Raw genomic sequence first — 60,948 nt, 5'->3', positions numbered from 1 at the left:
CGTAAAACTTTATTTGAATTTTAAACGTACATAACTTTGTAACAATGTAACCTCCATGACTTAGGGTCCCTCCACCCCTACTACCACACTTCACCCCATGGAGGTTACTACCACACCCCTTAAGGATAAACCGACATCCTTTCCAGACAGCTCCACCTCCGTCCGGGAGCTGCCACCAACTTTTGCCGTGCACCCCTACCATGAGCCGTAAACCGCACCAGCACGTGGCATAAGCACAACACAACGAATAAGTATCCTAAAAACAGCCAACTGGAACCTCAGTTCCCCGCCAACGAAGTCAAGCTGCCCCACGTGCCCCCACCACAAGGACACAAACCGGAAACAACACACCAACAATAGGGCGGGCGGGAGGGAAAAACGTCTTCACTGCTTCCAAAATTTTAAAAAGTGGAAGGCCACGACCCCTGGCCTTCCTTAAATAGCTAAGTGGCCACACGCCCCCTTGATTTGCCCAGGGCCAATCTGAGGTCAAGCCTGACCCTTACAATAATCAAGGCCGGATCATGGGGCCCCTCCTGCTATTTTGTGGTGTCTCCGGGGCCTACTTTCTCGATAATTGTTTGTGAGCGAGATACGAGGATAGTTCCCTTTGTTCTAATCCTTTTACTTATTGTAACTTATGTGATTTAAATGGTAGCGTGGAATTGCCCACGGGGTGCCCCGGGGGTTGGGGGGGCACTTAAGCAGCAGATGGCCAAGAATCCCGAGTCTCCAGATGGTAACGGGTTTCATATTATAAATAATTTAATTTATAAAGCCGTCTCCTGCTGTTTCTATACACATTATCGGGGCTTTTAGGGCTGTAGAACCCTGCGATCCCCTCATACCCAGCAAACATTCTGACCTCCTAGAAAAGAGTGGCATCAGGGGAGGGGAGAGGGGTATCAGAGGAGGAGAGAGGGGCATCAGGGATTAGAAGGCCTAAGCAGGACTGGCTAGACTCAACAGGGACACTTGGGAGCTATGGAACATCCCCTGCCTGTGGCCCTAAAAGGACATTTTTCTTTGCTTCTTGTAATTGGTGAAGTTCCCGGCATTTCCTGGTAATAAATTATTTATCATCCAGCAATTCTCTCTCTTTGAAGCGCGGAGGTCCCTGGCAACCAACTCCCAACACCTCATCCATGACAGCCCTCCTCCCCGGCTTGGAATATTTCCTCCCCGGGGTCGCGCGGACGCTTTCCCCTCCGTGACACAAACATTTCCCGGCTTTCCAGGCGGGTCGGAGCTTCCAAACTCGTTTATTCTACCAGCGGATCGAGAGGCGTTTCTGTGACCGGCCATCCCTGCGTCCCTCCTAAACCCAAATATTATTATTATTATCATCGGGAGATCCTTCACTCACCCAATGGTGACGCCATTAAACCGCATAAGTGCTAAGGGCCATTAAATGACTGCGGGGGGGGGCACTACAGCCCCACGGCTAGTGCACCAGATTTTAGCCCCCCGGTGACAGCCGACTCCCGCTCTGGGGCCAGTTTTTCTTGGGGACCCCCAAGTCTCCCTAAATCCACAGAATTTTAACCAAACAACAAAGAAAGGGGGAGAATCATGAGGGGACTCATCTTAAATAACTGTAATTGCCACCTCCCCTGAGTGGCCGTGCTATATATACAGTAATATACCCCCCAGCGTAGTGAGGGCTTCTCCTCCAGCGTCCAGCCCAATGGTCCAATGCAGAGCTTTTTTATTTTATTTATTAAATAAAATAAGTAAATGGAGTGGCCCCCCAGGACAGCTGGCCCCTTACAACTGTAATGGTTCTACCCCCCCCCCCCCCCGATGGCAGCCCTGATATCTAATGAAGCCTTTTGCTCCATACATTTTCCATTCAACCAAAAACCGGGACAGAAGTAATGTTTGACGGGGCATTGGGATTGAGTGGCAAAATCGGGACTGTCTCATGCAAAGCAGGACAGCTGGGAGGTATGCAGTGGGTCAGTAAAATATGAACTGTCACAGTCACAGCTTTCAGCAGTGGAGCGCAGAGTATACTGACAGCAGCCCAGGGATCAGGCCAGAGGACAGTCTGTCGGGGAGAAGAGTTGCCGGAAGCCTTTCCTTTAACACAGGTGTTTGCATGGGTCCCTCCTGTGGCCAGTCTGAGAAGTGCAGGACTACCAAAAACCGAGTCCCGGGGTCAATCATAACGCCAAAGGCTGCATGAACCAATCAGATATAATTAATGGGGAGGAATAATCATGCAGATCCTGAGAACAAGAAGACACACTAAACAAACGGGATCGGCCTACGAGAGGCAATAAAAGTCCAAGGGGGGGCATTTGCCCAGTTTGCACGATGTCCAGTCCGTGCCTGGTGAAAACTTTAATTGTTTGGAAATAACACCTGAGAGCTAATAAGAATTTAAAAAATGTTAAAAAAACCCTAAAAAAAACAAAAATAATCTAAATAAATCTAATAAAGTAATATATGTATCCGGAGCACTGGGGCAAATATCTATAAAGATAGGAGGTAACAAATCCAGATCTCGTGGGAAGCGATGTCCGTTCCCAGCCTAAACGCTGAATAAATACAGAAAAATATAACATTTATTTACATTATAAACGGAAAGCTTTGTGGCAGCACCGATTGGGTTAAAAGTAGGTACATTTGGCTTTCTGGGGAGGAATAAACATGAGACTGCTGTAGGTTTGTAAGGTTTGAGTAGATTGTAAGCTCCTGTGCGCAGGGCCCTCCTCACCTATTGTCTAATTTTTAGGTTTTATACTGCTTGGCACGTGTTGTTTACCCGTTGTACGGCGCTGCAGAATAGGATGGCGATATTTAACGAATAAATAATAATAATATTTATAAATAATTTTTTCTGGAAGACGACGAGTTAAAAAACAAAGAGATCTGTAAAGTGATTATAAACGCGTCGGGTTCCGCCGCCGAACCTCTTTTTATGGATTAAATCCCATTTATAAATCAGTGAAACCTTTTTTTCACAATAATGGAATGTTTTTTTTGTTGGTTTTTTTCTTATGGGAAAATCTAATTAGGAACCAAGAAAAAATCTGACAAAGAGCCAGAACGCTGCGAGAAGAAGCCAAACCCTCTCCTGCCGAGCGATGCAAGCAGCGCCGTAGGGGCCGCCGCGCCTCTGTGCCGCTCTCAGGTTGGAGCTGCCAGGTAGCGCTTTTGGCTCCGACGGCCCTCCTCCCCGAGATAAAAGGGAATCTCTCTGCCCTTTTCTCCTTCGGTCTACCTCCTCAGAGACGATGACATCATAGGCGGGCGCCACAGACACAGAGGAGCCGCAAAAGTGGTCAGGAAGCAGTGACCCGGATCCGTTAAGGCACCATTCACGCTGCAGAAGAAGCATGCGCTGGTCACAGGGCACATGGGGCAGAAGCCTGTTAGGTTGGGGGTATTTTCTGATTGCAGAGGGCATGTACGCCTCATCTGGGACCCCGGGCTGTACCCTGCTGCCTCCTTCCCCCAGGCACCAGGGGATCTTGTGGATTCCTTTTCCTTGCACCAGAGCTGGGGGGAAACTTTAACCCATATCTAAAAAATCTGGAAATTAACACTTTACTTCCCATGTTTCTGTGGTCATTAATCACGCACACATCGCTACTTGTGACATCATGAACAATGCAAAGTTTCTGCAATGGTAGCGTGTCCGTGACATCAGCAGGTGGAAAGAGGCGCTTTCTGCCAGGTTACTGCAGAAGGAGGCAAAACTGTGAGGATTCTGGGGTAACTTCAGGTCAGGAGGGTCACAGGGGCCGAGGAATTCATTATACCAGGTCCACAGCATCCTAGGGGAAGTCAGCGTCACCAGCGGTGCCACCTAAAATGTGTTATTTGACTGATAGTTTGTATTTTATCACTGCAAATAATTCTAACTTCCCAAAGGGTTTCCAAAAATGTTAAATCCCTGGTTTTTGCGTCTGTTTGAGGCGTTCCCTGCGCGTCTCCAACCTGCGGTTACCGGCAAGCAGCTTATGGTTACTGGAAGTAAAATAAATGACGGCAAATCAGATTACCCGCTTCGGAACAGAAACATTATGTGTTGGATGACGATACAATCCCTGCAATAATCTGCAAAGAACCTTTGCCGGTTCTAGAGTGGGGCGACCATTAAGTAACCCTACAACTGTTATGGGACTACAACTACCACAAAGCTCGTCCAGCCATAGACACAGCTCTTTTTCCCGTAGGATACTGGCTGTTCTGGGTGAAGGTCCAAGTTGTTTGCTGTCTTGCCCTGTTTTGGTGCTTTTTTGCATCACTTTAGAACTTGGGTATTTGGTAATTGTTTGCAGGACCTGCAGCATTAAACTTTACCCGTTACTGATGAGGGCACGCGAGGTTACGTTCCTTGCCTGTAACTCGCAAGACTACAGCCCCCCACTACAAGTGAAACATTAAAAAAATAAAATGGGGACCCTCTTACCCAAGAGGGGATTCTAATCGCCCCCTCTTCCCACACCCCATGTGTGGTGGGATGAGGGGTAATTAAATAACATCACCCACGAATAGTGATAAGGTGGTTAAAAAATGTATAAGAAAAAGCCTCCTGTCTGTCCAGTGGGATGGGGCTTAAAGTTACAAATGCTATCCTTCGGGGGCATCTTGTCCCCCAACTGTGGTGAGGGGGGTTAAAAATGACAGATAATCGCTTTGGGAGGGGTACAGACCTCATCATGTCCCCCCCCCCCATTCCTTCAAACCTATTTATTTAAGTTATTTCTTAAATTTTTGCCAGTGATAAAGTGCGTTGGCTCACTGCAAACTCTCGCACTTTAGTGAATAGACCTCCCCATCTCAGTGTCACGGCAGAAGCATCTTTAGGACAGATAAAGACCGATACAGATATCTTTTATATCTTAAAATATAAAATAACAGAGGTAGTATAGGGCGGTAAAAACATAGAAAAAAAGTTTCCCCAAAATGTTTTTTCCCGGATTCTGGAATGGATCTTTTTTATGACTTAAACAATTGTGCCCTCTAATGGTTAAAAGAGAGAATTACAGCTTGAATTTGCAAACAAACTTTTTCCTCCTCGTTTTGGATTAGACAATTTATTGAATGTTAAACACAGATAGATTGCGCTGGAATGTCGTGAATTTTAATATTCGTCAAGTTGTTCCATTAAATGAATTAGTATTTTTTAATACTTCAGCAGTGTGGAAAGGCTTATTCTGGGGCAGAGTGGTAAATATAAAGCAATTGGCGGAAATAATTAATTGGTTACTATGGAAACTGCACTAGTTTTGCAGCTCATCACCTGATTTGTATACATAACTCCCAATGGGCTTCTAGGAGACGGCTGCATGATGCGAGTCTCCAAACGAACTTGGTGGAATGGAAGATCCTGAAACACAACGTGCCTGGTCTAAGTCCATGGGGTGGCCGCCCTCCTGCCCCAAACATAGGGGAGCAGATTGGGTGATCCGGTTTTGCTCCAATTCCATTCCTTCCCATGGCTTTTAGCATTTCTTAACTTTTTTCCCTCCTTCCCATCTGATTGGACGAATCAGGGAAGAGGTCGTCCCTGTGGTGCGCATGGAGGCTCCGCCCTGTCGCGGAAGTGCGCTGAAGAGGAGAGAAGAATGTCTGTGAAGGGGAGACATGGAAGTGGTTGTTGGAGAAGGTCAAGGAAGAGTGACAGAGTGAGTGTGAGGGAGTGAGAGAGGGTGAGAAAAAGTTAGAGAGAGTGAGAGGGAGTCAGAGGCAGTGAGAGAGAGTGAGGAAACAAAGTGTTTGTTTGATTTGTTGGGACCCCCTCCTCGTTTTCGGACAACCATACGAATTAGCAAATTTACCAAAAAATCTGAATGCAGAAATCGTTAAAAAAATCAATTAATGCAGAATCTGTGATCTGCTTCACTACGAACGCGGAGAGCAATGTCTGACGAAGCTGCGGATTTTGCCCGGTGTAAATTATAACTCTGTGTATTGCAGACCCCCCCCCCCCCGGTGGCTGAGCGCATCCCCCCGCCACCCAGACACGCACACGCGTGACTCGATCTGTACACGCATTGCGGGAGCGCTGTGATGAGCAGACGTGCTCCGGTAACACATTTCATGGCCGACGCTGATGTTCCGTAAGAAAGTGGCCGTAGCGGGTGACAGCGGGACATCGCCCGGCCCCCCAGCTTGTTACATTGTATCTCTGGCGAGGCGAGAACAGACGGAAATGTTAAGTAATCACAGAGACGTTTGCTGCTTTCATTATGACTCGGCTGTCCGGGGGGGCCGAATGTTTATTGTAGAAACCAGAAAATTCATGAAATTCACGTCTAAATGGCGCTGCTTGTTTTACAGCAAGACGGGAAATAAAAACTGTGAATGAAAACGGCAGACGGCGAGGCAGGCGCGCTACGGGACTTCCCGGCAACCTCCGTCTTTTACCCGTAAGGGCCGTCAGCGCATAGCTCTGAAAATTTCTAACCTTCTCGGTACTGGAAAAATAGGGAAAATACTGCATTCTCTAGCACGGGAAGGGTTAAATATTTGATTGACAGAGACTTAGGTAATGCTGTGCTCTGGTAATTAAGGATTTAACCCCGTGTGCACCAGAGAGCTGAGCAGTACATATATCCTCCTCCTACGTCGGCCATAGGATTTGGAAACAGTCATTATTGGGTATTTTTTGGGCAGTCCGGAATCGGCGTCGGTTACATGCAGATCCAGGGGGCAAGAAATCAGGGTTATGCACATTCAGGGGCACAGACGCAGTCCGTGTGCACATCCACCTCCTTTATTAAATCTTCCGATCGCTCCTTGTGGTTCAGGGGCCAGTCTTCCAGCCGTATTGCAGACTCTGGAATGAAAGGTAAAGGATATATTTGTAGGTGCAGGTTTTCTTCGAGCCCCAACAATCATCCCCTCTAAGGTTCACATTTATGGGGGTCTCATAATTGGGGTGTTAATGTGATACCATGTGGAGTTATCAAAGGGGGCGGAGCCTCCTGACACATCCTCTTTCTGTTCTGTTGAAGCGGACAAAGAAGGAAGACTTTTTGGAGTAGCAAATGATGAAAGACGACAGAAGAAAGAAAACAGAAAAACAAGATGCAAGAGAACAAGCGGAGCTACAGAGAAGGTAGGGAGACATTCAGAGAGAGCATAAGACAGAGTGAATGAGAGTGTAAGAGAGAGTGAATGAGAGAGTATGAGAGAGCCTGAGGAAGGGTGTGAGAGAAAGTGAATGAGGGAGTATGAGAGAGTAAATGAGGGTGAGTGACAATGAATATTGTTTCAGAATGTAAAAAAACCCTCCAGTTTTCTGAAACAAAGGGATCAAAAAGAAACATTGGAAAAAGTGACAGATCTGCTTTTAGGCTTTTTCAGGGCTGAATTAACAAAATTATTTTAATCTGCATTACACATAAAATAAATCTGTGTTTTGGGAAAACTCCATTTAACTACAAAATGTAAATATAACATAAAAGGTTCTGCCCCGCTTACCTCCGGGAAGGCAGCTGAAAGCCGTTTTCACCGGGATGGTTTTGGTTGCGTGGCATCCATCAACGCATCTCAGCACCGGTTCCAGGGAGTAGCAGGTAAATTGGTCACCGTCAATCAACTGGTTCTTTAACATCACAAACTGGCGATTCAGCGCGCATGCTAAAACAACATATTAACCCGTAAGAGGACAGGCAGAGCAGGCGGGGAGATGGCTCCTTATCGGCCATAATATTGAATGTCTGCGTCTCCGAGATCCAGGACGGTGACCGGCAGACCCAGGGATCTTGTCGCCTATAATACACACAGCGCATGGGAACAGTTCAGGCCAGACCGCCGAGCCCTTAATGCTTGATCCCAAAAGGTTTCCAGAGGAAGCCCAGAAAGGACCCAGCCAAAAGAGACATGGCCCATAAGGTTGCTGTCATCTGAAAGTATGTTTTCCTAGTTTTGGAGAAATACAGAGTTTTTGGTAATTACCGTGAAAACGTGGCTGTTTTTTTGCCCGCTTCCATGGTAACTCCCACAAAAGTAGATTAAAATTTATTCATAATCCCCCCCCCCCAGTTAGTAGACAGTCCTGTTTTTTGCGATAATGCGAGTTGCTTTATTGAACTTTTTCAAGCACTCGCAGTTTAGTGAATAAACCCCAATGAACTAAGGGCTCATTTAATTGTTTATTTATCTTGTTATTTGGGTTCAGATGCGTGGAATCCCATGGAATCAGCGATCACAGAGTATTCGGGTTTTGGTTGCGGTTTGTTGCACCGGGTTCCGCACTCACTTCCGTGGCAGGAATTATCCGCCAATGTCCAGGAACGCACCAGGCCGCTGCAGCTCCGGGCCGTCTCGCCGTTCGGCTTCAGAAGGTCATTGTTCTGGAGCCCGTCTGCGTTCCCGCAAACACCGCAGGTACTTCCCCTCATCCAAGAAGCAATCATTATCTGAAAAACAAATCCAAAAACCCAAAAACGTTCATATTACGCAAAAGCCCCCCAAAAATTCAAAATTAGAAATTCTCAGAAGTCTGTAAATCGAAGCACCTTGGATGTTTCTCCATCAAACGAAACTTGCTCAATGCCATTTTTGGGGGCTTTTACGGTGACCGTGGTGGAATTCTTGTGAATTCTTACACATTCTGCAATAAATGAATAAGACAAAAAAATATAATGTCCCGCATTTGCAGATTTCAACCTTTATTGTTACTGCTCGTTAACCCGATAAAGATGTGGAACTTTTTGAGTTCTAACAGATGAACGCATTGTGCTAGAAATTCACCGCGGACCCCCACCCCAGAGGAGACCCCATACGTTACATGCATTTATATGCTAGAAAGGACTCACACTCCAGAGAGAACCCACTCAAGGGCCACTCGGACACTTAGAGGATTATATAATAGGGGTCTATATACTATTACGCTGTCATACCTTTTTCATTGATATAAGTGTCATTCTGAAGCAGCAACATCGCCCCATTGAGCAAAATGTGGAAATTCTCCGACACGTCAGAAAATACCTTAACGTCGCTGATAAACAAAAGACGCAGCGTTAGATATGACATCACAGATACAATGTATCCAGATTCCTCTACGCATCATTATCATCGTAAAAAACAGAGTATTATTTTTAAAATATCTTACATAAGGTACGTTTTCTATCATGAATCTCTGTAATGTATCATGGCTATGTATACAGTATGTATGTATATATATATATATACACACTGAATATATATACACGTATACTGTACATATATATAGTGTTTAGACCAAACATGTTAGCCCAGCGGTATACGTGCAAAAATGAAAATTGTGGTTTGTTATAATTCATATTTTATTAGAGTTCTAGTTTTTAGGACAAGTTTTCAAACTAATTGACCTTCCTTACTTAGTAATCCGAACCCCAACACTGAAACGTGAGACTGGCTTTGGATTGGATAGAGGGAAGTTGATGCTTATTACCGTATTTGCTCGATTATAAGACGAGGTTTTTTTCAGAAAAATACCCCTCGTCTTATAATCGGGTCGTCTTATAATCAGACCTCAAATAGGTCTGACTATGAGACGACTAAGATCCAGATCCCCCGCAGCTGCAGGGGACCTGGATCCTCCTGTCTCCCCCCCCCCCCGCCCCACTTACCGGTACTTCTGAGTCCCCGGTGTGTAGCTGGGGCAGCGTGCAGATCTCTATGCGATTCGCGTAGACAACTTACGCTGCACCGGTGCGGGGGGGCGGGGGAGTGTTAAATGGGGGGCATAAGGCATTTCTGGAGGCAGAGTGAGCTGTGAAATGCCTTTTAACCCTCTATATGCCACTCTGCCTCCAGAAATGCCTTTTTAACCCTCTATACGCCACTCTGCCTCCTGAATGCCTTAAACCTCCCTATATGCCACTCTTCCCCATAATATGCCTTTTAACCCTCTAAATGCCAGAGTGGCATATAGGGGTATAAGGCATTTCTGGAGGCAGAGTGGCACATAGGTGGTCAAAAGGCATATCATGGGGCACAGTGGCATTTAGGGTTAAAAGGCATATCATGGGGCACAGTGGCATTTAGAGGGTTAAAAGGCATATCATGGGGCACAGTGGCATATAGGGGGTATAAGGCATTTTCTTTTTTTCCTAAATTAATATTCAGATTTGGGGGGTCGTCTTATAATCAGGGTCGTCTTATAATTGAGCAAATACGGTATATAGTATCATTTATATATACGGTATACATATATTGTATTATTACATAATTTTATATGAGGATATGTAAGAAAATAGATACATTAAGGGATATTTTAGAATGGCTTCGGTTTAATTAGCCGTTATACTCACGAGGAGCCCAGCATGATGTTCATCCCAAAGGTTGAAGACCCTGGAGCCATTTTTTGTACGGAGATGAGGAACTTCAGCCGGTTGGTGCAGTCCTGGGCGAGGACCGTGGGGCAGTTTGTAGGGGCGAGAGGGCACGTCAGCTCCAATTTATCAAACGTGACAATTCTCTCTCCGTTCGCCAGACATTCAGCTGGAAAAGAAATGAAAATAATTGCGGCAGCCATGTGGTTACTGCTTGATGTCTCGTGCCTGGGCTGGCTGGGAATGCTGTGAGTTGAAATTCAGCAAAACCTGAAGCTCTGCAGAGGGGCTGCCCCTAAACCGAGAGTCACCGTGTAACGCGGGACCCCACATTATACGTATTACTGAGTCCCTTACGAAGAAATTACTGCAGTTTTTTGGACATGAAAAAACTGCAATACTGCACTTTTACTGCACTTTTACTGCATTTGTACTTCACTGTACTGCACTTTTACTGCAGTTATTTTTGTAAGGAAGTTCAAATGCAATAAAGCTGCAGTACTTTGAAGCACAACTGTAGGTTTGCAATATAAAAAAAAAAGTGCAGTAAAACTGCAGTAATTTTTTCGTAAGGGGTAGATCTAAGGGAAAGAAACGACCGGCATTGGGGTCTCTAATATACATTCAGGGTTTAGAATGTTTGGAATAATGTGTGTATGTGTGTGTGTATATGTATGTGTGCGTGTGTGTGTGTGTAAAGGTATGTGTGTATATGTATGTGTGCGTGTGTGTATGTATGTATGAATATGTGTGTGTATAAGTATGTGTGTGTGTGTGTGTGTGTAAAGGTATGTGTGTATATGTATGTGTGCGTGTGTGTATGTATGTATGAATATGTGTGTGTATAAGTATGTGTGTGTGTGTGTGTGTGTGTAAAGGCATGTGTGTATATGTATGTGTGCGTGTGTGTATGTATGTATGAATATGTGTGTATAAGTATGTGTGTGTGGTGTGTGTGTGTGTATGTGTGTATGTATGTGTGTGTGGTGTGTGTGTATGTGTGTATGTATGTATGTGTGTGTGTGTGTGTGTGTATGTATGTGTGTGTGGTGTGTGTATGTGTGTATGTATGTATGTGTGTGTGTGTGTATGTATGTATGAATATGTGTGTGTATAAGTATGTGTGTGTGTGTGTGTGTGTAAAGGTATGTGTGTATATGTATGTGTGCGTGTGTGTATGTATGTATGAATATGTGTGTATAAGTATGTGTGTGTGGTGTGTGTGTGTGTATGTGTGTATGTATGTGTGTGTGGTGTGTGTGTGTGTGTATGTATGTATGTGTGTGTGTGTGTGTATGTATGTGTGTATGTATGTATGTATGTGTGTGTGTGTGTGTATGTATGTGTGTGTGGTGTGTGTATGTGTGTATGTATGTATGTGTGTGTGTGTATGTATGTGTGTGTGGTGTGTGTGTATGTGTGTATGTATGTATGTGTGTGTGTGTGTGTATGTGTGGTGTGTGTGTAAGTGTTTACAGTGCTGAGGAACATGGGGCATCCGGTGAAACATTACCTTCTTCCTCCCTGGTCACCATGGCTGCCATCTCAGGAATATTGCTCCATAGGCCACGATTCCTCCCGCTGGCCGGAGACGCCGCTTGCGTCAGATCCAACGGAACTGGAATAGCCAGTCTGTAAAATGTGAGCTATAAAAACCAGAGAGAGAGAGCGAGCGAGCGAGGCCGGTTATAAACTCATAAAATACATCCAATTATCCTAAAATATCTTATACTTTATGTTCTGATGGAGGTTTGTATTTTTTTCGTTTATCGAGGATCTGTGATGTATGTTGGATGCCCCTCTGTATACTGATATTTCATACCATGACTCCCACTATCCTCAGCCAACATTTACAGTACTCTTACAATTGTTAAAGTCCTGAGTTGCAGAGAAATGTAGAATCTACCAGCAGATCGGCCCCATCCGGCCCCCGTCTAGTCGCCCGTTTCTCCTGCTCAAGACTGAAACCTTAATCAGTCGTCGGTCTCGTCTTAGATTCAGGAGCCGGATGTCTATCCCATGCATGTTTAATACCCTCACTGTATTAGCCTCTACCACCTCTGCTGGGAGGCTGTTCCACTTATCTACTACCTGTTCGGTTCTGCCATTCTGAACTTTTCTGTATCAGCTGCTGAACATTAAGCAGGTTAATGGAGTAACTTGGTTCCTTGATGTCTTCCTTCTCAAAAAAAGTGGCTTAATCTTAAATGATTTTCCTCTTTGACCGGTTGGAAAGTTGGGTACGAAGTTTCAGAAATATTTCTCCCCGTGGAATCTTAATTTTTGCAGTATTTTAATAGTCCTGCCATTTAGTGGATTAACAATATCTTTCAGCAGAATATGGAAGCAGACAAACCTCGGGGGTCTTGATAATGGTGTCGATTGTTTCTGGGGAGGTGGCAGCTACTCGGAAAAGCAGCTGTCGGGATGGATTTTTCGAGCGGATTTGGGAGAATCCCAGCATGTAAGCCATTCCCGGTACAAACCTCATGACCCTAAAAGAATGATGGCGTTTAATAAATAAACATGTTTCATGTGTCTTGATACATTTGCGCAAGAAATCATTGGAAATGTTACCCCTGGGTGGTCTTTCTCAGCCACGATGGAAGTCGTGCCCACCGCCAGTTCAGCTGCACGGCTGGGTGTCCGGCTATTTGCCCCTTAGAGAATTTTGCCAAAACTCTGTAGTCTTGACATTCGTGACCCCATGTGACCACCGCCTGTTTAGTACAAAACAAAAGTACAGAGACTACCTGAGGATATGATGCAACATATGGGTATGATGATGCGTTCAACCTATGGGCTTCCACGTAAATTGGGTGTAAATTGGCTCTTCTCACCTGGCAGAGAAAACGGTTCCGTGTATCATGATGTCACCATCGCCATTATTATAATAATACAAATGTAACAAGGTCTTTGTGAATACGTCCTCAGGAACCAAATCTTACAAGTTCTACCCCACAACCCAGTGACATTTTTAAAGGCCCACCAGCGATTACTTCCTCTCACATCCACCAATATCATGGAGATGAACAGACAGCGTCCGGCACCTTCAGGTCTCTTTGCCAATCACTGTTAGGATTTATTCCGTCTCCAGCTGTATCCACAGAGGTCTTTCCAACATTAGACAAAGCAAAATCTCTCAACATGTAATTGACCCAATTATTAAACATTAAGTAGATCCTAAAGTGCATACGTCAAACACTGAGAGATAGAAAGAGAGAGAAAGAGAGAGAGAGAGTAAGAGAGAGATCAAGAGATAGAAAGAGAAAGGGATAGAGAAAATGAGAAATGGAGACAGACAGAGAGGGAGTAATAGAGAGAAAAGGAGAAAGAAGGAGAGAGAGAGACAATGAAAGAGAAAGGAATAGAGAGAGAGAAAGAGGGATAGAGAGAGAGACAATGAAAGAGAGAGGAATAGAGAGAGAAAGGGAAAGAAAGAGAGAGAAAAAGCTGGAGAGACCAAGAAAAAAATAAGAAAGGGTAAGAGAGAGAGAGAGAGAGAGCTTGGCTGGTGCTGTGGTCGTCATATTAAGCTTTAAAGCGCAGGTAAGATATGATCCATTGTATTGTACGTTACCTGAGCTTTGTGGTTTTCAGAAGCTGCAGCCCTGACGCAGGCTTTCCAGAAACTCTTTTCCTCCAGAGTGACCGTCGTCAGCTGCGCCCGATGACGGACGGGATCCATGTAACCGGTGGTCTGGTAACCGCGTTGGGTGCTATCGCTCATAAAAGCTCGGACCAGGAGAACGAACTCTGGGAGGACGCCGAGTAAAACGGGCTGAAATCCCCAAAAATAACAGAGGCTTCAGCCTGCTTCCTATAGAAACGGGGAAGCTGCGCAGACAATTTGTTTTTCATAATTATCGTTTTTGGTTACAAAAACATAAATGTGGGCAAAATAAATGGAATTTACGGCGCTGATATGAACACAATTTAGAAAGCTTGTTCTACAGAGATATTAATGTTGTAAAATAATATGAATATGTTTTTTTTTTATTATTTTATTCACAGTTCCCGTTGTGCTTTTGTTATGCTGGGGGGGGGGGGTAAATTAAACCCGTCTGAACAAATTACCTCTTGTTAATAATTATTAGCCATATTTCTCACTGCACAACATTTAATTTTTTTTTATATTCTAATATACTGAATTTTATCATTTAATCTTAAAAATTGCTAATAACATTTTTTCTTTTTTCACAAATATTTTTCATCACACCCGTCAAGCTGCTTCCATTCTCATTATTTATGTAAGCGTAAAACCGTCAAAGCCGCAGTCAGGGTCGGCCCCGCCGGATAGGCAGCTGCTTAGGGGCCACATGGTCTCCCTAGGCCAGATGGGCTAGAGCTGTAACAACCTTAAGTGGCTATTAAGGCTGAATGTTGTTGCTCGTTGTATTATATTATTGTTTCATCCTTTGGAGTGTTTATGGAGTATTTCATTGTAAACAATAATGTATATTTTTAACAGACCGTATAGGGCTCTGACTCTCCGCTGCTGCTACTGCTGGAGCTGCTGCCACGATCTGACTCCAACCATGAATTCACCATTTTTTGTTCATTATTCTTTTCTCTGCCCTGCCAAAAAATAACACAAAAAGAAAAAAATACTTTAAAATAATGAGACTCTTCAAAAATCTGATTAGGATACAGACTCTACGCTCCACATTTTAATAAACTAAGAAAAAAGTAAATTATTGATGACAGTCCGGGAATCATCGCCCATGTGGTTTAAAGGAGGGGGGGTGTTCCATGCAAAAATCTTCCAAGCTCAAACCCCACACTGAGCTGATGCTTTATGGCGATGCTAATGAAGTCCGTTCCTCCATAGACTTTCATTAGTCAGAGAGTCCAACTGGGTGATTAAGACTGAGCTATTCTATTGTTCCCCACAGGCAGTATGATAAGGAGTCGGGGTGTTTAGTAGATCGGGGATCAGATAACAGAGCGAGAATCATACAAACGGCTGATATGCAGCTGCCTGAAAACTTTATATTATGGGGCAAAAACTACAACTGGGGTAAAAAAAGCAGCGATATTTATGAAAATAAGAATCTGATACGAGGAATAAATTTATTGGATAGGAGCGCCCTTCTGTCAGTTAGTATCTCAAGTGTTAAATAACGTTTCCTTATTTCCATAGAGACATTAAATAATAAAAAGGATGTCTGTTCTCAGATACTCTGCCCCGTAACCTGCTTATACAATAAGATTTCAGCTGTTCTGCTTCTCACACACTTTGATTTGATAAATTGTTACGGGGGTGTCTATGACTTCTGAGCAGTTCGGGGGCCGTTATGCGCGTTCTGTTTAGATAAAACATTGTAGTGACTGCGAGGGTCGAGTGTCCAGCAAGAAGTTAAGTGCTCAGCGAGTTCAGCGGCTCCGATTCGGAGGCCGTCAGGTCACCAATAATTGACCGGCATCATAAAGGCTGTATGGTGGAGCGAAGGTAATGAGGCACTTTAGATGTGAGCCGCTTCTGGAAGAATAGATCAAACCAACAGCTAACAAAGCAGCCCGGAGAGGAACGAGGAGCTACACGGGAAGGTGACGAGTAACAATTTAACAATTTATGGACCACGGCATAATCTTGTCCAGAACCCAGGGGTTAAAAGCCCCTAAATCTACCAGCCACCAGCGAGAGACATCACATTAACGGTGATCGGAGGTTTCAAGATTTTCTGTTTTCATTGTACATCATGTTTGTTACTTAAAGTTGATTCTTCCTTTTGGTCCGACATAAGCTTTTGGGACCTCGTGGGTCTCCTCTTTAGATACTACTTTAGATTTACTGATAGCTGAAGTAACTTTTTTCATCTTTTTTCTAAGTTGGCTCAGTTAAAAGCATTAATTCTGACACCATCTTCCCTCGGCCTAACATGGAACCTAAAGTATCAAGACCCCACTTTAACATCCATGACTCTCATTGGTCGGCGCGTACCAGGAGATCGGACGCCGACGTAAACCGAGCTTCCTGAATATCCAGACCCAGCACTTCCTGTCAAATAAAATAAGAGAAGTTTGGTTAAACCTTTAAATCAATCACCGTGGTAACGTTGGTAAACTCTGCATCTATTACCCAGTGTCGCGATGATTTCCCGTCCTTGTGAGGGGTTCGGGATTTCTTCCCCTGGTGAGATTTGTTGCACGTGCCGTGGGGGTGAGAAGATGTTCCGGTACATTCTGTGCTCGTGGCCTTATGGCTTTTAGCATTCTTTTGTAGATGCTTTGGTTTCTTGTTTTTGTCCACGTGTCTTCTGTGGCTCATACTGCTGCTGGCCACTTGCCCACTCTGGCTACTACTGCTGCTGGCCTCGCTTCTGCCCGTGTGTCCTCTACGATTCTTCCCACCCTTCTCCAGGCTCGTCTTTTGGCTCTCATGATCGCTCTCATCGCTGCTACGGAACTTACAGGGATGATGAGGGTGATGTTGATGATGATGACGGCCATGTTCTTCACTCTTGTGTGCGTTCTCTTGTGGACGATCTCTCTGTTTATCTTTCTTTTCAGAAAGGTCCCTGTGCGCATTTTCCTTTTCATGCTCCATGTTATCCTTCTCCTGCTCCATCTTATCTTTCTCATGTTCCATCTTCTCCTTCTCGTGCTCAATCTTCACTTTTGCATGTTCCATTTTCTCCTTTTTGTGTTCCATTTTCTCCTTTTCGTGTTCCATCTTTGTTCTTGCGTGTTCCATTTTCTTCTTCTCATGTTCCATCTTCTCCTTCTTGTGTTCTATCTCCTCCGCCTCATGTTCCATCTCTTCCTTCTCGTGCTTTAACTTCTTCTGCTGATGTTGCATTTGTTCCTTCTCGTGTTGTATGTTCTCCCTCTCATCGTGGACCTTCTGCTTTTCATGCTGTATGTTCTCCTTCTCATGTTGTATCTCTTCATGTTTACGTTGTATGTCCTTCAGCTTATGTTCGATGTTCTTAGTTTCATCCCAGCACTCATGACACTTTTGCATGATATTTTTTTCATCTTTTTTGTGTCTACACGCATGTTGCTTTTTCACTTTTTTCTTCTGTTGATGGCGTGGTTGGTGCTTCTTCCGGTTCCCGCTCTTCCTTTCGTCCTCCTCGCCATGCCGGTGTTTTTGGTGAGCGCGCTCCTTGTTTCGGTGATGATGCTCCTCTTGGTGCTTGCTTGACTTTGACTCCCGGGAGTCTTCGCTCACGTTGTCTGATGTGTCATTCGTTTGAGAGTTCCGGCTGCTTTCAGAGCTAGAAGATGAATTTGTGTTGCTTTTTATAGAGTCTTGCTAAAAAAGAGAAAGAAAAATATTATTATTAATTATGAATCTCTTATCGATCATACAATAGAGGGAGCTAAAGGACTATATATGTATATTTCTATAATACATACACGAGATATTCTCAGTTCAGCGGCATTGGCGAGTATCTCCGTATTACCGTTACAGATTATATATCTTTCCAATAAAAACGCATTCTTCCCATGTCTTTCCATCGAGGTTTCATTTAATTCTAATCCTAATTTAGCTTCTGCCTCCCCCATCGCTATATGTCCTAGCCTTATATTCCACTAACTCGTATCTCATTAGTTACTAAATGATACGTAATGATCAAATCAGGCAAAACTTGCGTTTCCTCTGCTCATGCATCTGCCTCATATTCCAGGTCTAATTCATTTCGCAAGAGAAAGGAGAGAGCGCCGAGGCGTCTGCTGTCGACACGTTTGCCCAAATTACCGCTAATGATCGTTCTTGTGTTGTTCGAAGCTATTTATTACGATGCAAACGGTTTCTAGGAAACATACATTCTGCTGCCTCCTGGATAAGGTTAGTAAATCAGTAACGGTTTCAAAAAAGAGAGTCTAAGGAACACAACAGGCAGCCAATGGCAGACAAGCAAGCTGGAGATCCCATCTCCCATTGGTTACATGAAATTTCTATAGAATTGCGCACAGCCCGGGTCCAAGAAACAGCGCAGAAGGATTTTCAGAAGGGGTTAACGGTAAGTCTCTTAACCTACATATCGGTGTTCTGGGTCGGAAAATGGCTCAGCCAATAGGAGGAATACTAGGAAGGGGTTCCAACCCCCCCATTGGCTGAACTCAGTTGCACCTCCCCTATCTCACCTGCACCTGCTATATGTATAAATATGACCCCCAGACGGTATACTTTCTATTGGCTTTACCATTATCACTCGGATTCCGTCACGGCCGAGAATTTTCCTTAGCTTGGAAAACGCCGTTGAGGCCACATCCGTCTCTTGTTCGTCTTCACAAGATTGCTGGAGATTAACCGTGCGAACTATTTTCGTTGCAGCTTTAGATCCCACTTGAAATTCTACTTGTATTTTCTCGACAGACGCCTCGGCGCGTACTGGAAGGGAAAGACGGTTACCGGTTAGAGACTGGAAGGAATTCGTGTTTTTCTGTCAGTGGATCAGATGTGAATTAATGACTTTTGAATATAAATAATTTGAAATATTATGTGCGAGGGAACCATTTAGCCCCCAAATTAGATTTTTTTTATTAAAGCCCCCAAAATACTGAAATAAATACCAGTTTTGCTAGAGTGGGAAAGCGGAATCCCTGAACCATCCACCACCAAAACTTCATAACTTCTGCCTCTAACATTCCCATAATTCACTCATTAATAGAAATTAATTAGTATTCTTCTGTATTCAATCGGCCATCATCATCATCATCATCACCTCCGTCCCCGAATACAACAAAGCACAACGGCCACAAAGAGTCCCGTGAAGCAATTTTCTTTCTCTTTTTGATCCAAGAAATAAAGTTTAGAAAATGATAAATGTATCCATTTTCTCTGAATCAACACCAGAAACAGGGGGGGGGGGGGGTTATTAAACTGATTAAGATTAAGGATTTAGAGTCTTTACATGATTTGGGGAGACTAGACGGGCCGAACGGGGCCGATCTGCCAGTAGGTTCTGTTTCTAATTAATTAATGTGCGTTTTTTCCAGTCTCACTGTTATTATAGCAACATAACTTTGTAACATCTGAATTCTTCTCATTTTTAAAAATATGTATAAATAGACCTGTCGCACGAGTATAACAGCTGCCTACATGATGCATTAATGTTTTCTTTCAAATCCAGGAGTTAAAAGTCCGTACGAGCGACCGCAGAGACCTTTAAATCCTGGATCGGGGAGCCCAATAGTCAGGAGTTAAAGGTCCATAAGAGCGACTCTATTGGTCGCTGGCAGGGGCCTCCTCTAGCATCAACCAATTGGTTGATGCCAGAGCAGGCCCCTGCAGGCGACCAATAGAGTAGTTTGCACGGCCCTTTAACCCCTGACGGCGAACCTACGGCTTTCCGCTCCCATTAACCCCTGCGATGCTGAGTAGATAACGTAGGCTAGATGGGGAAGGGACCAGGGAGATTAGAAGACGAACATGAAGATTCTTCGTATACGTTTTGCCGTCGCCATGTTCGTTTCTTTGGTATTTGGACTGAACAACGAAAACGCAACCTTCGTGTCCCCCGAATACGAATGCACAAGTCTAACTTCTACCACATCTGCCGGGAAGCAGCACATTAGAATAAATTGAATGAAGTTACCTGGTTTAAATATAACATTCACCGAATGATCCCCGACCACGCTGTAAAGAGGACAGTCTCTGATGAACCCGGCGCTTGCAGACTTCTTCTCCAAACACATCTGAAACCCCAATTCCGTGGCTGCGTGACACGTGGAAAAGGCCAACGCGTGCGGATTTGGGATCGGCTGCTCCGTAAACCGCCCATTCGCCTCGGACAACGCTTCTCCTGAAAACTTTGCCTATTAAATAATCAGATTTAAGAAAAGAGAAACCGTTTGAAAAGATTCCAACTATTTTTGAATCAAAGACTTTTAAAAGGAACCTATTTCAGAAAAAGCGCGTCGGAGCTTCACGCGGATGCTTTGTTTTTACGTGTCAGTGAACTGTATGTTTTTCGCTAAGTGCGTTTCAACCTCAAGAAGCCGAGGAACCCGCTATTATTCTCCGGGGGGAAACGGAGGGGTTTTATTCAAGGAGACTGATTGAAAAATACGTTGTGAAACTTTGAAACAAATCTTTGTTGAAACCCCATGCTGTCCGAATCAGTATTAAACCACCACCTACGGCTTCCTCGCCGCGGCTCCGGTATCTACAAGAAAACACTTTTCCACAACTTTGTATTTTTTGTGACTTAAAGGGGAACAGATTATTTTTTTTTTTCAAAAATAATAATTTGAAATCATCAGTTATTTCACAAAACTCTCTTTTTCTGGGTTGAATGGAAACTCCAAATCCCTCGGTCCTTGCGGCCGGAAACTCTGATTCTTCTAATGGAGGATTTCGTTGTCATTTCGGCCAAAAAAAGACCATTTTAGGTTTAGGAGAGGTCGTCTCTCTTAGTTGGCAAAATGATGATGATGAGGATAGGGCAATAGTGGCTAAAAATGATGAGATGTTATACTTATAAAGTGTAAATAGGTATATCTGCAGGATTTTATTAGGTTTTCTGTTATATTATATATATAACATATATATATATATATATATTATTGTACTCTCCATGCTGGAAGGCTGTTCTAGGTATACATCACTGTATCATCCTTTCAGCAATAAACAGAATAAATCAGTTGGAATTCCCACTTTTTCATTAAGGATACCTAGCATGTTGTTAATTAAAGGGTTAGAAAATGATATTTTCTTTTAAGATGCAGTAGGGGTATCAGAATATGAAGAATGAAGACGACCCTGTCTGTGAAGACCATATTAATATTTAGGCAATAACCTTCTCTATATTTTTGTGCATTAACATAAAATATTCTGGATTTATATATTTTCCACATTTATTGTTTAAATTTCATATGGAAATTCCGCGTATGTCATGAATATTATAACGTGCAATCCCAATGACCACCACTAGGGGGAGAGGGTTGGCCAAGTGCCCCGAATGTATAGAGCCGCCGGCAGGCAGCGGAGGCAGAATTATAAACTGTTTTAATTTAGGAACCGCTGGTGTATAAATCAGATCCTCCATCCGTACCTGGATTAACGTAAAGAATTCATTTAGAAAAATGTAAATATAAATATCTTTGCCCCTGTATTGCCCCTTTAATGTCTATCGCCGTGTTTGGGTGGTCTCTTGTCCACCGTATGATTCGAGGAATTTGCGCAGGTTCTGTTGCGTCTCTACCTTACATTAACCCCTCGTAGAGGCTCTTTGTAGCGTTTGGTATAAGAGAGGCTTCCAAACTCATTATAAAGTAGAAAAGTTTCTTTTTCTGCTGTTTGCTTAAGGTTGATGTAAGAGGCGTACGGTTTGCGGCAAGTTTGGAAAAGTTGGAGTCCTTTTATTTGATTGTAAATCCTAAAGCAGAGGCCAATACCTATGGGCTGATAGTGTATTCTCTTTTACCTCTGTTACCGCTGAGTCCCCCGCTGACTCCGCTCTCAGATTGAAGACCTGCCTCGCTACATTTGGTTTCGTTCCAGGCGGCAGAACAGGAATCATTGTAAGTGCGGCTGTATCCTCCACGTTCCTTGTTACGGAGAATGCCTTTGACCTAAATATGAAACACAACGTTGCTCGTCTTAAAGAAATATTTGTAGTTGCCTTAAGAAAAAAAATATATAAACTTGCTTACTTTTTTTCTGGCGCTTTTAAATATTGTCTCTTTTTTTTTTCTTGTTTTCCCCAGTTATTCAGCTGGAATTGTGTGCTTTGTTTTGATATTTTTAGCTGGACGGAATGTTTAATTTTTTAACAATGGATACAAACAGAATTCCATCGTATTCTAATTCCAAGCGATATCGTTTCATTCTCTCTAACATTTGTTAATAAATTGTGTTTTAAATTATTAATGATCTCGCCCACTCTCCGCTGCACGCAACCTTGGTCCCAGTGAACACATGAAGAAAAAAGCAAATACTCAATTTTTAGCCCCGATCATCTGTTTTTCTTACATTATTTGTTATTCTAAATGTTATTTTGGGGGTTTTCGGTGTATCGCTGATAAAATATTCATTTAACACGTACTGTTCATAGCTTCTGTTTCTATGAGCTGCGCGGTACGGAAATGCACCTCGATGGGAGATGCGATGGAACCTGAGAAGTACGGGATAACCCGATATAAAACTCAAGGGCTATTTGCTAAATAACCATTTTACTCTATGCTGTTAGTGTGAGTGTGTGCGTTTATATTTGTTAGAATATGTGTGAATGTTATTGTATGGTGTTAGTATGACTGTGTGTTGGTGAATGTTATTGTATGGTGTTAGTATGAGTATGTGTGTTACTGAATGTTATTGTATGGTGTTAGTATAAGTGTGTGTTAGTGAATGTTATTGTATGGTGTTAGTATGAGTGTGTGTTAGTGAATGTTATTGTATGGTGTTAGTATAAGTATGTGTGTTACTGAATGTTATTGTAAGGTGTTAGTATGAGTGTGTGTTAGTGAATGTTATTGTATGGTGTTAGTATGAGTGTGTGTTAGTGAATGTTATTGTATGGTGTTAGTATGAGTATGTGTGTTACTGAATGTTATTGTATGGTGTTAGTATGAGTATGTGTGTTAGTGAATGTTATTGTATGGTGTTAGTATGAGTGTGTGTGTTACTGAATGTTATTGTTTCGTATTAGTATCAGAGTGTGTTAGTGTATGTTATTGTATGGTATTAGTATGAGTGTGTGTTAGTGAATGTTATTGTATGGTGTTAGTATGAGTGTGTGTTAGTGAATGTTATTGTATGGTGTTAGTATGAGTATGTGTGTTAGTGAGTGTTATTGTATGGTGTTAGTATGAGTATGTGTGTTAGTGAGTGTTATTGTATGGTATTAGTATGAGTGTGTGTTAGTGTATGTTATTGTATGGTATTAGTATCAGAGTGTGTTAGTGTATGTTATTGTATGGTGTTAGTATGAGTGTGTGTTAGTGAATGTTATTGTATGGTGTTAGTATGAGTATGTGTGTTAGTGAGTGTTATTGTATGGTGTTAGTATGAGTATGTGTGTTAGTGAGTGTTATTGTATGGTATTAGTATGAGTGTGTGTTAGTGTATGTTATTGTATGGTATTAGTATGAGTGTGTGTTAGTGAGTGTTTTTGTATGTATTAGTATGAGTGTGTGTTAGTGAATGTTATTGTATGTTGTTAGTATGAGTGTGTGTGTTACTGAAGGTTATTGTTTGGTATTAGTATAAGTGTGTGTTACTGAATGTTATTGTATGGTGTTAGTATGAGTGTGTGTGTTAGTGAGTGTTATTGTATGGTGTTAGTATGAGTATGTGTGTTGGTGAATGTTATTGTTTGGTATTAGCGTAAAGGTGTATGTATTTGTTAGCATATGTGTGTTATTGTATGGTGTTAGTATGAGTATGTGTGTTAGTGAGTGTTATTGTATGGTATTAGTATGAGTGTGTGTTAGTGAATGTTATTGTATGGTGTTAGTATGAGTGTGTGTGTTAGTGAGTGTTATTGTATGGTGTTAGTATGAGTATATGTGTTGGTGAATGTTATTGTTTGGTATTAGTGTGAAGGTGTATGTATTTGTTAGCATATGTGTGTTATTGTATGGTGTTAGAGTAAATGGATGATAAAGACCCCTGGGTACTCCTGCAGCTGCCCATTAAACGAGTGACCCCCTTTTGATATGGATGGTAGCCACAAGCATGCTGGGTAAAGGTGCAAACTTTTAATACAATATTCATTAAATAATATAATTTATTAAATTACATAATAATATAATCTGCAGATATACAGAAGGGAAATGTGGAAAAGGTAGCTAAACCTTGCTGCGCATGTCAGTTACCACCGGGCTTTAGCCCCAGATCTTTTTTGGATCTCGGCAACACCCCCTGGTGGGGCAATATGTACGGAGCCAATAAGCACAGCCTCTAGTTCCCAGGGGAGGACTGTCAGTGCTGCACCGGCGCTACGAGGAGATTGAGGGCTACAGAAGCAGGCCTGACCCAGGCAGCCGAGAAGACCGGAACATTCTGCGCTTCGGCAGCCATTTTATAGTTCTGATAATAAAAAGTTACCGAGGTTTACTTCACTTTTGAGGCGAAAAGAAACTCAGGGTTGGGCCCAGAATGGCGGGTTTAACCCTGCGAGCGCCGGCGCCGTTAGACTATTTCAGTATTTAATAGCCGTGCAAATATTTAATGTTTTTCACCTCAGTGAGACGACTTCATTTTCTTGGGCACTTGGGATGATGTCCAGTTTGAATTTCTTCTGATTGACATCAAACTCTGCGGCGATATTCGCGGGAAAGAAAATATTCACTTTTCCGTGGATTTCCAGGCCGGACTGAATGAGATCTGTATTCACTCCCATAGTAAATATGATATTTTTAGCCAAACTATAGAAATAAAAAAAAAGACAAAAAAAAGAATCCTGAATTGATTTTATTATTCACTTCCCGCCATATTGGTGAATATGTGTTATGGGGTACTTACCTCACAGAGGAGCTTAATTGCAGCCTTACGTTGGAATCTAGGAGCTGAACGATGTTGACGTCTTGGCTGGGGATGGGCGTAATGTGAGTCTGAGCTGCGAATCACAGGATTGACGTTAAGAATGAGGTTTAGACAGCGAAGGAATGAAAGCGCACACCGGCCGCGTCTCACCTTGGATCTCGGCGCGCGTGACGGAGGAATACCGCAGGCTCGTTTCCAGCGGCAGCCCCACGCACGTCGGCACAACGAGGCGGTTTTCGCTGGATAATAGCGGTTTGGACCACCGGATGTGCACGCCATTTTGGAGATGATTGACGGCCGTCTTTAACGTAGAATGTCCCTTTTCTCTGTAAAGTAACTGGAAAAATATATTGTATTCTAGATCTTATCGCCATGACATCATATCTCTATACTTTCTATCTGACATCACAAAGGGAAGCTGACATCGTACCATCTCTCCGGACGTGTGTGTCGGCGGCTACAATGTATCCGTTTTACGATGGTTAATCTTTACAATTTATTTAAAAAATAATCACACGAAAAGAGAATCCTACCTTAAATGCATCGTGCAAAGATTCCTTATCCAACTGATGAAAGAAAATCTCCTGGCCGAACATCTTGATGTAGGCCGATGCCAGGGGCTGCTTGGGGGGCAGTGGTTTCCACTCCGACAGCTGGAGCAAGAGAGAGAGACTACTGAAATACTTAAAACCTGGCAGATCGGCCCCCATCAGGCCCCCGTCTAGTCACCGTTTCTCCTGCTGTAAAGACTCAAACCTTAATCAGTCGTTGGTCTCGTCTTAGATTCAGGAGCCGTATGTCTATCCCATGCATGTTTAATACCCTCACTGTATTACCCTCTACCACCTCTGCTGGGAGGCTGTCCCACGTATCTACCCCCCTCTCAGTAAAGTAAAACTTCTTTACAATATATCTACTACAAAGATGGGAGCAAAAGCAGGAACCTTTTCCTAAAGGTTCAGATCTTTGTATTTCTGAGACCGTTTCGGATAATCTGGAAACTGCGTTTATTCATCATAATTTCTTACCTTTTTTAGCATATCTAGAATTTTTTTGACATTTTGCTCCCCGCCGTCGGGGGAGAATAAATGTTTGTTCGTCAGTAACTCCTGGAGTCCTTCAGCGTGAAAGCAAGTCTTAAAATGGAAAGAAATGCAAGAAGATAACGTTACAGACGGTGACGGTTAGTAACAGGTTAACTTCAAACTCGTTCCCATTCAGATTCGCTGCCCAAAAATATAAATTATCAAATTTCGACTCCAATTCTCCCTGAATTCATCTCATTTATTATTTTCGAATGACACCTCTTTATACGACGCCGTTTGTTTTGTTTTTTTATAGAATATGTCAATTCTCTGGAAAAAGTATTTAAAACATCAGCCCATAGAGAGGCGGCAGGCGGTGGATTCCGCAAATTTACCACCATTACTGAGACGAGCTTTACTTTTTTTTGTGTAAATTTAAAGGGCGATTTTGTGTCATTTAACCCCTGAGGGGCTCTTGTTTTACTTTTAATACGAAATAAATCTCACCTCGATCAAATCAATGAACGTTCCCATGAAGTGAGCTTTTACTCGGGACATCGCGCAAGACGGGATGAACTCTACATCATTGTACAAAAAATTTACTGTGGAAGAAATCCCGGCCATGAGCGAATCTGCGGAGAATGAAATAAACATTTCAGTAAATAAGTGATCCCCAAACATGTCAAATGGCCACGAAGGGGACACTTTTGGTTTTGGGGGGGGGGTGTGGTTAGAGGCGTGGCCGGGGTGGGGCTATGTGGGGGCATTTAAAAGAAGAATAATGGGGTTTAGGTACCCTGTTCCATTTATAAAGCGTTTCCTGCTGTTTCTATACACATTATCGGGACTTTTAGGGCCGTAGAACCCTGCGATCCCCTCATACCCAGCAAACATTCTGAGGGGCATCAGGGGGGAGAGAGGGGGCATCAGGGGAGGAGAGAGGGGCATCAGAGGAGGAGAGAGGGGCATTACAGGAGGAAAGAGGAGCAACAGCAGAGGAAAAAGGAGCACATAGGAAAGAAGAGGGGCATCAGGGGAGGAGAGAGGGGCATCAGGGGAGGAAAAAAGGGAGGAGAAGGGAGCCTGGGAGGTATGTACTACCCTGTAAGAGATTAACATGCACATTGTCATTAATATTTTGGGAAGTAGTTATAATCACCCCTATTTCAGACAAGACTTATTTATGGTTTTGAGTGTTTTTACTTATTTCTACATATATCTGTCTAGTGTCTGCTATGGCCGAGGTTTTTGGTTGTAGTAACACTGTTGCTGGATCCGTTCTGTGCTCCCTTTATATTCTTTCTCTTTTGCACACATATACTCAGGGTTTCTTGTGTTTGAGACTAAAGTTACCAGCTGTCCCTACCAGGGGTCAGAGGTGGGTGGGAGACGGAATTACCGCGCAGACCGCGTTTAAAATACCTTTAAAAATATCATAATGGAAGTTTTTGCTGTAACTGCTTCCGACGTTTCCGTATTTGCCTCTCAGAATCGTTACGGCCATCTTGAAAGCTGCAGATCTGGTGACAAAATGAGAAGTGATGAATTAGTATAATTACTGCGAAAATGCAGATTTTTGTTTAGGCCAAGCAGCTGATGAATGGATGGCATTACACGTCCTGCAGGTCCGGGGAGGAATCGCGGCTCATGCTTTCCAGGAGCGGAAATATAAATCCCGCCACTTGAGAGTTTACTTCTCGTAGTAAGATGTTCGTTAACGTCATCACCACTTCGGGAGGGGGCTTTGAGTCGAGAAGCACGGCCCCGGCGACCATGCGGATTAAGGGCTGCCCGTCGGGGTTTGCAAACAACTGGAGACAAATATCTCGGACCTGAATTGGGAAACGAGATGTTTATTTGAGAATTATTTGTATTAATTTACCATAAAGTCCCCAATATATGATTATTTTTTTAACGCATGTTGTAGTCCATTGTGCATGAAGTCTAATGCATTTTACTGCATGCAAATCGGTGCAGACATTCTTAGGTTATTGAAGTTAGAATTGGGAACGCCCCTTTTTTAAACTCCTCCCCCAGTTGCCTCTTCTGAAACCAGGAAGCATTCCCGTGTACACTTCTTGCACATGCTCAGTAGCACTCACTGAAGCAGCAGTCAATTGTACGCATGCTAGTGTTCACATAGAATGTGATTGGCTGCTGCAGTTGTATACACGCTAGGCATGCGCAGGAAATGTTCCCACGGATCATACACCCGAGCCGTTACCATTCTAGGAATCTGACGTTTTATTAAAATGCATCAAATCTTAGAAATTGCATTTGATGAAGTGTTGAGCGCTACCTTCTCGGGGTCTTTCAGCGCAATGTTCCTCAGGGCCGAGACGGCGACAGACTGGATCATAACAGGAAGCTGGGAAGCTGAGGATGAGAATCCTGGGAGGAATTTCTGAATCCGTTTCATACTTTGTGGCTCCCCTGAGTTTCCGAGAGCTTTCAGAGCGAGAATCATGTCTTCCTCATGAGCAGCGCTGGCCGCCTCTTCCAGAAGGTCATACATGGGCTACAGGGACAGACACGGTTTGGCGACAATCAGCGTGACTCTTTATACATTCTACTTTTAAGTTATTCAGATTTATATTTCCGGCTCCGACACCCTCCAAACGCGCAGCCGCGGCTTTTCATGCAAATCTGCTTCCCATGTTCCCTCAGTGCAGGCGGCATCGGAATCCTCCCAGCAGCATGAGCAGGAAGTTGGAAGCCGCTTCCTGTTCTCTCCCTCCCGTCAGCCCGAGCAGGAAGTCGTAAGCCGGTTAGTAAGTAAGTTGTAAGTAAGTTGACGGCGCATGCGCCTCTAGCGCTAGAGATTGTTTCCAGCCGCGCAGGTCCCTCTGTAACGCTATTATCACAGATATCTCAGGGCGACGGGAGATTTATACCCCGCGACGGGGCAGCAAGATGTCGGCTCCTGCATACAGCACAATGGGGGGGGGGGTAGAGTTTTTTTTTACATAATAATAAAAATACCTTGTTGTACAATGCTGCGGAATATGACGGCGCTATGTAAATCAATAATAATAGTTTTAATAAAATATCGGCACGCAGATCTCACAGAGGAGCCTCGTATTCTCATTATTTATTTTTTCGCAAACCCGACTCTGGATCCGGAGGATAAATTCTTTGGCTAATTCCCTCCGCCTGTAATTTACTGATGACTGAGGGGTCCTCGACCTTTTCTGATTCATTAAGTGCTTCTTTGATTATTCGACGTTGCCATTTTGCCTTTTTCCATAAAAAAGCAGGCGTTGTAAACAGCCTCCCCCAGTTATCCTGTCACCTCCGAGGGTCATTATTCACAGTCGGCTGCTTTCTGCTGCTAATTCCTGTAAATCCAACCCTCTAATTATCCAGCGAGGAAAGGAGGTTATTTTCCAATTCAGAAAAAAAAATAAGGCAAAACAACATAAACCAGCAAAATACTAATAAGGTTCCCAACGCAGCGCCCTATTTACTACAAAAAAATCCACAACATTCAGTCGTTGGTCTCGCTTTAGATTCAGGAGCCATATGCATATCCCACATATACCCACACTGCATTACCCTCTACCACCTCTGTTGGGCGGCTGTTCCACTTATCTACCACCCTCTCAGTAAAGTAAAACTTCCTTTCTTTCCATTTCAGTCTCTGATGCTCTAGTGTTAGATTCCGGTCTCTAAATTCCCTCCTGTCCTTTATTAACCCTTTTATGTGTGGTTGGAGTTCTCCTCTTCACAGGTAACATTAACCCTTTAACATTAACCCTTTAACTCCATAATCATTACCTGGAGCGCCCCCTCTGGGCACGGTTGGTCGCTTGGGCTGCAGATCTTTTGCACCAATGATCCATAGGCAAGGAAGGACACCTTCCGGAGAAGAGGCATTTTCTGCGATTTGATAACTGCCAGGAGGGACTAGAATATAAGATTACAGGTATTATTATTATTATTATTAGCACTATTATTATTATTATCTTTTATTTATATAGCGCCAACAATTTACACAGCGCTTCATACAATACATATATTCAAGACTAGAATACGGAATTAGCGAAAGTAATGGATGCGTTTATCCCAAAATACTCAACAATAATAATAAAATGCTTCAGTTTAATGAAAAAGAAAGCCTAAAACTCAATAAATTCGTACCAGATTAAAAAGTTTTCTAAATTATTTGTCTATTTTCTCTTTAAAAAAACCAAAAAACCAAAAAAAACCCCATTTATTTTATGATCATAAACAAAGTTTCTTTATTCTAAAAAGTTTGTTGCTACAAAATATCGAATGCATTCAGAGGATTATAGGAAATCCGCTGGGAAGAAGCATGAATATTCACCGCAGAGCATGCAGCAGATCGACATGCAGAGCATCGCATTGTTTAATATTAACGGGCGGCTGCATTTTTGGTTTTTCTTTTTTTTTTTTTTCCTATAAATAAACCCCGGAACGTTTCAGTTATTCGGGAGCCGTATCCGGCTCGTACCTTGGCTTCCGTCAGAGCCTCGTGATTGGCTTTGATCAGATGCAGAGCCAGAAGCGCGGCTTGGGTAGCCTCAAACTCGGTTAGATCTTTCTCATCAATTTTGTGTTTAAGGAACCTCAGTGTCAAAGGATTAGCGATGGCTGGGATTGCATCTAAAATCCAGCGCCTGGAGGCATGAAAGAGAAGAGAGAAAAAATACAGAAACAATGATTAAAGTCGACTCGTCGTGAAAAACTTTGCATTATTCAATAGAGCAGAAAATTCCATTTGGACTTTTTTGACAGTTTTTTTTTCCACGTCTCTGAAATTCTTAATAACTTATTTCGATCTTACTGCCCTAAAACCTATAATGTGATTGGAATTTTTTTTGGGGGGGGACATATAATCCGAGTCCTGCTCCAGTTATCAAATACGTTGTAGTGTCAGCCAATCAGAGAAAGGAGGCCATATAGAAATTGGGACAAAGTTCAATGAGCAGCCAATCAGGAAGGGAAAGCCCGGGACAAATGGAGGTTCATGTAAATTGAATGGTTTTTTTTGCAAAAATCTACTTTCTGCTGCTTTATTTACTTTCTGGGGAGGAAAGAGAAATTCCAGTTGCATATAGAGACTGGCAACATTAAATAGGGACACTTGGCAGGCATGGTATTTTACATTTTTGTTTATTTTTCACCGATTTCACCGAAATTCCATGAAAATATTTTTATACAAAAGGACGCGTTTTACCTGTAATCCTGCTTCGATGAAAATTGTTTCCATAGCGCCTCGATCTCCCCGTAACTCGCCGCCCGTAGATGGTAAACGAGTTCGACGAATTTCTCCGGGGACTCTTTAGCGGCAAATCCCTCAAAATGTTTTACTAGGTGGTTGAGAAGTTCAATTATCTGCAAATATGAAAAACGGGGAGAAAAAAATCCATAGGGATGATTATCAGCAGCAAAATATCTCCATAAAGCTTGCGTTTATTATAACATCATTCAAATATATACCGCGTCCTACAGCAAAACCGCGCCGTTTCTATGTAAATTTCCACCCGAGCCCCTACTTCAAGAATGCATTAAGAATCTTATGCTTTAACCCATTAAATGCCAGCGGGGTGCACAATGAAATCCTCTCTCATACTTGAGATCTTAAAATGTGGCAGATCGGCCCCCATTCGGCCCGTCTGGTCTCCTGTTTCTCCTTCTGTAAAGACTCAAACCTTAATCAGTCGTTGGTCTCGTCTTAGATTCAGGAGCCGTATGTCTATCCCATGCATGTTTAATACCCTCGCTGTATTACCCTCTACAACTGCTGCTGGGAGGCTGTCCCACTTATCTACCACCCTCTCAGTAAAGTAAAAACGAAAAAAGTGTATTATTTTATAGAACTATATGGCCAAACAATGACATTAATACATGTATGTTCTATACTTTAAAAAAATATATTTATAGAAATATTAAATATATATATAAAATATAGTTTTAATAATATTATTAATAATACATATTAAATATATAATAAATAGTGCATTTACTTAAAATAAAAATATATTTATAGGTATATATTAAATATATTTATAATAATATGATATATTTATCTATATAAAAATATTTATTATAAATAATACATATTTAATATATAATAAATAATAAATTACAAATATTTTAGATATATTTATAGAAATATTGAGTATATATTAAATATATTTATAATAATATGATATATATATATATATATATAATTAATTAATAATACATATTAAATAAATAATAAATATCACACATATTTTAAACCGGGGTAGGGGTGACGATCCCGAATGTCACTTACCCGAGTCTCTGTATTTTGCGCTTGTAAGAACTGAACAGGAGCCGCGATCAGCTCGCTCGGGAAGTGATATCGCAGCGAGACTTTCTCCGAATAGTCATTATTATCCACGGGCGATGAATACGCGCGATCTTCAACGGCAGCCAAAACCAGCCGCTGCCTGCCGGCAGAGAATGATATTGGGGCGATATTGGCAATTTTATCATGCTTTTTAATAATGCCATTTTAATCATTTTTTTTCCAGTTACCAAATTTCTCTGATTTCTTTTAAATAATAAACATTTTGCTGTTTCCTCAAGGAAGAACGCAGGTTAAATTCAATTTTTTATCCCTGAAAACAGGGTAAGTTATCAATTCATATTTAATACTTAATATGAAATCATTATTAATATTTATTACAAAATCATTATTATTTTGTAAAATTAAACTTTTGATGCAGAGTTTTTGGAACGGGGTAATTTTTATACCTGGCTTCCAGGACGGCCGCTCCATCGATCTCATTAAACGGGGTGAACTGGTGGACTTCGTGTACCGCCGCCTCCTGCAGGACATACCCCACTCCCATAACCCTCAGCTTGTAGTTGTAAGTAGCCGTGGCGCGGGAATTTTTGTTTCTCTCGAGTCAAAAAGGAGTGACAAAAAGTTACAATTTTCACAAAAAGGAATTATCGGGATATTATTGTTACCGTCTCGCAAGCAGAGGATCCTACCTGTCGGCAGGTGGCGCATGGATGGAAATACGCGTTCCCGCTAACCATCCGCGCTCTGTCCTTACAGTCGTTTAGGTCTTTGGATTTGGTGACAGATAACGTATTACCTTTCGCATCCTTGTCAATCGTGTAACTCGTGTGGCAGGTTCCGCCAATCCCTCGCTGACCAATGAAAAAGGGGGACACTACATTTTAACTTACTGTTACCCATACAACTTTACGGGGAGGAATAAACGCAATAAGGTCATGTGCAACAAAAGATAGAAATGTGCATTAACCCAACAGAAAACATGAACAGCAATTCTTCCGCCACTCTTTCCCCCCGTCCCGCCGCGCTCTACCTCCGTCCCACTTTTTGGAACAGCTCAGATGAACTCAGGGTTCATTCCGCATGTCGGGGATATTGGTGAATGAATACAGAGTTCTGCACATGCACAGTAGCTCTGCTAGTTTGAGTGACACTCTACCTCCCAAGCTCCACCCCCTGGTGTCCCGATTCACCGGGGGTAGAAGTTAGGAGTCGTCCAATAGGGCGATCCGCCTAGTCGGCCCGGGTAGGACACACCGCTGTTGATCAGACCTGAAAACGCCAACATTATCTACGTATGAATAGGGGCAAAATTTGCTATAATTAAAAATGATTTCTGGGAAGGATTTCAGGGCTTTAAAAGTCACCCAAATGACATAAATGCACCGAGAATTTCTATTGGCTCTTCCAAAAGTCTCCAGTTTGCCAAATACATGTATTTCTGAAGCCGTGTGTCAGCCGGGAGTCTGGATTCGGCCCGTTAGACGTTAGTTAACACCGTTAGCACGAGCTAAATGGGCTGCACGTGGCTGGGACTCTTGGACGGCTGACGCTCCCTTTCCAGGTGCCGTCCGAACATTAAAAACCCTTCCAATTTCTAGATCGGTCACATGACTTGTTCAGTGAAAAAATTCTGATTGCATATTTTATTGATTTGTGCCAGAAAGTGAATTAAAATACCCCCTCAACCTGCGAACATCACGAACGGATACAATGTATCATCCCCCACACACACACGCGACTCGGCACAGCTGCGGCTCGTCGGCACACGTAATTAGAACCATATTTTATGTGCCGGAGGACAGACAAGAGCACCAAAAAAAGGGAAATTAAGAGAAAAATCTAATATTTCGGTAAAAATGTGTCCTTACCTCTTGCAAACTATACACATTTTGTGTCTTTTTCATGGTGACCTGCAGGATGGTCAGCATTCCGCGGTAAATATTAACCACGGTGTCCGACACGCCTTCCGGAATAAATATATCTCCGACCTGACCGTCGCCGTACTCGAATTTTATCGGTCTGCTGAGTTGCCTCTTCAGAGCCTGGGTCAGCTTCGGAGAACTGATGAAGGAATCTTTGGGCCAAATGCCATTAAATTGTTGAATTTCTAGATCAGAAATCTAAAAATTAAAAAATAGATAAATTAGAATTTAGTTAAAAATAATAGTATATCCTTTTCAGGGGAGAAAATTGTTCTGAGAATTAATTTTTTTATTTTTTTAATAATAAAAAAAATGTTGGAGGGTGTGGCCAGGTATGTGGGCGAGTCCAGTGGACAATTGGCTCCAGTCAGAATACACCCCTTGGCGACCCACAGTGGGTGTGGCTTGAAGAATAAAATAAATAGATTTAAAAACAAAAAAGAATGTTTTAATTATTTCAGAGAGCTGACTTTCCATTCTAAAGTAATTGTCAGCTACGCAATGGGGCTTATTCACTAAATAATGAGTTGAGATTTAAGTAGGCATTATATGGAGCCGACGTTGGCTGGAGCCGGCCTTTCATAATATTTATTCAATGCTGTGACCTTCAATATGGCTGAAAATTAATATTTTGGAAGAAAACATGAGAAACTTTCAACTATTTTAGGGCCTTTAAATAATATCAAAATGAAGCATTTCCAGTTAAAATAAATTATAAAATAAAACATTAATAAAAAAAAAACAAAACAAGAGTTTGGAGGATAGAAAAGCTGTTCTGTGTCAAAAGTAGTAGTTGCATAAACTGACCTTCTGGAGTGGGTGGGAAGTTAAATATGGCAGGCAGAGACCATTTGAGTGCAGACTTTAATTTATACGAGCTTCAACATAAAAATAATACAGTGTCTGGCTACAAACATTACAAATATTATTTTTATTTATTTATGTTTATGTTATTTATTAATAATAATAATAATTAAATGTTATATAAATAAATAAATATTATTCGTTATTATTATTTATATTGTTTTATTGATTTATATAGCGCCGTCATAGTCTGCAGGGCTGTACAATGGGAAGAGTAAGGATATACAGTATACAGACAATATGATAATAGAGATAAGTGGTATACAGGCGTTAGCGGCCCCTGTGTGTTTGTGCATGCGCGCGTCAGTGTGCCTTCGTGACGCCATAAACGTGTTTTGCGTTATATATTATTATATCGGCTGTTTGCACCGCTCTCTGTGCAGCTGTATAATAAGCACACGCATGCACGTAACGCAAGCCGCGCATGTTAACGTGTTCATCTCATCTGCGGAGACGGGGAGGCAAATGATTAAATCATAGACTTGTGTTCATTTTCTGAGCAATTGAATCGATCCAATGAAGGGTTTTTTGTTTAGTTTTCCTTTGTGTTGCTAAAGCGGAAAGCAGAACAAATCCGTTAAGTCCGCGCCGGCTCGATCGTTATCTGGCATATGCAAGAAATTCAATCAAAGGCACTTCCTAAAATAATAGATGTAATTGGCTCCTGCGAGTATAGCGGAAAACGCAACTTTTCTCTCCGTCCCAAAAATGAAGAAAACGCGCAAACTTTTTTCTTACCTTCAGGAGATGGAGCCGCGGGCCGGTGCTGCTGATCTCCAACTTACACTTCAGCTTCACCCCGGACCTCGCCAGCCCGGCGTCCGGCATCCCGGTCAGAAGCAGCCCATCATAGTGATAGAGAAACGTCTTACTGGTGGGAAACACTGGCTCTGCAAACCAATCCATCAATATTATTTATTGTTTTATATAGCGCCATCAAATTCCATAGCGCTGTACAATGGGTGGACATAACAAGTGGTATATAACATAACAAACTGACTAACAGAGACAACAGGTGAGGAGGACCCGGCTCAAACGATATAAACACCAGAAGGCTTCGTATCGCCGCCCCCCCCCTACGTCATTTAATAAATATCCCGATATATGATTGCTATGAGACATTAAAATTACATGAAATGGATCAGAAATCCAGCGCAGACGGGGTTAATGTTGTAAATGACTATTGTTGCTGGAAACGGCTGGTTTTTAATGGAATCTCTCAATAGGCGAACAGATGCCCTTTATCACTCCCATCACTCCTGTGTTCCAATGGCCCTTTATCACTCCCATCACTCCTGCGTTCCAATGGCCCTTTATCACTCCCATCACTCCTGCGTTCCAATGGCCCTTTATCACTCCCATCACTCCTGCGTTCCAATGGCCCTTTATCACTCCCATCACTCCTGCGTTCCAATGGCCCTTTATCACTCCCATCACTCCTGCGTTCCAATGGCCCTTTATCACTCCCATCACTCCTGCGTCCCAATGGCCCTTTATCACTCCCATCACTCCTGTGTCCCAATGGCCCTTTATCACTCCCATCACTCCTGCCTTCCAATGGCCCTTTATCACTCCCATCACTCCTGTGTTCCAATGGCCCTTTATCACTCCCATCACTCCTGTGTCCCAATGGCCCTTTATCACTCCCATCACTCCTGTGTCCCAATGGCCCTTTATCACTCCCATCACTCCTGTGTTCCAATGGCCCTTTATCACTCCCATCACTCCTGTGTTCCAATGGCCCTTTATCACTCCCATCACTCCTGCGTTCCAATGGCCCTTTATCACTCCCATCACTCCTGCGTCCCAATGGCCCTTTATCACTCCCATCACTCATGTGTCCCAATGGCCCTTTATCACTCCCATCACTCCTGTGTCCCAATGGCCCTTTATCACTCCCATCACTCCTGCGTCCCAATGGCCCTTTATCACTCCCATCACTCCTGTGTCCCAATGGCCCTTTATCACTCCCATCACTCCTGTGTCCCAATGGCCCTTTATCACTCCCATCACTCCTGTGTTCCAATGGCCCTTTATCACTCCCATCACTTCTGGGTTCCAATGGCCCTTTATCACTCCCATCACTCCTGCGTTCCAATGGCCCTTTATCACTCCCATCACTCCTGCGTCCCAATGGCCCTTTATCACTCCCATCACTCATGTGTCCCAATGGCCCTTTATCACTCCCATCACTCCTGCGTTCCAATGGCCCTTTATCACTCCCATCACTCCTGTGTCCCAATGGCCCTTTATCACTCCCATCACTCCTGCGTCCCAATGGCCCTTTATCACTCCCATCACTCCTGTGTCCCAATGGCCCTTTATCACTCCCATCACTCCTGTGTCCCAATGGCCCTTTATCACTCCCATCACTCCTGTGTTCCAATGGCCCTTTATCACTCCCATCACTTCTGGGTTCCAATGGCCCTTTATCACTCCCATCACTCCTGGGTTCCAATGGCCCTTTATCACTCCCATCACTCCTGTGTTCCAATGGCCCTTTATCACTCCCATCACTCCTGTGTTCCAATGGCCCTTTATCACTCCCATCACTCCTGTGTTCCAATGGCCCTTTATCACTCCCATCACTCCTGGGTTCCAATGGCCCTTTATCACTCCCATCACTCCTGTGTCCCAATGGCCCTTTATCACTCCCATCACTCCTGTGTCCCAAATGGCCCTTTATCACTCCCATCACTCCTGTGTTCCAATGGCCCTTTATCACTCCCATCACTCCTGGGTTCCAATGGCCCTTTATCACTCCCATCACTCCTGGGTTCCAATGGCCCTTTATCACTCCCATCACTCCTGTGTTCCAATGGCCCTTTATCACTCCCATCACTCCTGTGTTCCAATGGCCCTTTATCACTCCCATCACTCCTGTGTCCCAATGGCCCTTTATCACTCCCATCACTCCTGCGTTCCAATGGCCCTTTATCACTCCCATCACTCCTGTGTCCCAATGGCCCTTTATCACTCCCATCACTCCTGGGTTCCAATGGCCCTTTATCACTCCCATCGCTCCTGGGTTCCAATGGCCCTTTATCACTGCCATCGCTGCTGTGTTCCAATGGCCCTTTATCACTCCCATCACTCCTGTGTCCCAATGGCCCTTTATCACTCCCATCACTCCTGTGTCCCAATGTCCCTTTATCACTCCCATCACTCCTGGGTTCCAATGGCCCTTTATCACTCCCATCACTCCTGTGTTCCAATGGCCCTTTATCACTCCCATCACTCCTGTGTTCCAATGGCCCTTTATCACTCCCATCACTCCTGTGTCCCAATGGCCCTTTATCACTCCCATCACTCCTGCGTTCCAATGGCCCTTTATCACTCCCATCACTCCTGTGTCCCAATGGCCCTTTATCACTCCCATCACTCCTGGGTTCCAATGGCCCTTTATCACTCCCATCGCTCCTGGGTTCCAATGGCCCTTTATCACTGCCATCGCTGCTGTGTTCCAATGGCCCTTTATCACTCCCATCACTCCTGTGTCCCAATGGCCCTTTATCACTCCCATCACTCCTGTGTCCCAATGTCCCTTTATCACTCCCATCACTCCTGTGTCCCAATGGCCCTTTATCACTCCCATCACTCCTGTGTCCCAATGTCCCTTTATCACTCCCATCACTCCTGTGTCCCAATGGCCCTTTATCACTCCCATCACTCCTGTGTCCCAATGGCCCTTTATCACTCCCATCACTCCTGTGTCCCAATGGCCCTTTATCACTCCCATCACTCCTGTGTTCCAATGGCCCTTTATCACTCCCATCACTCCCGTGTTCCAATGGCCCTTTATCACTCCCATCACTCCTGTGTTCCAATGGCCCTTTATCACTCCCATCACTCCTGTGTTCCAATGGCCCTTTATCACTCCCATCACTCCTGTGTTCCAATGGCCCTTTATCACTCCCATCGCTCCTGGGTTCCAATGGCCCTTTATCACTCCCATCACTCCTGTGTTCCAATGGCACGTTGTGTTGATTGATGGTTAGAAAACCCTTTTGTAATTATGTTACAGCCAGAAATGTCCTTGTTTTCCATGAAAACAGCTGAGTGACCCCAAACTTTTCGGTCGTGTATATACACTTACCTCCTCCCCCTGATTGTATCTGCATGTTTACCTAGTCCCTACTACTACTTAGACTGTAAGCTCTAAGGGGCAGGACCTCCTTCCCCAATGTATTCAAACCTATAGACCCGGAAACGAAGCCCAGAGATCGAGATAATTCTACAGCGTTAGATGGTTTGTCAAAAATTGTTACTTAAAAAGTATCGGTACTCAGTACTCACCGTAACGGGGGGACGAACTTCCTGCGAACACCAAAAAAAAACAATTCAAAAATAAAACACCATGTTTTCTGTTATTAGGAGATACAAAGTTTTATGCAGTAAATATCTCAACAAAAACACTTTCTTCTCCTATATAATAAACCCGATATTACGGGGTACAAGCGAGGCTGCGCCCCCAAACCAATGAAAGCCTTACGAGCCCCTCACCAAAAACTCACCCTCTGAAATTAAAATCAATCAGAAACAAACAAACAAACAAACAAACAAACATGTAAACATCTCGGATGCCTGTGAGGTCCAAACTTGCTCAGGCAGCTTTTCGGGTTTTATTATTATTATTATTATTTATAATCTTTTATTTATACAGAGATAACAATTTATTCAGTGATTCTTTGGATTTCTGGAAGTTTTGAGTTATTACTAGCAGAATCTTTTTTCTCCAATTAACCCCTCGCACTGATTTGCACCCTGCCCCCTAAACACAGGAACCTAAAGTTTTCTGGCACATCGGCCCCATTCGGCCCCCGTCTTGTCTGCCGTTTCTCCTGCTGTTACGACTCAAACCTTAATCAGTCGTTGGTCTCGTCTTAGATTCAGGAGCCGTATGTCTATCCCATGCATGTTTAATCCCCTCACTGTATTACCCTCTACCACTTCTGCTGGGTGGCTCTTCCACTTATCCACCACCCTCTCAGTAAAAGTAAAACTTCCTTCCATTCCATCTCAGTCTCTGACTCTCTAGTGTTAGATTCTGGCCTCTTGTTGTAACTTTTCTCCTCCTTTGGAATAAATTCCCTCCCGTCCTGTGTTTAACCCCTTTACGTACGATAATAAAGAAGGATACAGATCTTTTATACATTCTACACACTGACGCCTTGGTGTATTTTCCCTCTGCTGCCCCTTTAACTCACCTGCAGCCCCGGCGAGCGTCAGGGCGAACAGGATGATCCACATATTGGGAAAAAATACTGAATTCCATCCTTGGACTCAACTTTATATAGAAGGTCAGCGCGATCTGGACTTTTTTTGTTTATTCATGAATAAACAGATCGTGAAAGAAACAAACGGGGCAAATAGCTCTGCGACCGTCTGTAACGCTGCCAGCGCCGGGGGCACATTGGGGGTCTGCGCATTTACTGACGGTTACATTTTTATGCGTGAATCCAGCTATTTATAATCCTAACGTGATCCACGCTCTTATAGTATATGATATACTGTTTATATACTTTGTTATTACCTTGCAGGTGGTCAGAATAGTTATTTTTATCCCCGGAATTATGTTATGTTCTGAGCTTTGCCAATTTCTCTGTAACTGCACTGTTGGAGTCTGTCTCTCCATGAACTTCCAGTACTTAGAGAGTCTGACAGGGTGATTGAGACTGAGCCATTCTATTGTTGCCCATCAGTGACTGCTTTTGTGATATTTTTCATGAGAAATTATGAATTAAGCAAACAAACAGAAAAATCTATTTTTAGACATCTAATTTTACACCAAGCAGGCAGAGGGGCCACAGCTCTAGTTAGACCCGAGAACCTGCCAGTCCTCAACCATCCCAGCCGGGAAGATGCAGCCCAGGAAGACTTTTCAGCCATGGGAGGTATAAACAGGACTAGCAGTTCTGCTTCACCACGGGAGCCCAGCCAAAAGGCTTAGAAGAAGAACCAATCAGCACTCAGCTCGTTCTGGGCCCCTTTGGTGAAAACCAGCTGCCCCAACCATAAAATGAGCCTAAAAAGACATCACGATGGGAGTGTGACTGGGAATGAAGATTTCAACCAATCACATAAGTTATGGTGAGTAAAGGTGATGGAAATCCCTTCCACTTAAAATTAAGCGGGTAGTAGAAGTATTATTATTAAACCCTCATCTACTCTTCCTGAGTTTTGTGTAAAGTCCTGTACAGCGGGGCAATTGCTTTCCAGGGATCCGTGTAAAAAGTGGATATAGATGCAAAAGGTGATAATCGTTGACCTTATTTGCATGCGCCGACCCAGAATACCTTGTGGTTGTAGCAGCACCATGAGATTTCTGAGGGAAAAATAAGCCCTCTGGTGTCTGTAGATGAGGGTTTAATAATTGGTTTTATAATCCTACGTCCAGCAAAAGAGGTGGAACAGCAGCTTTAATATTGCCCTCCCACACACTGACACCCTAACTTCACAGAAAATGAGGACTAAATGATGTGGTTGTGGTCTGGCTCAACACCAGCAGCAAGATGGGGAATGACAGAGGGGGTTTTTATATTTACTCTGAAGGGTTGTTGTTTTGCTTGCAGGAGGCTCAGACTGATCTGTTGGTGGAAAATTTTCCTCTTTAATGGCACAAATGAACTAAAACTTGAGATTCCCCGTGAGGGACGCACCGCAGGACGAGCGTCTCTTGGATCTCACCCCAAGTGTAACGGGGAGTCCAGACGTGGACCTCATTACTTACTGGGCGTTGGAATGATTCCAGTTGTTCACCTGTGGTGAGGTCTGTCAAGGCTTGTTACATGGTTGGGATAGCTGGTTTTCACCAAAGGAGCCTAGAATGAGCTGAGTGCTGACTGCAGGGGCTCCTAGGGGCCGTTCAGCTTGGTTCTTCTACTAAGCCTTTTGGCTGGGCTCCCGTGGTAAAGTAGAACTGCTAGTCCTGTTTATACCTCCTGGGCTGCATCTTCCCGGCTGGGATGGTTGAGGACTGGCAGGTTCCCGGGTCTGAAGGGGCCGCTGTATGCGGTTCTCTGGTCTAACTAGATGGAGCTGTGCCCCCTCTGCCTGCTTGGTATAAAATTAGATGTCCAAAAATAGATTTATTTTTCTGGGTATGTTTTATTTGTTGGTTATTCTGCTTTCAAAATGTCCCAAAACACACGTTTCGCTCCCATGTGGGCTCTCTGTGTTTTCCGATCGTTACTTACATCTGGGGCAAATCTCATCCTCAATTACTGCGTCCTGCAGCACAGCTCTGAGGGTCTCTATCTGTCTCCCTCTAAATGGTATCAGTTTGGGTGCAGATGGTTGGAATCCCCTTTTCTCTTTGTGGTTCCCCCTGGATGGAGCCCTTACATCTGTAACAGAATATCTCTCCATTTGGGACTGTCACGGAAGCTGCTCTGAGTTGGGGGGCGTCTGGAGGCTGTATTTCCCGTTATAGACAGTGGACCCCTGGATTGCATTACATACTTCCAGCAGGTGACAGCGGGCACTAATCGCAGTACAATATCTGGTTCCTCTGCTTGGATTTATGTTTAAGTCACCCTGTATCTGATTAGGGGGTACAGAGTGGCAATGGTGAGAGAGTTTTCCCCTTCCTCCTGCCTGTCTGGCCAGTATTATTGGTTCTGATGGCAGGATTATGTTTGTGGGGTTTTCTGTTATAACTAATTTGCATATGATCTGCATATTGTGTTTTACATATGGTGTGATGCATGCTGGTTGTAGCTCACCGCTACTGTATTAAAAGTCTCTTGGAGGCTGGTGCTTTCCTCGATAGGGTTAGTTCTTGTTTTACCTCATTACAGGTCTTATTTTGTTATTGAGTTAAGTTGTTGTGCTGCCTTTATCAGGTGAGTAGAGTGCTGTATTGCTATACTTGTATTATGCTGCTGCCTTCTTCATAACTTTTGTGTTGCTCACTTTGGTGAGTCTTTGTGGGCCATGTTGGCAATAATGGTTGTGTCTTCCAGGACACTGACAATTTTTAGAGGGCAGAGCTGCTGCCTCCTTATTTATTTGCTGAAGAAGGATGTGTAGAACTTCTTCAACTGTTTAACAGCGTGAACGGAGCCACGGTGGTCAGTCAAGTAAAGGGCTACCTCTATTGATAAGACTCAAAGAAATTGGCAATCCCTGACATGTTAACTCTTCCAAATGAAGTTACCATGTTTACTGAATTCTAACTTTTGCAATTCTTGGGAGAAGACAAGTATGAGTTTAAAAAAAGCTTGCATGCCCTCACCTGAAACTCGTCATTTTTTTCCCACCTTCCCACAATGAACTTAAATTAAATAAATAAGAGTAAGGAGAGCACATGGCAGCAGGTTTCTGAGTACTGCTTCAGTGATGTCTTCACGGTGCTGAGTGGACCGGTGGGGTACGTGGGACACAGGACATATGTCCTCCTCCTGATTAATGTCGCTGAGCTCCGTGCAAGGAAAGCCCATCGTTTTTTTGTCTTCAGAAATGTCAAACTCTGTACAAACCGGATAACCGGCAAGTAGCGCTCCCGTGGCGGGTCAGGTATGTATGGGGTGCTTTATACACCAACTGCCCACTGGGCATTTGCCCGACGTGTCTGATAGCCAGTCCGAGCCTGGCCTGAGCTCCATTATGTCCGCTTTTGAAAGTATCCATGAACCCGCACAGTACAATTGACCGTGTTTTAATATCATTAATTTCCGGTTCCTTTCTCGGAATTTCTTTTTAATAATCTAATTTTCGAATTCTTTGTGCCCCCCCCCTCCCGGGTCTGACTTTCTGTTAGCGTTTGGACGGCTTTCACCGAGGCTGCACCACTTAACGTCACCAATTTCTGCCTTGTGCTTCGCTAATGTATCTTCTGAGAAAGTGTGAACCATAAAGAAACATTTACTGCGTGGAGTAAACTACGGAGTTATGTTAAAAAGCTTTAGAAAGAAGAAGAGAATAATGTTTTAAGTGCCAGCCGAATGAGACCGCCGAGAGGATGATGGCGGAGCAGATTAAACACGACTGCGACAAGCAGAAGATCTTGATTGCATTGGCCGGTTTTAGCAGAAATGGAGAAGAGAAACGCTTGATTAACGTGATTAGGAAAGCGACTTTATTTCTTTATTTCACAGTTCAAGTGCGGGACTGAAATATTGATTTGAAACGCCGGAGCTCCGTCTGTTTACCTTCTGCGGTTCTACGACTTCATTTCGCTGATGTGATTCTTTCATGCAGTAAAATGAATGTTGGGGACGCTGAAGGTAATTAGAAATGTCACTTAGCGGGAGGAAGGTTTTCTAAGCTGTTAGAAGCCGGAGAGATTGCAGTCCAGCGAGTCTGCGCTCCTCCATGCAGAGACGTATCGGCAACGTCCTAGACCGCACTCAGACCCTGGCTGCCCCCAACCCCTTCCCTCCACGACCGATATCCGCTAAGCTGCGCGCTAGCATGTGACTTCATATCCCAGTGATCTGCATGCGCCGGGTACGGTCACGATGTGCCAGGTTTGCACGTAGCTCCATGGCATATTTGCACTTAGGGGAGCAGTCCGTGGAGCAGTCCGTGGAGCAGTCCGTGGAGCAGTCCGTGGAGCAGTCCGTGGAGCAGCAGAGAGATGGATCACGGAGCAGTGAGGCTGCTCTAACCCCCGTGGAGCTGGCGGCCTTGGCCATAAAACCGCACTGCCGCTATGATGTCATGTTTTAAAATGATGGATAAGCAGATAAATATTCACCAGCTTTTCTATTTTTGGGGGTGGGGAAAAAAAGCAAAATTTGTCATTTGTCTCAAAAACTTGTGAAACCCTTTTTCTAGCCCCTCAGATGAATTTCTCAAGTGTGTGATACGTTGTGTCACCGTGTGTGTCTGTGGATACGTTGTGTCACTGTGTGTGTCTGTGGATAAGTTGTGTCACTGTGTGTGTCTGTGGCTACATTGTGTCACTGTGTGTGTCTGTGGATATGTTGTGTCACTGTGTGTGTCTGTGGATACGTTGCGTCACTGTGTGTGTGTCTGTGGCTACATTGTATCACTGTGTGTGTCTGTGGATACATTGTGTCACTGTGTGTGGAACAGCCTCCCAGCAGAAGTGGTAGAGGGTAATACAGTGAGGGTATTAAACATGTATGCGATATGGCTCCTAAATCTTAGATGAGACCAACGAGGAGAAACGGGCGACTAGAAGGGGCCGGATGGGGCCGATCCGCCAGCAGGTTCTATGACTAACTTTATGCAGAAGGTGTAATTTTGAGGGCATTTGTCTAATTTCGGGCACCAGAACATTTATAATAATAACTTTTAAGCTCAATCAGACTTTTGCAGGGATAACGATCCGCGAGCGGCAGACGGACCCCCCGATATAAATCGTATTCATTTGGATAAATTCAGTAATATGGACAATGAGACTCGAGCTTTCAGGCCGTTTCGATGTTTCCCTCGGGTGCTTCTTTTTTAAACAAATCTGCTGATAAAGAGGAGGTTATTTTTACCGCGTCAGTCGTGATGCTTTTTGCTTTTATAACTTTCATTTAGGGCACGATGACATCAGGTCACTGGGCAAATAAGATAAGGTGCTTGTGAACATAAGCCGGACGCGGGGACGGATGGCGGGTATTGTTGCTGCCAACATAATAATAATTAACTTCTCCCTCCAGCCGCCCCGCCGGACAAACAGAACTTTTACATTTTTATTCTAAGAGGAGTCCAGAGAACGAAAAAGCAAATTCACCGTTATATCAATTCATCCATTTCTATCATCCAGCCACAAACAAAAAAGGAAGAGTGATGGATTTACCTTTTATTGCCCCGATATATGCCCAACCTGGAGGCATCTCCAGTATAATAACAGGCGCTGCGTGCCTTTAACAAAGGAAAGCGCCGGGACATGATGTCATACCCCGACGTGCCGTGTCATAAAGCCGTTCAGCACCTTTTAATGAAATCTATGGAGGCTGTAACAGCCAGGGGGCATGGTTGCCTAAGACACACAACTGCCCATCTACACACCTCCAACACACACAACTGCCCATCTACACGCCTCCAACACACACAACTGCCCATCTACACGCCTCCAACACACACAACTGCCCATCTACACGCCTCCAACACACACAACTGTCCATCTGCACGCCTCCAACACACACAACTGCCCATCTACACGCCTCCAACACACACAACTGCCCATCTGCACGCCTCCAACACACACAACTACCCATCTACACACCTCCACAACACACACAACTGCCCATCTACACACCTCCAACACACACAACTGCCCATCTACACGCCTCCAACACGCACAACTACCCATCTACACACCTCCAACACACACACAACTGCCCATCTACACACCTCCAACACACACAACTGCCCATCTACACGCCTCCAACACACACAACTGCCCATCTACACGCCTCCAACACACACAACTGCCCATCTACACGCCTCCAACACACACAACTGTCCATCTGCACGCCTCCAACACACACAACTGCCCATCTACACGCCTCCAACACACACAACTACCCATCTACACGCCTCCAACACACACAACTGCCCATCTGCACGCCTCCAACACACACAACTACCCATCTACACACCTCCACAACACACACAACTGCCCATCTACACACCTCCAACACACACAACTGCCCATCTACACGCCTCCAACACGCACAACTACCCATCTACACACCTCCAACACACACACAACTGCCCATCTACACACCTCCAACACACACAACTGCCCATCTACACGCCTCCAACACACAACTGCCCATCTACATGCCTCCAACACACACAACTGCCCATCTACATGCCTCCAACACACACAACTGCCCATCTACATGCCTTTAGATGCACAACTGTCCATCTACACTCCTCCAAACGTTTCAGCTGCCTGTTGCAGAACGTCCCGGTTCCAGCACCCTCTCTGTCCTTGATACATCAAAACATATCAGCTTAATGAAGAACAAGAGCCAGGATGCCCAAAATGCCCCTCAGCTCCTGTACAATCAGGCATTAGAAGCTTAGGATGCTTTTAAGTTTTTTTTTTAGAAAGCGTGATTGACAACCTCCATGGCGCCTGTTGTCCCATAAATCATATCATTACCGCGTAGCTCTGCGCGCCTTTTGTTGGGGAGAAATTGACTGCGCTACATTTTATTCTTCATCATTGTCAGAAGCCGGTGATTAATCGCTCTCCGCCAAATACAAAGTGTTTTCATTCACAATTACAATGATTTACTTCCCGACGGATCAGACGTCAAGACCATGAAAATGTGTTTCTTTTGTTTGTTTGAAAAAATCCTCTAAAGGTGCAATTCCAGCCCCAGATCTCTGTTTACAGGAATATTAGGGCTCTGATACCCCAGGGGCATTAAAATACCCCCTTCCTAAACCTGCCGGGTTTCCATCTACATCATCGATCCGGAAGGGGTAAGAGATCTCAATGTCCGGCTTGGGAGAGACACATTTAAATACATAAAGGGGTTACTAAAGGACGGGAGGGAATTTATTCGAAAGGGGAGAAAAATTACAAGAAGAGACTGGAATCTAACACTAGAGGGTCAGAGACTGAGATGGATGGTAGTTTTACTTTACTGAGAGTGTGGTAGATAAGTGGAACAGCCTCCCAGCAGAAGTGGTAGAGGGTAATACAGTGAGGGTATTATACATGCGCGGGATAGACATACGGCTCCTGAATCTAAGACCAGACCAACGACTGATTAAGGTTTGAGTCTCTACAGCAGGAGAAATGGGCGACTAGATGGGGGCCGGATGGGGCCGATCTGCCAGCCGCTAAGTCTCCAGATCTGCCTCTTAATCGCTAAGACAGAAATGGTTCCACAGCGTTCTGCGATCAGAAGGACAGAGGCTGCAAAATTCTGCAGAATGTTGAAATTTTTTTTACCGAATAGATTTAATTGTTCTGTCTAATTAGCTCCAAATATTATAACATCGGCCTTATTCTGTAACCTAATATTATTCCTAAATACAGAAAATACAGGCAGAGGGCACTGTTGGTCTGTCCAAATCCCAGTATTCATTCTGATTTGATTTTATTATATTTTTTATTTATTTATTTTTAAAAAAGTGATATTCTGCAGAACCCCAAAATATTCCCAGCTATACACCAGAGCCCCCCGCACCCAGAACCAAGACTAAAAAAACCGACTTCATAAAACGACTGTCAGCGCCGCCAAGAATGCAGCAGGAGCCGTTACAGAAAGCACGAATGTAACGAGAAGTCTCCTCGGCCGCTCTTTATTCCGGAAGATTTGTGTGCCAGTTTCTTTATTCTGAATCCTCATTATGGATAGTTCAGCCTCGAGACACACAGGTTCAAAAGTGACCCCCCCCCCCCAAACGTGGTGTGAGATCAAGGACATTTAAAAAAAAAAAATACAAAAAATAAAAAAAAAAATAAAAAAAAATACAGCGGGATGGCGTTGTGAGCGCTCGCCGAGCGAGGCTTTTATTTTTCCCTGTGAAATCTCGCACTTCTGCAGCAACCCAGTCCTTATTATTCCTTTGTGCGGAATGAAGTGCAGTTAATGCGATGCGAACAATCTCTACCCAGACCTTTACCTTCCCGCGGGCTTCACAAGAGACTCGGCTTTAACAAAGAAACATTGTTACTCCGAGAAGACAGAGATTTCAGGACAAGGCTCCCGCTTTATATAACAACCCGGCGAACACCTGATTGCTGGGAAAATGGGCAAAAGCCAAAGGTCGTGACCCCCGGTAATTCACAGCAACGCGTTCCGCTTACTGCCCGCCTGATGTCTCTTACTGGCAGGGAAGGTAGGGTAAGGGGGCAACGGGGCAGTAAAGCTAGGAGGTTGGTGGTGGAGCTCATGTTCAGCCACGAGAGCCCATGAGATCAGAGCCCCGACCTCATTAATTGGGGAGGAAAGCTTTGGCCCTTTCCGGTCCGGCTCTAGTATTAAGCTGGGGTAAGTGGTGTCTATTAGTGATTGGCTACAATGTATCGCGGGTACATCACCCCCTTAATATCACGATGAGCGTCCTGGCATGTTTAGACTGTAATGGGTTAATGTGTAACTGATTTATCTTTCTTTTTTCCTCCTCTCTCCCCCCATTCTCCTGTCCTCTCTCCACCCTCCTCCCCCCCCACCCCTCGGTATCTTTATACATCAGATTCTCTTTCCCCAGATCTGGGTGGGTTGCCATGATTGCCGTGTTTTTCCAGTTGCCCTTTGTTTAGGGGTTTAATGTTCCTCTGCGCGGCCCCCTTGGACAGCTCCTGTTTGCCGGTGACCTTATGTTCACGCCTCAGGATTTGGAGGCCTTGGTCCGCTGGAGCCGGAAGAGAGTAGATCCTGAAATCTCCTGGTTTGTTTGTGGATTTCTTGTCCTTACGATGAAAATGGTGACAGATCACTAAAGTCCTCGGGATCTTCAACGGACAAAAGAAGATCCCAAACCAATAAATGATGATTTTGGCCAAAGAACCCAAACGTATTATTCACGCTCTGAAAATGTTTTATTATAGAACCCCCGCCGAGCCATCATTACCGATGTTACCTGAGATCAGGCCACATTATGTCTGCTTTTAATACTGTCTTCTTCTCACTTCCCATGGGGTGCCTCGACGTGATACGTGAGATCATCATTCGTTAATGTATCTAAAACATAGAATTTACCGGCAGATCGGCCCCCGTTCGGCCCGTCTAGTCTGCTGTAAAGACTCAAACCTCAATCAGTCATTGGTGCCGTCTTAGACTAAGGAGCCATTTGCCTATCCCATGCATGTTTAATACCCTCGCTGTATTACCCTCTACTGCTTCTGTTAGGAGGCTGTTCCACTTATCTACCACCCTCTCAGTAAAAGAAAACTTCCTTCCATTCCAGCTCAGCCTCTGACCCTCCAGTTTTCCTTGGCATCTTGCCCAAACGTCCTCGCCTGACCTTATAATTTAAATATACATGTTCCTTTATAGATCGCAGGGCCCTGAACAGGAGTAGATCAGTATTAAAAATGTTATAGAGTAACTGGCTGCGCTCCTGGGGTAAGGGAGACCCCTCAACCCCGCAATGGGGTCTCAAAACGGCATCTGACCCTGCCTTTTATTTTTTTTGCAGCTATACATTGAAACCTTTTAGTAAACCAAACGCAGAGGCTCACAGTTATTGATCATAAATACTGTACATTTTTTTTTACTCTACTTAATATTGACTGCTTAAGTGCAATGCCGCCGCCGAGCCTGCCCCATAACATCATGGAAACGTTACCATTTTTAATTAAGTATTCAGTGCAGTTGAGTATTCCGAAGTCGCCAGGTAGGTACTATGTCTAATTCCAATCGGTTACGTTGGATGAAAGTAAAAAACTATTACATCCCGATGAAATATTCATACGAATGAAACTCCCGTCTTGTTCTGCTGAACATTTTCAGACTCGCGAAGAAACTTGTTGGAAGCTCAGTAAAAAAAAAATAAAAAAATTATAATTGGCAGAACTTTTGCAGAACAAAGTTTACTTTCAGGCAAAGAAAGAGGGGGGGGAGGTTCTGCTATGAGCTTAATAGCTATATTAAGGCAAAGAAGAAATAATTATAATAATAATAATAATTCTTCAGATTATAATAATAACAATACAACCAATAATAATGAGGAGACCAAAGTCTACTAATAGACAAAGAATGATCCTGCTATCCACAAAATAACTAAATACATAGATTTATACAAAGGAGGAAAAAGTAGGATGAAGAAGAAGAAGAAGAGGAGGAAGAGGAAGAATGATAATAACATAACAGGAGGCAGAAGATGATTGAAAACAGTAAGTGAAACCGATGAACGCTTTCTCCTCTCTACGCTGATTAATTTATGACTGAAACAGAGTTGCTGTGATTTTTGTAACCTGGGGTAATTGCAGCTGTTTTAGGATATAAAACACAGGAGAAGTAAGATTTCAAGGCAAACACTGAATAATTACAATGGAGATGTATATATATATATATATATATATATATATATATATATATATATATATATATATATATATGTTAATATGTGCGGTATTTCATTGTTCTTGTAACATGCAATAAGCCTGGGTTTTATGCATTGTGGAAGATGCATGTAATGGGGCGATTTTGCAAGTAATAGGCGAGGGCATGCAGGCTCCCATCACACTTGCAGGCCCTCACATGTAACTTATAACGTTGAAAGTTGCAGTCTCTCACATGCTCCATGCATGACCCAGGGCAGACCCCCCAGCGGCTCCCTCAGCAGGTACTGTCCTCTATAGTGTAACTGCCCCACTGAGCAGCAACAGAGGGGCTGCAACCCCCCAGGAAGGCTGCCCTAATCTATCTAAGCTATATTACATCACTACGACTATATTGTTATGTCATTTGTTGGGTTTATGGTTGGGGTACACAGGGCAGTTATAGAGGAGTTAACTGGTCAGAAACAGACCAAGTGCTGAAGATGGTGGGATCTCTTCTCTCGGCAGATTCTGGGTAATGGGAGTGTGGCCCCCGAGTTTATAAAATAGTCAGAGTACCTTAAGTTTGATTTTACTGTTTTCCTGATTCCCCATGTTTGTAAACAGGGCCGGCCGAAGACTTAACGCCGCCTGGGGCGAAGTTTAAAATGGGCGAAGGCAGCATTATCTACCCCCCCCACCGGTACTTACCCTTAAACAGTCCTGCGGCGAGTCTCCCTGTGCTGCCACGGTGCCGGCTTGTAATGCTGAGCGCCGGAAATTCACGTCACTTCCGGCGCTCTGCATTACAAGCCGGCACAGAGACCGAACAGGGAAACTCGCCGCAGAGGAGAGAGAGAGGGGCGCCGGGCGGGTAAGCGAAAACCACTCGGTGCCTCTCTCTCTCTCCTCTGCTTCAAAAAAAAAAACCGCTTGGGGCGGCAAAGTGCCGCCCCTTCTGAAGTGCCGCCTGAGGCAATTGCCCCAGTCGGCTCCATTGTAGGGCCGGCCCTGTTTGTAAAGCTGATCCTTTGAGAGCTTTTAAAAGGTCGAGGATGTTTTCCACCAAAGGGCTGTAATGATACATATTGTATTTGGAAAAGGGCCTAAATAGGGTAATATTTAAGTTATATCTCCTTGGGTGTTTTTTATTACCCCTCACTTTAATTCCCAAGGACAGTACAGTACTTACTTACTTCAATGTTTTGAAAACCCTTCGAAACAAAGGAGAATATCTTCAACTTTTATGTTTTTTCTCCCCGCGTAAAACTCTTCATTTTCGGTGTAATTGTCATCCTTTATAAAGGGACAAATGGCCTCAATTATGTGGCATTGTGTTAGACACAGTTTTGACATTTCGCTTGCATTGTCTTGTCGAGATATAACGAAATACTAGCTTGTCATTTTCAAATACATTTCAATATCAGCTTCCCCGCTCCGATGTACTTATCTTCTAAAAATGAACATGCCGTTTCTGCCTGTCCCCCTCGGTGAATTATTCATGGACGCAGTAAAGAGATTCGGAGCAGACGTGGGGTAAAAAGCGTGGGATTTAAAGGGTGCAGCTTAACCTTGGGGGGGTGGAGACTGGATTTAGGAAATATTGGCGATCAATTCTTCCCCGTGGACCTATTCACAGTCAGAAGGGTGCAAAAGTTTATAGCCCCGCTGGACCTTACTCTGCCCCTGATGAGCCCTAAGCCTCGGTACGGAGCCCCATGGAAATATTTGGCATTTTTTTGGGGTCCATGAATTATTATTAAATGCGCTGTTTGTGCCCTGGGGCTTGTTTGGTGGTCTACAAACCACCAAAGTCTTCAATGAAAGATGGTAGTCAAGAGGCCAACCGACCTCGCCAACCAAAACACCAAGTATTCAAGGACCCAGATCCGCCGTGGCAGCTTTCGGTGTGTGTCGGAACGGGGTTTCCCATCAAAAATAGAACTGGGACACCAGCAGAAATAAGGAAGAATCAAAAGTCCAGGGGAGAAAAAATAAAATGTCCAAGGAGGGGTCTTTGGTGCTTCAGATGCACTTTTCTACTCCATCACAGTGCGCTTGGAGTGAGCCCAACTCACCCAATAGTGTGCACTCATATTAGGCCACTCACTGGGGGCTCCAGGAAGCAACCCCAACTTCTTGTCTCCCCAACCTTAAGGCCCAGGCATCGGTTTTCCCCCCTTCTTGCGGGTATTTACTTGATTTTACCCAAAAGGGCATGCATTTCAGCCTCTCTTTACTAGTCAGAGAGAGTCCTTCGAATTAGAGGCGTCCTCTTTTTTACCAACCCTTCGATGATATGTAAAAAATATAAGCGGATACGATCAATCCAATTAAATCCGATTTAGTTGAAGCTCAGATAATAATGGCTTTGAATCAATTCTTGAATATTTTTTTCAACATGTACTAATATGCAGATTGAGTCATGATTTTTTTTTAAGGCAATCTAAATCTCCATATATTTTTTTACAGACCGTATCCTAAAATCCAGTCGCTTACAAACGGCAGAGAAGGAGTTAAAGTTAGCGACATGCAAATGAGTTCTGTGAATTTCTCGCCTTTTCCTCCCCATCCATCTTGCGCATCAATATTTCCCCGGAGAACCCGCAGCTTTATTATTACAGAGATGCAGACCCGGCCCGGCAAACTTACAAATACTTATTTTCTTCTTTTTTACACTGAATATTTTGTCATAATTTTTGCATTTCTTCCCACAGGTCTAAAAACGGTCAGCTGTCTTATATCTCACCCAGAAAAGATAAAGCAACGATACGGGTGAAAACGAAATGAAATGGGGGCTTTTATGAGCTTTTCAAATATTGTATCATGCGTTGCCTTAGTGCTATATTACTGTGTACAGTGCTGGGGGGTTATATTACTGTGTACAGCGCTGGGGGGTAGCCACTGGTCTGCAGCTATAAACTCCAGATTTTTGTAGAAATATTCGCTGAGAATAGTTCGTTTTAGGTGACATTTGGCCGAAACACCAGACTAAGTGAAAGCTGTTTGTTGTTTGCGGCTCACAGTTTGTTTCCGATGTGCATTCAATAAATCAAACGCGTGAAGCCCAATATCTGAATTCTGCCTGCTCTGCATATATCTGTATGATAATCACCCGTACGAGAGTGAATGTACGGTAAATTATGCTGATACAATTCATATTGAGTGGAGAAACAGGCATGGAAGTCGCTTCCTTATTAGATTTATTTTTCTTCAAAATTAGCAGGAACAATCAACACATATTTCTGTTATTCCATGAAGCAAAGTGCTAAGATGACGTTCTTCATACAAAAAGGGGGGGTCTCACGACGAGAAGAGATGGCTGTAGACTGATGAGCGTTGATCTCTCGCTTGGTAATGTCTTCTAATTATATATATATATTGTAGGGGTCAGCTCACGCATGGGGCGGCAATGACAGTTTCACACAGGTTTCCAACGTAAAAGCGTGTTTATTTAGATGTTGTAATCACAGAGCACCTTGTAAACAAAACAAACTATAAGCCTGTCCGGCTCTAACTAAACAGCAGGATACCTCTCTAGCAGCCTAAGGTCTGACGCAAAGCAAAGTAACCAGTTTTGTATGGGGTAAAGCTTCATACCTGGTGGGCTGCAGCGCTGGCTGTAGCTGCTCCTTCATTCAGTGTCTCCCTCCCTCTGAAAACCTAACAGCCCTTTCTTTTAAGGCCTCCTCCCCAGTAACGAGCTTAGGAAGCCTCACCTGAGAGCACCTGGGTTTGCTACCAGGCCTGGCTGAGGTAACCAGGTGAGACATATATCCCATCAACCACTCTCCCATACACTTTACCACAATATATATACACGAGGCTGCAGCATTCGATCTGAAAATAGGACGCCCAGTGAAAGGGGTAAAGTTTTTGACAACTCCTTGGTATTGGGATGTTTCCGGGACTTCACTACCCACCGTTGAGTAAGGAGGTTCCCTCTCTGCAGCCGTAGGGACATGTAGCCGGAGAGTCTTTGGACTGGATGCCTGCAGTGAAGTATAAGGTAAATCCAAAGTCATACACAAGGAATCAAAATAATTACCCCTCCACATGCCACGGTGCACAGGGTGGTGAAAAGAGGGGGCAACCATTGCACCCTTTCTAATAGTTGGTCCCCGTTTAATTTTTTTTTTAAATGAGTTTTTATTTTATTTATATTTTTCATTTTGCGAATTACAGATGAGGACATGCGAGGTTGCACTGAACATGCATTCTCTCGCATGGCCTCACCTGTAACTAGCAAAGTCACAGACACTCGCATGCCCTCCCAAACAACCTGCAGTTTAGTGAATTGGCGAGTTATTTCGTGATTATTAGCATTCAAAGACATCAGACTGGAGTGAAGTCTCGGAAGTCAGGTTAACCCTTAACTTGACTGATCTCTTCAGTTGTTATCCTCCCCCCCTGACCTGTAGTAAAATGAGACCTGTGTAATACATTCGGCCATTATTATTATTATTATTTTTACTATTATTTCATTGGCCAGCGCCTTATCTGCCAACTACCAAGTCATCATAAACCTAAGCCGCGTGCCTCGGAGTTTAATGCTTCTGGGCCTGAGAGATCAATGTGTCGCTCCTGATATGTCAAAAAGGATCAGTTTGTGTTATTGGAGTCAGCTGCTTTATTGGGCTCCCAAGACCCTTTTATTAAATTTCACGCGTTAACCCTTAGAGCTCCCAAAGGATACAACCACGGCTCACCGCGCATCGAGTGCCATATATTCCAATCACCCAAAGAGTTAAGACTGCGATATTTCTTCAGCAACATTCCTTATTCAAGAATAAACTTTAAACGGCAGCAACGCTGAACTATCAGGGGAAATATCCGTCCTGCATATAGATGGGAAGGAAATAATATAACACCCTGAGACCTATTTAATAATCGGGGAGAATGATATTATATTGTGAAAATGAGGATAAAATCCCATCCACCCCCACTTCCCTTATATACCATAAAACACTTAGCCGACTTAAGCTGCACCGAGAGCCAAACGGCTGGAAATTGTGGCATTTAGCATTTATAATTTTAGTTTAAGACGACTTCATGCGCGGATAAGACGTCTTCCGATAAATATATATTCCGGCGCTGCCTTCGATCCAAAACATCCCTACTTTACAATCACAAACAGAGATTCTTAATGGAATCCAACGGGGAGATTGTGATAAATTATCTGTAGTTTTAAGATTTTTCTATATTTCTTAGGAATTGTTACAGTAGCCGGTGGCGGACGTGTCCATCGGGGGAGGGGGGGGTTACATTTTTTGCCGGTCTGAATCTTGCTGGGAGCAGAATTGGGAGACATGTTAATGACTTCGTTGAGTTCGTTTAATGTTCAGCTCGCCCTTGACGTTTAATTTACAGACCGGCGATGTTTACTTAGGGGATCATTTTAAATTCTGATTCATCCGCGATTCCTCAGCGCAGTTTTTCCTTCTTCGTTCCGAATCGATATCCGAGAAGATCTGAGTGAAGAGCTGGATATTTCTCTGTGTTTTGGGGGCAAACGTGATAAAATTTTGCAGATTTGGAGTCAGATAAGTCAATTGGTCTTGGCGTTTGAGGCCGGGATTTACCAAGAGAGCCGTCGCTGATCTGTTAGGAGTCAGACAGTCAGATGTAGGAAGCCTCGAAAGATATCGGCGCGACGAGAGCAATTTATACGGAGAAGTCGGCTTTCGCTACGATCTCATGGACCTCGCTGCATTTTAATTCTTCAAACTCTATTATTTATACCAAGAAATAAGGATTCTATACTCAGAACACAAGTGTATCTAACGTACAAAATATTAATAAATAAATAAAAGATTACTTGAAATTCCTGCTAAAGGAGCCGGATCGCTTAGACAAAACTTAAAATTAATTGCATTTGGTTTTTTTTTTTGTTAAATATTTAAACCTTAGCTTTTGTCTTTTTCTTTTTTGAGGGTTTGATCACATAAAACCAGGAAGTTTTAAGATTTTTTTCCCAGTTCCTATGGTAACAGCCTATCAGAATCTGCTTTTGTGTCACAGGGGTTATTAAGGGTTCCCGGCAAAAACCACGAAAGAGGCAAAGTTTTGGCTGATTAAAGATGGTTTGCTTTGAAAGTGTTACATTCGGCAGAGTAAGTGGAACAGCTCCTTTAATTGAATCATGAATATATTCTGATTACAGAAAGTATCCTGTATCGTTTCTTTGTAACGCGCGGATGGGTTTGTTGAAATCTTATTAGAGAACGAAACAATCAGAGATGGAATTTGAGATCCAGGGAGCCAATAGCATCCCCTAAATGGGATAAAAAAACCGCCCGAGGGGTCTTTTAACGTTTATTTAAGAATTATTTTAAAAGCAAAATATGAAACCTATTTTCAGGTGTCTAAAATCATCCTTCATCACCACATTTTTTAACCCCTACAGGATTAGTTTTGCATTAATATATGATTCTAGCGTGTGAGCAAAAAAAAATCTTTCTCATTTTCCTTTTTCTTTCCCTCCTTTCCTTTCTCTGCCATTTTCTATTCCCAGATCTCCCTCTCTGCCTTCTGTTTTCTCTGTTTCTCTGTTCTCTCTCCTCTGTTTGCTCTCTCTCTCTCTCTCCCCATCTTTTCTCTGTTTTCCCTGTTCTCTCCCCTCTCGCTCTCTCTCTCTCTGCTTGTCTCCTCTCCCCTCCTAAACTCACCAATAGCATCCTTACCATCCCCTTACTTTCTCCTTCACCTCTCCTACCATCTATTCACCTCATCTACCTTCTCCACTCCTCCACTCTTCTCACCTACAACCTCATTACTTCCCTTTTCTTTACTCCCCCTCGTCTTCAGAGAGGAGAGGCTGATCAGAGCAGAGGGAAGCTGGGGGGAGCAGGTCAGAGCAGAGGGGCAGGTAGAGGCGGTTCAGAGTGGAGGTGGCGAGTCAGAGCAGAGGGGCAGGTAGAGGCGGATCAGAGTGGAGGTGGCGAGTCAGAGCAGAGGGGCAGGTAGAGGCGGTTCAGAGTGGAGGTGGCGGGTCAGAGCAGAGGGGCAGGTAGAGGCGGTTCAGAGTGGAGGTGGCGGGTCAGAGCAGAGGGGCAGGTAGAGGCGGATCAGAGTGGAGGTGGCGAGTCAGAGCAGAGGGGCAGGCAGAGGCGGATCAGAGTGGATGTGGCGGGTCAGAGCAGAGGGGCAGGTAGAGGTGGTTCAGAGTGGAGGTGGCGAGTCAGAGCAGAGGGGCAGGTAGAGGCGGTTCAGAGTGGAGGTGGCGAGTCAGAGCAGAGGGGCAGGTAGAGGCGGTTCGTTCAGAGTGGAGGTGGCGAGTCAGAGCAGAGGCAGGTCTGTCAAAGTGGAGGGAGCAGCTCACAACAGAGGGGTTGGTCAGTACAGAGTGAGAAGCTGGAGGGGGCAGTTCAGAGCACAGCGGGGCTGAAGGGGCAGTTTCAGACACTTATGAGAATTCAAACATTGTGTGTGACGGGGACCAATCAGTGCACTCGGATTTGACTTTACTTTAAGCCCCGCCCAGCTTGACAATTCCCAAGTTATATGTATATTATATACCGTATTATATATATATATACATCAGATTTCCGACAGTTCCTTTCGCATGTCCTGGGAATGAATTCACCAAACCCAGATTTTTCGGCGGCTCCGTTGGACCCAAAGTTTTTTGTCTCTCCCTGAATTATTATAACATAGATCAGTATATAGCAAAAAAAATAAAAAAATAAAAAATCTAATCTTTTCTTTTTTCTAGACAGTGTGAAATATCATTATCTGATTAGGTTTTGCCATTTTCCAGGAATAATTTGTATAGTATTAAAAGATAATTAGTATTTGTACCAGTTAATGGCATATAAATCCTTCATCCCCCTTCTAGTCCCCAACGTGGGAGATTTCTAATTGCCTTTCTTCTGATTTCCAGTTACCCTCCGTCTGGCTTCTCCAAATCCCATTAGGACAGTAAGATGAAATTTATTTACAATGAGTTAATTTAAAAATAAATATCTTTTTCCCGTTCCCGAATACATTGCTGTCTAATTATCTACCCGCCCCCGGGGTCTATTATGTTCCGTCTGGATTTGGTAGAAGAACCCTTTGGTCTCGTGATAAAATCCATCATTTTACCCGTGAAATGTGAAAAAAAAAGTGCAATCTTTTTGGGTTATTTAGCGCACATTAAACAATAAAGTGTGGATTTAAATTTTTGTGCGAAACGCATTGGGAAATACGACAAAGCGTGCAAAGGGTTAATCCGTGATGTAATTGTTTTGAAATAATTCCCCGACTCATATTTACCCCGCTTTTGAAACGTCTGTTAAGCGGCATTTGGAAGTAATTAATACGTTTCCATCTATTTAACGTTCTATTATTTGAGGTTCACGAGGGAACGGAACGCGAGGAAAGTCAACGGGTTCCTTGGCGCGTTTCTCAAGGATCTGCTACTTGAGACCTCAAACGTTTCACCCCTATATTAACCCTAGACTTGCCCCTAGAGGGGTATATCCAAGCCATCAATCATGGAATGAAACGCGCCTTTCTTCGGAAGCCGCGAACGGCACCGTAGGAGTTCTGTTTGTGTATTTAGTGCGGAAAAAAAAACACGTGGGAAAATTCCGATTAAAAAAACCCAACTGGTTCCCAGCGTAGAGCTGACAGCCCTCTTTATGATAACGACAATATGTTTATTTGACTTTGTTGTCCAATATGCGGCGAGGGTTTTAATTATCACCAAAAAAAAATAATTACAATAAAATTTAAATATTACAAAGAGCTGAAAATGTAGCAAAACAATCTGTGATTTTTTAATTTTTTTATTATCGCAAACTTAAATATTATGACTTTAAAAATAACGAGAAGGTTGCCGTCGGACTAATTGCTACCCGGCTTTTAAAGCTCCGTTACTTGGCTTTTATCGCGACGCTCCATCCCCTAAGTGATAATGTAGGCGCAGCGTATCCGTCACGGCCACTGCCAGCTGCTTTGTAAGTAGCTTGGTCCTCGGCCAGACTTCTCGTTCTACATGCAAAGCGAAGTCGGACGACGTTAGCCGAGCGCTGCCAATAAGTCTGTGGGTCGTTCCTGCCTGGAATCCGAAGGCAACAGAAGTCAAACATCCATATGCTTCCTCTCGTACTCCGTAAAGCTGACGTTCCCGACGGCCGACGTATCTTCAGCTCCCGTTCACCTTGAGCAGCTCTGCAAACAGATAGAAAGAAAAAAAAAATCCACAGAAATTAAATAAAACCCCAAAAGCAAACACGGCCGTAGCCTGCGATTCAGCAAAATAGCAAACCGGTCAGAGCGTCCCCGGTGGAAGCTTCATCTCAGGAGAGGTCAGCGGCGCGTGGCCCTTTCCAGCGGACGGACCTGCCGGCGCTCCGATCCGAGTCACTCAGATGGATGGGATGTTGTCTTTGGAAGACCCCCCCGGCCTTTAACTCCAAGAAACCGGTTATTTACCGGCTATTGTTTAACAAAAATAAATAAATAAATAAAGAGAGTCAAAGGAGAGGAGCGGAGGAGATGTTTGCCGAGTGATTCATGGAGGGAATACGTTTGGGAGGCAGCGATGCCGCTGTGGCGCCGAAGTGATAGGAAAGCGTCTGTCCCCTCGTAATGGACGTGCTTTGTGCAGCTTCCATGTATCATGCGCGCGATAAGAGTCGGGGATAGAGATAAGAGGGGCTCCGAAATGTATCAATTCCTGCAATATGTCAAAAAAAGATATATTTATGTATGAAAACGTGTTACGGCGTAAATGGAGAGGGAGGCAATGCTGGGACATGTCTACTTAATGGGACTCTTACAGCCCACTAGGCAGCTGCTGGGGTCTCATCACCAGAGGAACCAGCAGGGCGATTAGAACATAAAATGTGCACCAAATTCACTTTTTAGGCATTAACCATTTAATGTTCATTGTGTATAATTAGCGATTTATTGAGTTCTCTGATTTTACTTTTTTGGTTTAGGTTAAAGAGCAGACAACCTTCTGCCCGGGGCACTTCAAAGCCTCAGATCTACCCTGCGCATGTTACAGAAGGGCGTTCTGGAAGCTTCAGACTGGCAGCCGAGCGGAGGTGGAATCGTTGCAGGTTTATCAAACATTGGCTGCTCTGTGTTGTAATTTAGAACATACAGATAGCGACCCCCCCACTCAACCTCTCTACCCTAAGACCCTTTTTTGTATGGCTGGCATGCTATGTAATGTAGAGAAGTTTTAGTTTGCTGAGATGA

The 60,948-nt window shown here is 43.7% G+C and overlaps 1 protein-coding gene across 1 annotated transcript; it reads right to left on the bottom strand.

Moving 5' to 3' along the window:
• Positions 1 to 6,683: 6,683 nt before the first annotated feature.
• Positions 6,684 to 40,088, bottom strand: LOC149278390 (vitellogenin-like). Its single transcript, XM_089502009.1, has 35 exons — positions 40,046 to 40,088; positions 39,135 to 39,155; positions 35,577 to 35,728; positions 33,921 to 34,172; positions 32,742 to 32,903; positions 32,499 to 32,647; positions 32,035 to 32,191; positions 30,952 to 31,109; positions 30,226 to 30,391; positions 29,529 to 29,657; positions 28,051 to 28,269; positions 27,366 to 27,583; positions 27,174 to 27,271; positions 26,259 to 26,383; positions 25,755 to 25,862; positions 25,260 to 25,379; positions 24,877 to 25,063; positions 24,706 to 24,799; positions 24,423 to 24,608; positions 21,665 to 21,812; positions 19,835 to 20,054; positions 18,440 to 18,627; positions 16,366 to 17,544; positions 16,228 to 16,284; positions 14,757 to 14,861; positions 13,864 to 14,064; positions 12,861 to 13,003; positions 12,640 to 12,778; positions 12,375 to 12,462; positions 10,263 to 10,452; positions 8,868 to 8,965; positions 8,484 to 8,578; positions 8,225 to 8,384; positions 7,444 to 7,602; positions 6,684 to 6,796 (listed from the first exon to the last, which is right to left on the bottom strand). The coding sequence occupies exons 1-35, from the start codon at positions 40,086 to 40,088 to the stop codon at positions 6,684 to 6,686; spliced, it is 6,027 nt and encodes a 2,008-aa protein (XP_089358135.1).
• Between the last annotated feature and the right edge of the window lie 20,860 nt (positions 40,089 to 60,948).

Source organism: Sceloporus occidentalis, unplaced genomic scaffold (genome assembly GCF_023333645.1).
Source record: "Sceloporus occidentalis isolate IW3139 unplaced genomic scaffold, rSceOcc1.0.p SCAF_190, whole genome shotgun sequence".
Taxonomy (NCBI): domain Eukaryota; kingdom Metazoa; phylum Chordata; class Lepidosauria; order Squamata; family Phrynosomatidae; genus Sceloporus; species Sceloporus occidentalis.
This window is presented reverse-complemented; position numbering and strand designations above follow the sequence as displayed.

Coding starts and splice junctions, on each gene's coding strand:
- LOC149278390 (XM_089502009.1), bottom strand. CDS start 40,088: ATGTGGATCATCCTGTTCGCCCTGACGCTCGCCGGGGCTGCAG. Junction 32,192..32,498: donor GCGGCCGTCCTGGAAGCCAG/GTATAAAAATTA, acceptor CTCTGCCGGCAG/GCAGCGGCTGGTTTTGGCTG. Junction 25,064..25,259: donor CTTTGCACGATGCATTTAAG/GTAGGATTCTCT, acceptor ATATTTTTCCAG/TTACTTTACAGAGAAAAGGG.